Here is a 64,105-nt window from a genome sequence, read left to right as displayed (position 1 = left end):
GCCCGCCTGCTATTGCTTGTAATCTCCTTCCATCACCAACAGGGGATCACAATCTCAAAAAATTCCACATATTGATGCAGTTGAGAGACGTGTAGTCTTTTCTAAGGTAATTACAAGGTAGGGCACACTAGCGCCACCAAGGGAGGAGGGTGGGCGGCTTTAAGTGTAAAGCAAGGGTTGTGAAAAAGTGGACTGAATGTCATGGACATTCCCCATCTTTCAGTACCCAGTGAGAAAATATTGTATAATCTCTTCTATAATGTGGTTGCACATCATTCTTGCATCTAATGCTTAGTTTTCTTATCTCAGCTGTAGTTCTGTTACAATTTGGAGAACCATCCATGGAACCAGGTGGGTCAGCAGCCACGTCCCCTTTATGTTGTTTGTCCAGAAAAAAAAAAATAAGTAAACAAAAATAAATAACATTTTCTATGCACATTGTGTTTAATCTGTGTGATGATGCTGCGCTGAATTTTTAGACATTCCTGTGAACAACAGTATATAACCTTAACGTGAGGAAAATGAAGGGCTCGCTCAGAGTCAGCGATCTGAGAGCCAGACCAGCCAAAAGCACTCCTGCACCGTGAGTAGGTGGGTTAAACCATACTGACTTGTTTCAGGTGTCAACGTCTTGAATCTTTCTTTGGCACAATGAAGATGATTTGGTTCAAGTTTTACAGAGTTAATCTTGGGTTTCATTCTTTTGGGGTCTTTTTGGGTGTTTCTGGTCTCTTGTCAGTTAGGTTCCTCTGTGTCATCCCCGTGTCTCCTGTGAGAGTCTGTCGCGTCCTCTGTGTTTGTTTCAGGCTTTGCTTCTCCTTTCTCTGTCTTTGTCAAGGTCTCTCTGTCATGTCTGCTCGAATCAAGTCCACACATCTTAGTCATAGTTTCAGTGTTTGTACATCCGTTTTATTTTGACTGTCTCTTGAGTTCGGTGCGTTCAGTTTTGCTTCCCCCGTCTCGTTACGTCTAATTTGTTCCTGCCATGTTCCCATGTGTTTCCACTTCGCTCTTCACCCCACAGTGTCATCTTTGTCTTCCTCAGTCCTTGGTCAGAGCATGTATTTCCGTGCACCGAGTTTCTAGTGTCTTTCCAGTTTAGGTTTTTTTCATTGGTTCATTGGTTTGGTTTTCTTGTTTCGTCTATGTTTGGTAATCAGCCTTTGTTATCGTTACTCCCTGCCTCTGTTTGTCTGTATTTGGGTTCTCCCTCTTTCCGCAGTTGATTTCTCATATAAGAGTTGAACATGATCCAAGTTCACATTTTTTGGTTCTCAGCCGGGGCCTGCCTGTCTTTGTTTTGTTGTCAGAAACTTTACATTTAATTCAGTAATCTGATATCACGTTTTCATGTACAAGATGCAAACAAGTATGGTTTCAGTGTCATACTGGAACCACTGAAAGCCAAGAGGTAAATGGTCTGTATTTGTATAGCGCTTTACTAGTCCCTAAGGACCCCAAAGCACTTTACACATGCAGTCATCCACCCATTCACACACTGGTGATGGCAGCTACATTGTAGCCACAGCCACCCTGGGGCGCACTGACAGAGGCGAGGCTGCTGGACACTGGCGCCACCGGGCCCTCTGACCACCACCAGTAGGCAATGGATGAACTGTCTTGCCCAAGGACACAACGACCAAGACTGTCCAAGCCGGGGCTCGAACCGGCAACCTTCTGATTACAAGGCGAACTCCCAACTCTCAAAGTAGCTGAAGATAAAACAGAGAAAAACATGAAGGTGATTTTCCTGGATTACAAGGAGACCTCCCAACTCTTGAGCCACGATCGCCTCGTAGGTTTTTACTGTATGATGGGCAGGTGTGTGGTCCAGTGGCTCACTGGAGGTTATCTTGGAATGAACACAGTTCTTTGTGTTAATGAGTCATTCAGCAGCTGCCATGTCTGTCGCCTGTGCTTGATTGAGAAGAATGATTCTCAAATCGTACACAGTGATCCTAAGTGGATCCTTTGTGAAGAAGATGGGTTTAAATTACATTGCCAGTCTCTCCAGAAAACCCATACTTGTAGTCCACATGTGGTTAGAAAAAACAAAACAAAAACCCCACACCGCACTGCAACTGACTGAAATGAAAGGCTTGGGTGGAGCTCTGACTGAGCTGTCTGTGAGGTGGAGATGGGAAGGCGGTGGGTTGCACGAATGAGAGTCTAAGTGGGAGAATGAGGAGACTGATTGGCTCAAAGAAGGCAGGCAAGAAGAAGATTGGACTAGAGCAGAGGTGTCCAACTCCAGGCCTCGAGGGCTGGTGTCCTGCAGGTTTTAGATCTCACCCTGGGTCAGCACACCTGAATCACATGACTAGTTCATTACCAGCCTCTGGAGAACTTCAGGACATGTTGAGGAGGTCATTTAGCCATTTAAATCAGCTCGATCCTGCAGGACAACGGCCCTTGAGGCCTGGAGTAATGGTTGAGAGTGAAAACGTGGGAAAGTGGTAGTGATGTGAAGAACAGATAAGCAGGCATATGAGTCATTACAGACCTTCCTTATTGAACTTACACATAAACTTCATTAGATTTTTTGTGTCTGCTAAACATTTAAGAACTTGTATAGAAATTTGACACCTAATCATTGCAGGGAACGTTGACCTCTTTCAGGTTAAACAAATATCCTGCTACAAAGCATCAAACTGATATTTAAACTGTCGCTACGAAACGTTTACCTCAAACAAAATGAGTGTAGGCCGATTACATCGCTTTCTTTTGTGGATGGGAATGAGGGCAACCATGAAATGCTGGAAATGATCTTGTCAGAACAGGTTTTCAGAAGTAGTTAAAGTTGATTGGCGATTTTCACGACAGGTGAGGGTTATGCATGATTATTTATCTGTTGTTTGTTTTCTTCCCATATGCACCCCTCCCACAAATGCACACAAAAGTACCCACATTCAGTTGTATACACACTTACATGCAGTGTGTACGTTTCTGTGTATACATGTACATGTCACGTAGGACTTCCAGTGTGCCTTGTCTTGCTCTGTCTTGTCTCTGATTTAATCTTGTTGTGTATCTGTCTCTGTTGTCTCGGGACTAGTAAACAAAAGTATAGCACAGAATACACTCACAGGCCACTTTATTAGGTACACCTGTTCAACTGCTCACTCATGTGTATGTGTCAATCACATGGTAGCAACTCGGTATGCTTAGGCATGCAGACATGATCAGTCTGCTAAATTTGAGAGGAATACAGCCAGACTCCTTTGAGCTGATAGGAAGGCAACAGTAATTCAAGTAAAAACTACAGTTACAACCAAAGTAGTGTCTCTGAACACACAATACATGGACCCTTGAAGCAGATGGGCTGCAGCAGCAGAAGACTGCACCTGGTGGCAACAAGCTGAGACTACAGTTTATATGGGCTCAGCAAAATAGCAAAAAATTAGAAAAATGTTGCAAAGTCTGGTGAGTGTCAACTTGTGCTGCAACATTCACAGTAGAGTTATAATTATGCACAAATGACATGAAAATATGATCAGGGTGCTGCTGCTGTGGTATCAGGGATATTTGCTTGTTGCACTTCAGGTCTCTGAGCTTCTATACATATATATGCAACAATATTAATATGCATTACTTTTATTGTTCATAATTATACATTTAAATATAAAAATACACTTTTAAACATGAGTTAGTTCCATAATCCATGAGGGGAAAGTGGAAGCCAAACCAGCCACTCTAGCCATTTCACGTTGACCAATACCTGTTAAACCTGAGCAAGCACACCCCTGTGCAGAGGTTGTGCAGCAGAGGACAAACAAACTTTGCTTAACCTACTTTTTTTGCATGACTGTTGGAGCTGGGATATTTGGTTATACTCAGACTGCTGTGTGACTTTCTGCTGTTGTTCATGAGATGTTTACCACCCAGAGTTCTTTCTCTCTGACTGCAGTCTTGTGATTTCACACAGACCATAAATAAACTTCAACTAAAGTCATTTTCCTCATTTACACGAGTGCTCACTCCAAAGCCGAATCCTGGCTTGCAGCACGTGTTGGTGACCAACACGGCACCGGGAGGAGGGGGCCAGGCCTGCCACACGTCAAACACTTTCTGCTTCATCATCCACCCCCTGTCCCCAAACACGAGAGCTCCCACTCTGACTCCAGTAGATGAGTGTCTACAGCGGTGTTGTGTGTCTGTAATAAATGTGCCTGCCATATTTGGTATTTGTCTTGAGAGAGAACAGGAAATGCCAGATTTGGAAAACCTTTTAGACAAAAACTGCTAAAATGTAAAGGTCCCCTTTCCTTTCTGTCTTCTAGCACTGATATTAAAGCATAGCAAGAACATAAAGTAGGCCTGCCCTTTGTTTTAGGACTACAAAGTGGGATGATAAAGACAACAACGCATGCGTGCAGAGCTACTCCCGTTCATGCGGACCGGAAGTTGCAAGAAAGTTTTACGCAGAGGGACTCATCCTGTCCGCACATTCTATCTGTGGTTTATCGTCAGCGTTTGGTGCTCTAGTTAAAGGACGTTGCCCTTGTTAAACTTCAACCGGGGAGGTCAGTTTATGTACTTGTGTTCTCCTTGAGCCGACAGCATCTTAGCAGCTGGAGGGAAACAAGGAGGATGGAGGTGAGCGAAGTGTCTTTGCTAGTATCTTTGAGTTAGCTTGTTTCCCTGTGAGGAGGTGAAAGCCTCTGTCACAGCCACGGGAGCTGCTGTAGTTGCGCTCGCCGTCGTACCTGTAGCACATATTGGCCCTTTAATTAAAATTCCGTGTCTCCGCTTTGAATTTATCAAAGCTGCTTTTTACAATGTGATGTGAGCGAGCTAGCAGAGGAGAGGAAATGGGAAGAAGCGCGAGGCGTCCAACTGTCGGCGCGAGAATGACTGAACAGGAGATTCTGCATGATAAATAAAACCTGTGACATAAGTCTGTTAATGCTCAGGACCTGTTCCACACACGGGGAAAAACAAGCAAGTGTTACTCATTTGCATATTATTATATATAAAATAATAAATATAGATTTAATAAATAATTAATGTAAATATCAAATACAGAACTGTCTTCTAACCTTTCTAACAGTCGCCTGCTATTCTCACAGTAGTTTCATTCACTATTTATCTGCATAGACAGAGATTTGATTTTTTTGTTTTTTTGGATTGACTTTGAAGGCACCATGTCGAGCTGTAATCCAAGTACTTAACCAGACCAGCTACGTGGTTCCTCTTTTATAAACGTTACCCACGTGCATGGCTTTGTTCCTCGATCGTGGTCCATGATGACGTGTGGTTGCAAGACTTCTGGGAGAGAGGTTTGCCTGTAGCTGTAAAACACTGCGCACCTACCCTGAGGAAACTCTATGCCGTATGATTTATTCAGCAAACCTTTCCCCCAGTACACCAGACTTAATGCAAGCCATTACATAAGCTGGTCAGAGACCAAATATTTACTCGAAAGTTGCAGCATTGCAAATCAAACTGAAATCTTTGTCAGCATAGCAAAGGGCTTTCTTATTATCGTCACCCATGCTTGTAGAAATCATAACTATCTTGTCATGTCTTGTCCTCGCTTGCTCTGAAAAGGTTTAAGGAATGAGGATATACCAGCCGAGAAGAAAAAGCGGGAGAGAATAAACTACACGGGACATAGATTCTCCGCCAGCCCTCCGGCCTCTACCATGGAGCAAGAAGAAGAAGAAGTGGTGGCTGCAGCAGCTCGAGAGGATGAAGACTCCCAGCTGATTTACAGGATCGAGCGTCCTGTCTACAATGAAACTCTGATCCAGGCACAGCTTCTTAAACGCAAAGAAGACACCACCACAAATTGTCAGAAGCTGGCAGAAAAGTTCCAGTAAGTCTTTCTCTGGACATTTCCTGTTAACATGTCGTTGAACAGATCAGCATCGACATAGATCCACACACAAGATCCCAGTGTGCTGTGTAAACTGAAGCCAGAAGCCAGTGGGAAATCTGTGGGAGTTGATGTGCAACCTTCGAATGTCCTTTATTTGAGTGGAAAAATAAGACGTTTAAACACATTACATTGCAAAAAAGCTCCAACACTGATCTTCAAATAGATTATGTTGCATTCTAACATTTAAAAACAAATGAAAAAGTTATTCAGAGCTAAACTGCACAAACCCGGGATCCTCTGTCCCTGCTTTCTATTTGGGAACTGATGCAGCTGGGCAAGCAAAAAGGGGGAGAAGTCGGGGGTTAAACAAGTCGCCCGAACAAGGCTGGGAAATGACATGTTGATGCCAGCTCACTGGCAATTTGGGACTGAGACAGGTGGGAGGGCTTACTGAGGGGAGCTGAGGAGGAGGAGGTCTTCATACAAAAGCAGAGATGTGCTTTGGAAGCGTACAGCGAGCAACCCGGGAGTTAGTGAAGAACGGGTCTGCACTCATAACCATCCACAGGACGCAGGGGGTGTGACAGAGCTCAGGGTGGGAACCGACACAGTGACACGTTAGTCATTTCTAGAGATGCTTTCTTGTCATCTTGCAGAGGGAACAACAAACGTGTCATAAAGTTGTAAAACATTGATGTTTCTTAAATAACTCTTGGCTGTAGTGCAGAGTGAGGGTGAATGTTGGGGCTTAAATCTGTAACAGCAGAACAAATATTGCTACATCACTGAAATGATATTTCTGTGGTGTAAGAATGAACAAATATCTGTTAACCAGTGTGAATCACGTGGTGCTGCTATTAAAGGTATAGGAGGGATATTGTGAAGCACGAGTCATACCAAAGTTCAGCTAACACGAGGGGGCTTCTTGAATCCTGCAGCATGAAAGTGACTCCAGAAAAACTTTGTCTGTGGAGGCTTTTAAAAATCTGCTTGGTGTTGAATATCCACAGGTGTTCTTCAGAGAAGGCCAAGGCAGCAGCTCTGAGCTTCATGCCTATTCTCTCATGGCTGCCGTCGTATCCAGTCAAGAAGTACCTCTTTTCAGACGTGGTCTCAGGTCTCAGCACGGGAGTCGTGCAGCTTCCACAAGGTCAGTGAACTGTGCAGCAGCGCCGTGTGAAGCACCGAGGCTGCGAGCAGGGCCGGCTGCGGCTCCAGAGGAGCAGTTTCTGCTTCATGCTGACTCTGTTTTGGCATCGCTGACACTTTGACACTGTGATGGAGTCACTGAACCTCCAGGATTGTTTATTTGGAAACGTGTTATCTTCCCTGCTCCACAGGACTAGCCTACGCTATGCTGGCTGCGGTGCCTCCTGTTTATGGTCTGTACTCCTCCTTCTACCCGGTCCTGCTGTACACCTTCTTTGGCACGTCCAGACACATATCAGTAGGTGAGAGAGCCGTCTCTGTCCTGACCTCATGGCCCTGTGTGACCGGCTCTGCCCACGTACAAGAAAACAGTTACAATATGCTCGTCATTGTTCCATAAGCTCCGCCCTCTTATGTACTCCCTGCCCCCAACACACACACAGCAGAAAATTTCATGTTCTGTACAGAGGAGAGAAATTAAAGGTGCCGTCGCCACAGTGATCCCCGACCTAAATATTTATCAAAATATTTATTTATTGTTTGAAATCGATCCAAACAGACACACCCTGATCTGACGTCTCCTTTCAGTTTAGTGTTAAATGTAAAGTTGGTGTTAAGGTTCTCGCCAAGAAAGAAGATTTTAAATAAGATGTATAAGAAGAAAATGATTGTATATGAAGGAAACTGCTGCTTCCTGGATGTGGCACTGATTGCTGGCTTCTTCATTTTCCAGCTTGATGTTCGTTTGGAATAAAGAAACCATGGAAGCAGCTCCTGTTTCACTGCAGCTGTGTGCTCGGCCACGGCTGCTTCCTCACGTCTAACAGTATTTCCAGTAATGCTTTGCTGCCTATTATGAGGATAGGAAACTATAGCTGATTTGTTTCCAGCCTGACTCTCCTGACATTGTCCAGAATTTGTCTCTCATTGGCTCCACCTCTGTTCCTCATGTCTGCTTTCAAAAGATGGTGATGTTCAGACGCACCGAGCTGTTTTCTTTTCTCGCTTGCTTTTTGAGAGAAAAGACAAATGTAGTTAAGATGATGTCATTTTTACATGGTTGAGCTTTTTATAGATTTCTTAATCCACATTAATGGTGTCACATCGAAGTCTTGCAGGCGACGAGTCACTTTCCACACAGCTGTGTCTGTAGTGACTGTGAGGTGCACTGGGTTACACAGTGATTCAGATTATGAGATGAAAGGTGTGGAGGAAATGTTTGGATGTGTGCTAACTGTGTGCTTAGCTTTCACGGGAGGATTGTGACATTTCAGCGACCTCACCCTGTGACAGCTTCCTTTCCTTGAAATGGGTCCAAGTCTCAAATGCCAGCTGTGACCTATGAGTCCCTCTGACTGTTGGACCCAATGAAGCACCTCGCAGACAGGAAGTGTTCCTGTAAAACTGTCACATGGTGAGGAAACAACACGTCACATTATGGCAGAGTAAGACACAGATGAGCCTGATGACAGCGCACACTTGATGAACAGCACCAAAGTGCTGCAGTGATGTTTGGTTTAGTGCAACTGTGTGTGGCAGAGGGTTTCCTGAAAAAGGACAGGTGCGATAAAAATATTACGTTTCATTTTGTTAAAGCCAACTGTGCTTTTATTGAACCTTCGTGGTCCTCTGCGTATGTGCGATGGTTTGGATATTTCTCTGTGAAGAACAGAAAGAGCTGAAAGAGCTCCGTGGTCCCACAGACTAAACCCAGCATCCTTTCAGACACAGTGCTTCATGTCTCTCACACTTTGCATAGTGAGATTCAGTTTCTGCCTTCCAGACGAAGGCTTCTGCTCCCACAGGGCAGATGATCCCGTCACAGCTGTGTTACTTTGTAGGTTACAGTTTGTCTTTCTGTTTGCAGCAGTTTGTACCGTGGTTCTGTCTGTGTGCACGCGAGGGTGGATGACTCTATCTACAGGTGCAGGTTCTTAAAGCAAATAAGAAAACCCCGTTATCACATGATAGACGAGGTGTGTGTGTGTGTGTGTGTGTGTGTGTGTGTGTGTGTGTGTGTGTGTGTGTGTGTGTGTGTGTGTGTGTGTGTGTGTGGGGTGTGTGTGTGTGTGTGTGTGGGTGGAGTGACGTCATGTTAAGTCTCCATTCATATTTGACTGACATCCACCGAGGTCTTCAAGCTCCACTAGTGATTTTATTGGTTAAAAACTGACAGAACCTTCTAACTTAAACTGTCATTCATACATGTGTGTTGATATTATACAGACAGTGCTGTATACATGCTGCTTTCCTTCTCACTGAGTGTTTATGGGGACTGTAAATATGACGTTATTACCTGATCTTCAAACGTTCCTAAAATGTTTTTAAAATTCTGATTAACATTGAGGAAGTGATGCTGGGGCTCACATCTGCATCCAAATGTCACCTTTGACCTCTACCTTTAAAGTAAATACTGCCCACAGAGGCTTAACCTTGTGCTCTGGTTTCAATCCAAGCAGGTTTAAATGTTTTTAGTCTCTTAGGCTGCGTTCACTCTGCAGGTCTTGATGCTCAATTCAGATTTTTTTGATCAAATCCGATTTTTTTGTCTGCTCGTTCACACTACAAATAAAATGCGACAGCAAACGCGCAAAAGAAGACGTCACACACAACGCGCTCTGTTTAGACCCAGAGCAACAGTATTGTTTTTTGCTTTAAGTTATTTTGTTATTTACATAATAATGTCGATAACCTAATAATGATCCTTGTTGCTGTTTCAGAGGAGCGCTGCTTCAAAGGATAGATTTCTGTCAGAATCTGCAGATTATACAGTACAAATTAAATGTTCACGTTTCTCCAACGTTGTCTTCCCAGCAGTTTCACTGACATCTACACGGGATGGCCAGGAAGCGTTCACCATGTCTTCTCCGGCGCTGATAATTGGCGTCTGTCTCGTGTCAGTGACGTAAAAGACGGATTTAATGCGACATGACCATCAAACAGCAGTCGCTTTCTGAAACATCGGAGATGTATTGGATTCAGGACCACATATGAAAGTGACCCAGATCGGATTTGTGCCGTTCACACTGTCACACCCTGATTGGATAGATGGTCGCATAGGGTCAGAAAAATCGGATTTGATGCGCTGCAGTGTGAACGTAGCCTGAATGATAATCAGCATGTACCCACATCATTTTTGTGAATTCGAAAGTTTAGTAAATGTAAAAACAAAACAGCAAAAACTGCAACATTATAACCCCTCAGAATGTGTCTCCTGTGGAAGGTTTTTAAAATCTGAGCTTGACAGATGTTGTAAAACTTCACTTTCTAACATCTTCCACAACTGGGATTGTAAAACTCGCTGCCTCTAACTATGTAAAGACTGACATAAGCAGCAGGACTGAGATTTCATTAAACCCAGCCTCAGTTGTCTCACCAATCTGGCTGCTTTCTTTTCTCCAACGCTGTCACGCTTGTCTCGATTGTCAGTTTAAATCCGTCCAACAAATGGGTCCAATAAACTAGACCTGCTCAACCCTTTGAAGCTGAGGAGCTAATCTGCAAAGATTGTAAATCACCGCTGGCCAAAATCTGGCCTGACATCAGGTTGCTGTGGGAATGATGACAGAGAACGAGAGGCAGGACGGCCTTTACCGTCACAGGGTGGTGAGAGGAAAGGCCGGTGCGAGCACAAGTCTGCAGTTTCTGTGCTGCGTTTGAGCGCTCGTTGTACTCGACATCAGCTTTGACCCCAGCCTATCATAGCGCTGCGTTTGTGTCGATGACCTGCAGGTACCTTTGCTGTCATAAGTCTGATGATTGGGGGCGTCGCTGTGAGGGAGGCACCAGACAGCATGTTTATGAATATCAATGCTACTGGATCCAACGCATCTGATGCCATCAACGTGGAGCTTCGTGATAAGAGCAGGGTCCAGGTGGCCGTGATGGTCACAACCCTGGCGGGACTCATCCAGGTCAGCCTCCCACCTGCAGAGCAGCCGTGGCTAATCTGTTTATCCAAAGCAGCAGCAGCATGTCTGAATCACTGTTGATGTATCAACTCGATTTTAACTGTTTCTGTATTAAACATTGTTTTTCAAAAACAGAATGACCCCCCTCTTCTTCTGCATTCCTTTCAGATTGTTTTAGGTCTTCTCAGGTTTGGCTTTGTAGCAATCTACCTCACCGAGCCCCTGGTGCGAGGCTTCACCACAGCAGCATCCATGCACGTCGTCATCTCCCAGCTGAAGTACTTGCTGGGGGTGGAAACGCAGCGTTATTCTGGGTTTCTCTCTGCTATTTATGTGAGTTTTGAGAGGCCCTGTCTTTCTCCTTCCCAGAATGGTCAATGAATCGCTAACACTCACCTTTCTGTCACTGCAGAGTGTCAAAGCAGTGCTCAGCAGAATCACCAGCACCAATATTGCCACTTTCCTTCTGGGGCTCGGGTGTATCATCTTCCTTTACGTGATCAAAGTTCTCAACGAGCGCTTCAAGAAGAAGCTGCCCATTCCCATTCCTGGAGAGATCATTGTGGTCATCGTGTCCACGGGCATCTCCTATGGTTTGTCGTTATCAAAGGAGTACAAGGTCCATGTGGTTGGGAACATACCAACAGGGTAGGCCGCACACTCTATTTGTTTAAGTGTCTTTTGGTTTAAGCTCGTGTTCTCTACACGTATGTGACAGAGGTCTACAGATGTTGTCTTATTGGTTACAGGCTTCGCCCTCCTGCTGCCCCAAACATCTCGCTGCTGCCCAATTTGGTCACAGATTCTTTTGCTATAGCGATTGTAGGATTCTCCATGGACGTCTCGCTGGCCAAGATCTTTGCCCTGAAACATGGCTACAGTGTGGATGGCAACCAGGTGAGTGTGTCCACGGGGTGAGCTGCCGATGAGCCTCTGGCCTGTGTGTGACTAACTGTTTGGTTAGGACACTTTGGGTCTTCTGGATGACGGGACGTCCTCTAGCTGTTTGCTGCAAATCTTGTAAAGTTATATTTTGATCCTGCGCGCTGATATTGGAAATGCTGCTCACAAAAAGGTTCATTGTTCCAGTTTGTTGGAACGTGTTCATTTCATTGAACACTGAGTTGTTTGGAGCGTTGTGTAGTTGCCTGACTGTACTATTCGTTGAAGACTGAGCAAAGCGTGTCCTCCAGTGACACATAGCTGACAAATAAATGCAGGTCACGCATTTAGCAAAGCACGACTGTGGAAAATATACGGGTCGCATTTTCCTGAAATTGTCCAAAGCTGACGTGTGAAAATGTTGTTGCAGAAGGACTTTCCTCTCTTTTTCACGGTTTTCCTCCACGTGTCCACTTTCAGGAGCTCATTGCACTCGGTCTGTGTAACTTCATCAGCTCCTTCTTCCAAACGTTTGCCGTCACCTGCTCCATGTCGAGGAGTCTGGTCCAGGAGAGCACAGGAGGCAAAACACAGGTGACACACACGAGCTGCAGGAGTGATTACACTATCTAAATTGGTGCTGTAAAGCTGTTGTTAGAGTGAGAGGTGTGTTGATGGAGTTATTGCTTTTTATGTGTGCTTTAGATTGCAGGGCTCCTGGCGTCGCTGCTGGTGCTGGTGGTGGTGGTGGCCGTCGGCTTTGTCTTCGAGCCGCTCCCTCAGGTGAGTTCCTGTTTGATGTTTGGGCGTGACCTGTGAGCCTGCACACACCTAAATGTCGTCTTTGGCTCTCGTTTGCTTGTGTTTCTCAGACTGCGCTGGCTGCCATCATCATGGTCAACCTCATAGGGATGTTCAAGCAGTTCAGAGACATTCCCAGTCTGTGGAGGACCAGCAAGATTGAACTGGTCAGTCTTTAAAACCAAGCTTATCTGACTTAAAGTGCACCGTTGTTCTGAGAGGTGTGTATGTGAACCCGAGTGAATACACAGTGGAGAAGCTGAGGTTGCAGACAGAAGTGTGACTATAATGTGCAGGAGTGGAAACGATCAGATAAATGCACGTCGTCTGAAGACATTTGCTTATGTAAAAACTGCTTTGGTCTTGCAAAACGCTTCCTCTTCATGCTAGTTTCATGTTACTTTCTTTTTTGTCCTCTCAGGCCATCTGGGTGATCGCCTTTATCGCTTCTGTGCTGCTGGGACTGGACTACGGCCTCCTGGTGGCCGTCACATTCGCCATATTGACAGTCATATACAGGACACAGAGGTAATGATTCGAATATGTGTTTTTCCTTGAACTGAAGCTTAAAGGCAGCTGTGAGAGTTTTCAAAGAGCAGGTTTGATTTGTGCTCTGAGCTGTTTTCTTTCTCTTCCAGCCCTAAAACTTCCATCCTGGGTCACGTCGCTAACACGGGGCTCTACTGTGACGTCGACGAGTATGAAGAGGTAAATGTGTGAGGAGAGAAACCTGCTCCGTGTGAAACATCCACACTGACCAAGCCGGCTGTTTGTGTTCTCAGGCGGCTGAATATGAGGGGATTAAGATCTTCCACTCCAACTCTTCAGTCTACTTTGCTAACAGTGACCTGTATGTGAACAGCCTCAAGGAGAAGGTAGCAGTGTGTTTGAGTGTGTGGAAGCAAACAGAAACCCTTTTGTGGGGGAAATGTGTGAAGCACTTATTATCACCTGACTCGGTCTGAGAGGAGCAGCGTGAGCGTGTAATCATCTGGTGGTAGATGCGAGCAGAGCTCTACTTTGAGATGAGCAGGAAGTCAGTTTGCTTGTGTTTTCACTGTCTTGGCTACAAACGAAGGTTTGCAGTTGTAGCCTGTTCACGTTACAGCTGAAGCTTCAACAGTTCAGTGAAAACGTTTCTACGTTTGTCATTTCTGCTTTTTTGTGTGTTCAAATAACTAAGAGCAAAGAATACATTTTAACTTTACTGTGTGAATTAAAGGTTTATCCAGTATCTAAGCACCGTGTGGGAAATATTCCCAGCCTCTCCCAGTCTTAACCTAAGGAGTAACTGTGCCAGCTTTACCAGCAACACCTGATTCCTAGGGATCAGTCTCTGTTGCTACTGTGGTGGCATGTTGAGTCCTTAAAGGGGAAAAGAGTCCCGTTGTAAGACCATGGACTGAGCTCAGTGTTTACGAGTCACAGCCATGCCTGATCGCCTCAATAACACAAAGAGACGCTACAAGAGCTCAAAAAGCAACACGGTGCCACGACCAGCTGCAAAGGGTAACAGGGTCATTACGTTACTGCTTCAGAGCTTGGACAGTTGATGAAACTATGAATTCTGGGTAATTACGTTTTCACCTAGGTGCAGGTTTGGATAGCTTGTGTTGGTTAAACAATGAAATCACACGTTGAAAACTGCATTTTGCTTTTACTCAGGTTATCTTTGTGCAAGATTAACGCTTGTTTTGTGACAAATCAGGTGAAGCACAGATGTTACTGAAAGCAGTTGATCATGTGCTTCATGCTTATTGTGTTAAAGTAAAGACGTCGATATGTGTTTGTTTTGTAAACATTGTTTCAGTTCTCATTTTTGTTTTTCATATTCAATTCAGCTTTATTTACACAGCGCCAAATCACAACAACAGTCGCCTCAAGGTGCTTTATATTGTACAGTAGACCCTACAGTAATACAGAGAAAAACCCAACAATCATATGACCCCCTATGAGCAGCACTTTGGCGACAGTGGGAAGGAAAAACTCCCTTTTAACAGGAAGAAACCTCCAGCAGAACCAGGCTCAGGGAGGGGCGGGGCCATCTGCTGTGATTGGTTGGGGTGAGAGAAGGAAGACAGGATGAAGACATGCTGTGGAAGAGAGACAGAGATTAATAACAAGTGTATTATGTAATGTAATATGAATAATTATCAGAGAAAATGCCAAAATAAGAGGTGAGGTAATGGTAGAGGTAAACGAGTGAGGGAGAATGACGTGCTGAGTTGGATGTTAACAGCTCTGTTGTGATTATGTTGATCTTTACAGACGGGGCTAAACCCTGAACACTTACAAGCTGCTCGGAAAGCCCAAAAAAAAAGAAAGGAGAAGACGAACAGCAATCGGTTGTCTCCGCTGAAAATCTGTGCCAAGGTGGGTCGCTGTTTGTCTTTTGTCTATCCAAACTTTGAGCTTTGTCAACAGGTTAAATACACACTCATGTGACGGTCGTGTGTGTGTGTATATATAATATGTTTTGTGGTGCTGCTTTGTTTCTAGTACAAGGATGAGGCAGTGACTCATGACGTTTTGTCCCAGAGCCACGTGGCGGAGGATCAGAAGAACGGCCAGTTTGGCGACAGACATGGCGACTCAGAGGAGGCGGTCTTCCTTGAGCCTTTCAGCACAGTCCACTCCATCATCCTGGACTGGACGTCTGCAACTTTCATCGACTCAGTGGGAGCTAAAGCCATCAGACAGGTTCTGGCCCTTTCTCCAGCGCTGCACTGCACAGGAGCACCAGCTGCATATTTTCACTGAACTCCAGTCACTGTTTCATGGTGTAGAGCTCAAATACTAAAAACTATTATCTCTTTGTGCAGGTCATTAAAGAGTATGCCGCCGTAGATGTCCGGGTGGTCATAGCTGGCTGCAACAGTAAGTGACTATTAAGACTTTTCATTAGATCTGAAAATATCTGTGCACATGCTCTGTTTTATACGCACTACGTACAAAACGCAATTAAAACCCATCCATCCATCTATCCTCTTATCTTTACAAATTGCTGTGGGGACTATTTGTGGACCATGAACTGTTCATGAAACCAGTTAGAGGACTGGTGCTTTGTTACACATCGTCCTGCAGGAGTTGGTACACTGTGGTCAGAAAGGCATGGACGTGGAAATATCCCTCACACTGTAGCACCACTGATTCAATGCAGGAGGAATCCATGCTGTTATGATGTTTGTACCAAAGTCTGCTACAGAAAGCCTGTGCATACTGCAACCTCAGGTTTCTGTTTGTCGCTGGGCGATGTGGCGCCCTGTGGTCTGATGCTGCTGTAGCCCATCTGCTTTCCAACACGAGGTGCATTCAGAGAAGCTCTTTGGTGGTAACACATGGTTATTTGAGTCACTCTTACCTTCCTGTCACGCTCGACACATCTTCTCCCAGAGAACTGCTGCTCGCCTGTTACGTTCTCTTGTTCAGACCGTCCTCTGTAAACCTCAGAGATGATTGTGTTGGAAAGTCCCGGGAACTTCTAAAGCACACCTGATATCTAGTCATGCCATGTTCATTCTGATGCTCGCCTTGAACTCCAGCTGATGTCTGCATTGAGCTTCTGCCATGTGATTGGCTGATTTCGATGTTTGCATGAATGAGAACATAAGGTCTGTAAGTGGAGACCTATAATAAAGACAAGTTCCACACACTGGGGTCATAATGTAAAGGATGGAAACAGGCAACAAGCGCTATGACAGAACTCTGTTGAAAGTTTTGGTTTGAATGATTAAGCCTGTGGGTCCTGACAGACCTGTGCAAACACAGCCTGTGGTTCACAGACTGAAGCCATTCCTGCAGTAACAAACAGGACGCTCCTGTTCTGCACATTTGGGATTGAAAATGAGAAGATATCATTTGGAACCAAATGGTAAACATGTCACACGATATATTTACAGTTCACTTTCAGTATATTGGCTCACGAGCGCGCAGGATGTTTTCAGAGTGGCAGCTAGCCAGAAGAAGGCAGGGATGAAGCTGCAGCGGCTCGTTTCACACTGTAACAAAGCTGCTGTCCAACAAGTGAACACAGCAGGTTGCTTTAGTTGCTTTGTGTGCCCTGTAAATGGAACAAAGGTATCACTGCAGGAATGTCAGTGTCTGCACAGAACGTTTATTAGCCCCACTGCAGTGAGTCTTTCCTTCACTAAAGTCTGTTTGTGTTCAAATGGTTTGAAAGTGGTTGCTGTCATTGATGTAAATACTGAGCCTGCTGCATGCTTCTCTGCAGGAAACCTGCTGGCTGAACTGGACACCTTGAAGTTCTTCACTAAGGACCTGACCACAGACTTCCTGTTTCCCACCGTCCACGACGCCGTGCTCCACTGTCAGCACTCAAACTCTCACCCGTCTGTGGCTGCGGTCAGCGACACGACCTGAGAGGATGGGACGTGGTGGCGCTCTCACAACCTCACTGTGAACTTGTTTTCAGCTGAAATATCAGGAGTGTTTTTCAGTCTTGTTAAAGTTCCAAAGCAGCAAGAACATCGTTTTAATCAGAACCTTCAGGATGTGGCGTCCAGCCTGATTTCTCTGCAGTGTTGACGCTGCACTTTAGTCATGTTGTAGTTCTCACTGTTTGCTGAAGTACTTTTTAAAGCTGCAGCTTTGTCTACATGATGTTAGCAGGTACTGTTGGAGGCCTTGTTGTAAACATGTAATACTGACCACCTCATTATCACGCTGGTACCAAATTGTTACCTATAATCTGTCAATATGATTTTTGTTATTCTGATCTGGAATGACCTTTCCAGTCTGTTTGCAGTGTCATGTTGCCGTTACTGTACACTTGCATTGGTATGACTCATATGAATGCAGTGGACAGCTTTAATTGTTCTGTTAGTGAACGACACAGGAGGCCTTTCAAGCTCCCTGTGCTTATTTTGTTAAACACTGAAACTGAAATCTGGAATAACTTTTATTTTTTAGTGAACAACAATAACAACAAAACAAAATCCTTTTGGCTCTCTTTTTTTTGACAAAGCCAAATCAGACACAAGCACACACTCAGTTGTAGGTCATGTATCTGGGAGTGGCGCTGAACTTGGCGTATGATTTGATGACCTTGTTAACGGCTTCCAGGAAATCTTTCTCTGTGGCGATCTTCCTGCGGGCCCTGATGGCAAACATTCCTGCCTCGGTGCACACGCTGCGGATCTCGGCACCTGAAAGGAAGCACGATTTAAGAGAGTGCTCAGACTTTCAGAGAGCTATTAAACCTGTAGACGACCTTTATCCCACGCTGTCAAGCCATTCAAAACAGTTTGACTTGGCTGAAATACAGGATCGTGTTAAAGGACAGCCAAGACTCAGACTCTCATCTACTTTAACATAACATACTTCCAAGTTTATAAAGGGCAATAAGAAACCTTTCCAAGTAACAGGTTGCCCCCGTGTGGTCATACATCAGTACTACACTGAGAGGTCTGAACTCTTCTAAACTAACAAGAAGTCGATAAACAAATTGGAAAAATACTGGAAGTTTAGTGCAGCGGTCCCCAAGTTTTAATTTATCTCTGACAATATTTTCACAGACCGGCCTTTATGATGTCGCAGATCAGTAAAACAAAATAAAACCAGTACTGGTACCAAACACCGGGAAAACCAAACATTTCACACCCAAGCCTCAACTCTTACGGCTCGGTACCGGTCCGTGATTTGGGGACCGCTGGTTTAGTGTCTCTATGACAACGGCATTCTGAAGGAAAGGACAGCTGATGTATGCCACACCCACACGAGCAGGAAACACTAAAACAGATAAAGACGCAGCTGAGGGAGACTGTGACTCGACAGGAAGTAACGTCTGCTCTGCAGTCTTACCGGTGCTGTTGGGACAGAGGCGAGCCAGCAGCTCAAAGCGGATGTCTCTCTCCACACTCATAGAGCGGGCATGGATCTTGAAGATGTGGGTGCGACCCTGCAACGGCGGGTTTAAAGATGGTTGAATTGGACAGAGCTACATCGGAGAAGTGTAACACAGTCCAGTTTGAAACTCACCTCAAGGTCAGGCAGGCTGAACTCGATCTTCCTATCCAGACGTCCGGGCCTCATCAGGGCCGGGTCCAGCGTGTCCGGCCTGTTGGTGGCCATCAGCACTTTGATGTTGCCTCGAGGGTCGAAACCATCCAGCTGATTGATGAGCTCCAGCATGGTCCTTTGGACCTCGTTGTCTCCACCGGCGCCGTCATCAAAACGAGCACCTGGCAGGTTCAGAGGGTTACACGCTCAGAATGGATTTCTCTTCACGCTGGATTAAAAGGGCTGCTGCACGTCAGTGGATGTTTTTTTTTTTAAGTAATGAGACTAACCTCCAATAGCATCAATTTCATCAAAGAAGATCAGACAGGCCTTTTTGGTCCTGGCCATCTCAAAGAGCTCACGCACCATCCTGGCGCCCTGTGAACGAGTTCAGGAAAAGTCAGACGTTTACGAGAATCAACCTTCCTGATCTGAACTGCAGCTAATCTTTCTTTTCGTTGAGCGCACCTCTCCCACGTATTTCTGCACCAGCTCGGAGCCGATGACTCTGATGAAGCAGGCGTCTGTTCTGTTGGCCACAGCCCGGGCACACAGGGTCTTTCCGGTTCCGGGGGGCCCGAATAGCAGCACACCTTTAGGAGGCTCAATTCCCAGATTGACAAACCTCTCAGGCTGGTGAGAAGAAAAAGACGACAAGTGAGCTCCCATGTGCAGAAGACAGTTGCTTCACTCGTGCCTCAGTGGTGGTTCTAACTTTGGAACACTCACATGGAGCAGCGGAGTTTCAACCACCTCTCTTAGCTTCTCAATCTGCTCCTTGCATCCACCAACATCACTGTAGGTCACATCAGGCTTCTCTTCCACCTAAAGCAAGTGGGCCAAGGAGTTATCACATGCAAGCAGACAGATAACCAAACAATCACAGAGTATCCTCGCCTCCCAACCTGCATCATGGTGACAGTGGGGTCGATTTTCGGAGGCAGAGGAATGTGGATCTGATACTTGTTTCTGTCAACCCTGGAAAAACAGAAAGGACACTAAACTTAGCTTACGGCTGACGGAACCTTCTGGAAACTATGTAACACCTCTAAATCATGTTTCTGCCTCACCCCACTCTCATGCCCTCCTCGATGTCAGTTGGAGCCACCTGGTCACTCAGGTCCACCACAAACTTGGCAAACTGTTTGACGTTGATGATGTATTTGGGATCCTCAGAGTCTGCATTGATGATCTTTGTGCATCTTTCAGAAAGAAATAAAGAATCATGAAGCTACATAATGGAAATGCTGTGGAAGGAAGTAGGAAAGCTAAGAATATTCCCGTCAGATTAACAGGAATGTCGCTCGAAACATCCCAAAGGGAAGATCAGCGATATAACACCACACTTTACATTTTGGTGATGTTAAAGTCGAACATTTACCTTGCTACCTGCAGCGGCTGCTCGCTCTGCAGTGTCTGCTTGTCAGCAGCTAGATCCCAGAGAGCCGGTGGAGCCAGGCCTGTGTCAGACTCCTTGATGCCTGTGTAATTAAAAAAAACAAATCAGACACAAAGCATCTTGTGCAGCCCTCCAAAGTACCAAAACCGTCCATATATACTCCTCTGATAAAGCTGGACAACCGTTCCAAATTTAAGATGATCCATTTTCAACAACAATGCAGCCCTTTGCATTTTTTGGAGTTAAAGTCAACTAGACATGCCTTTTTAAAATCTAAACTGGCCCCATAGCTGTGGGTTGTGGTAGAAAAGGTGATCTCTCTTTGTGTGTTAAACTAGCCCAGAGTACAGACTGGCACTGGGTGGCTGGGAAAGGCCAGCTAGACAGCTGCATCTGAAGTGACAGGCCGTGCAAGCACCAAATAATTAAATCAAGGAGTGAAAATACATGAGATTTAACTGGCACCTAATGAAACTAAAATGTCCAAATGTATTTGTGCAACAGTGTTATTGAGTCCTGTGCATGTTGCAGGATAATCAGTTAATATGCACAGGACCATGCAGCTGCAGTTATCATTGTGTCTGTAACTTGGGACGCACAATTTGCTAAACTTGCTGATTTTGTATCGTTTCTGGATGCGACAAAATTCATTCAGGATCAGGCTTTTTAGTTCAGAAGCCTTTTCTGATTTGCGTCTCCTGCTGGAATCAACGAGCGACCTTCCACTTGTCAGCCTAATGTGTAAACCACTTCTATGGAGCTACCAAATACTTCCTGTACTACTGTTGGTTGTTAGAAATGAAACTGAGAATATCTGAATACATTTATAAGTTGTAATGGTGAATTCCAAGTAAAGAAAATCTAAGAAAGCCGGAGTAAAACCCCTGAGTTTGACCCAGTACTTGAAATCTGGTCAGACACAAGTGGCCTCCTAAGCTGGAATTTTTGAAGGTTTAGAAAGTTAGTTCGGCAAATGAGCTTTTCAAATAAATGCCGTTTTATTGCTTATGTCCGGTTTAATCACCAAGCCCAGTAAGAAGCTTACTGAGAACATCTTACTGCCCTGCTGTGGCACAAATGTACTTCTGAATTCGTCGCTCACCCGTCAGCTCGTTTATCTTCTTGAGCAGCTGCTGAATGTCATCTTCCACTTGTTTGATCTGCCTGGAATAGGTACTCTGACCCTGGTGGTGAACAGCAAGCAACACATTCACTCACTGTGGAATCATTTCCTTGACACTTGCTTGGTGTCGTGGTTTGAAAGCCATACTTACATATGTTTTGAGCAGAGCGATGTCCCCTTCATCCAAAGCTTTAAAAAAGAATCACAATCACATGAATGCGTTTGCACTCCGACACTGTTGTCGGACTGAGCGATGCAGTATACACAAGACTTTTTATTCCACCATCAACACATATTTATAACAACATGGTAACAAATACATTCAGCAGGAGCAAACTGTTTTCAACGAGCTAAGCTAACATTAGCAATGTTGCTAGCTGATATCGGCGCTTCCTTTCGGGAAATAATATCTTAGGGTTTAAAATAAACGATTTTAGATATACCTCTAATAGGGGAGTCACCCTTCTCCTCTTCCTTAATCTTCCTTTGGTCGTCTCCCAGATAGTCCGGCATGTCTAACGTGTGAACAAACTGTCTGGTCACGAACAATCAGGACTGCTAAACTCTACAATTACACAGCAGCTTTGGACTTCCGCCGCTATGCGCAACTTACCGGAACACACAAGCGGGAATTGTAGTGAGGATGTACCAGCTTTACGGGTTTAAAAAATATAATATTATCATGTTGTTCTGTTGGGGGCTACAGGAATCTTGTGCGTATCATTTTTACATCCTAATTATTAGAGAAACTGTATGACATGTTTAGCTAGCGGGGCCAGGTTTTAATCTACAGATAAATACCAAAACAAAAACGGCGGAACTACAAGTGACGAGGCGCGATGAGACACCCGGAGGTTTTAGCGGTGTGACAGCAGAGCTCGTTCTCGGATTGGCAGTGGCAAAAGGAGGCCCATGTGGTAGAGAGCGGGCCACAGACTGTAGCACTTTCTAAAGGTCTCACTTGATCATTCGGGCATCTGAATGTTCGCGTAACCTGCTTTGAAAATGCTGCTGGAAGCGTTGGATGGGGACGAAACGGTTGTCTACAGAGCAGCTGCCGGTAAGCACTGAAGGAGGTCAGAGGGAGGCAGCTAGTTGAGCAGGCACTCTTACACACTGATTGCTGCTCTGCGTGTTAGCATGCAGCTAAACAGAGCACACAGCAGGCTAACATTGCCGGCTAATTTGAAGCTCGGTAAAGTCTCTGCGTTTGTATTAGTTAGCCGTGTTGTGTCTCGGGTTATCCAAACGGCGTTTGTCGCCGGGTTCACTCGCTGCCGCCAGAGCGTCTCACCAGCTTCACCGGTTAGTTGGCTTCTACTTATAATTATTATTATTAATGACAGACTAGTTTGGAATTTCACAGCCTTTCATGTGGAGCAGTACCTGGCTGTTACGTAAGGGCTGAACGACTGTGACAGGCGTGAAGGTGGACACACGCAGCGCTCCCTGTTACTGACTGACGGCCGTTAAACTGTGACGGTGTCGCCGCACAGCGTGTCACATGTCGGTGCTGCTGATTCATCTCCAGTAATAATGCATTTTATACTTTTGTAGCTTTAAAATGACAAAGCAAGAGAGAGGCGACATGTTCAGTCAGTCACTGGGAGCGCTTCCTTTGGGACCTCTCAGCTGTGGGAGTTCTTGTTTGGAGGATCCTGAGTTCGCAGTGAGACTTTCCACCATGTTTGGGGCAGTGATGGTTGTGACACTCGCACTGTGCTTGCAGCTCTGCTTCAGTTCTTCAATAACCATAAGACTGTTCCCACCTCAAGCATATGACCCTGTCCTGTGTTCTCTGCATCGGCTCCATTTTTGCACTGATGATCAGCTGCATTCATGTATATACCAATCTGCTCAGCACTTTCAATTTTTATTTTATGTTTAAGTGTTTGTCTTACAGCATGTTTCACACCAAGTACCGCAGCAATTTCCTAATGTTGTAAACCTGCTCAACATTGGCAGTAAAACCCTTTCTGAGCATAGTCTGCTTAGTCTCTCTGAAGCTCTTTGCTGCCAAACAGCCTCTTAGTTTCCCAGCCGTCAATCATAGACTGTACATAAAAGACAGCCATAGCTGCCAGAGCCCTCCACCTTGGAGTCTTTCTAATGTAAAGCTTTGAAAAGTTGCAAACGCTTTAGCCCTAACATGCTAATTAACGCCTGAGGCTTTGCTAAAAATCTCTTGGCAGTGTTCAAGTTTAAGATAAGTAATGATTCGAAGTACTGAAACACTTAGTTTTACAGTGTCGTAGTAACAAAAAAGGGAGCAAAGATGCTTCATTTACCAAAATGTCTCTTCCTCCTCACAGCCTCTGCACAGGTTCAGGTGGAGCCCGTGGGTCGGTGGTTCGAGGCCTACATAAGGAGGAGAAACAGAAATGTGTCGTCTTCCTTCCAGGAGCTGGAGGAAGAGGAGGAGTCCTCAGAAGAGTCTGCAGATGAGGAGTTTCAGCTGGAGGAGTACTCCATGCTCCGAAAACTTGATCCTAAAGACTGGAAGGTATGTGACAATACATCTCAGCTGTTTGCAAAGAGATCCCTGCTTTCACATCGGTACTAAACGGTTCTTCTGTCTTAGAAGACAAACAAATATGGATGAAACATTTTTACTGAAATGTAACAAAAACTGAAATCATCAAAGTTCTGCTGTGATCCTGTTTATTAAAACATGATGGGGAGTTTGTTCAGCTGACCTGAGGGCATGCTCTGTAAGCAAAGTAGAATGTGTTGGGAATTTCAGAGTGAGGTTCCTGACAGCCCTCTCCACTTCCCTGTGATGTGTTTACAGTCTGGAAAAACTATTCAGTTGAACCGGTGATGGTGCGTGTTTTGCAGCACAGCCAGTTTTCCAAAGCCTTCGATACTCACTGTCTGTGGACGCTTATCTTTGGCCGTGTGTGTGTGTTTGATGGATGCACTGACACGCTGCACAGACGTGCTTTAATGATGCCTGAGTCGATGATAATTCACGTTAGCAACCGCTGCTTTGTTTGAATCAGTTAACGGTGTTGTGCTTTCCAAACAGAGGAAAATAATCCAGTTTGATGGATGAACTCTTTACTTTCTGCTGTTTCAGGGCTTTGGGTTTGTTGCACACCAGGCACATGCAGCACGTCATCAGGCCCCGTCAGGGCTGGACTTGCTTTTGCCTCGTTCTCTCAGCGGAGCGTGCATTTCCAGTGTCGTTCATTTAATTGTCTGAGATTAAAATGTGGTTCATCGTGAAGTCCTTTGAGTCATGTTTCTGAAACACACAATTATCCATTTCAAGCTTTTCACGGTTACTGATGTTTCAGTGGTTACGGTGCCGTGTGCTTACAGCGCAGTAGTGCATCTAATCTGTGAGTCACAGAACATTAGTTTAATGATCTCATGGTGAGGTGTTAACACCTGTGCCAGATCCTGCAGTCAGTGCCACTAAGACTTCGATTCACTGCATTAAGATGAAGCTGAAAAACCCAATCACAGGTGAGTTCTGAAATGCCTCGCAAACTTAAACGGTTTTGGTTCATCGCTACAAACGACAGTGAGCACTTCCTGTAGTGAAATGTATTCCACGTTAAAAATAAAGCGTTAGTTACAAGTAGACGGATACATGTGAAGGCGAGTTTTTTCTTTTGACTTTAGAGTTTATCTGGAACGAAAAGGCCGCACGTGGATTGTAGAAGACGGTGCAGATGTAATGTTTTAAAGTAAACCCATATTTACTGTACGGTGTTGGGACTAAGTGATTATTTGAAGCAGTGATCTGATAACAGGTGTAGCTGTTGGTGCTAACAGAGTCAGGGGAACAGGAACCCTGAGGGACTCCAAAGAGTTTAAGAGCTGCAATAATGTCGTTGAGCGTTACTGTCATGTGACACAGCATACTCTCCTGTAACCTGTCAGAATCAAGATCACTATGCTGTGCTTGGGCTCCCACACCTGAGGTACAAGGCGACACAGAAACAGATCAAAGCTGCCCGTGAGTATGTTCCCACCTACACGCGTGTTTCATGTCTCTGGTTTGTTGTAATGACGCAGTTTGATCCCAAGTCTCTGCCGTTTATCTGCAGACAAATTGATTGTGCTGAAGCACCATCCCGACAAAAGGAAAGCTGCAGGGGAGCAGATCGTGGAAGGAGACAATGACTACTTCACCTGCATCACTAAAGGTACGCAGTGCTGCAACTAATCGTCAACACAGACATTGTTTCTGGAATCTGCTGAACTAACTGACCCACCTGTTGAACCTCAGCTGTGGAAATCTTGTCCGACCCCGTGAAGAGGAGAGCCTTCGACAGTGTAGATCCTACCTTCGACAATTCTGTGCCTTCCAAGAGTGAAGGGAAAGAGAACTTTTTTGAGGGATTTGCTCCCGTTTTTGAGAGAAATGCCAGATGGTCTTCCAAGAAACATGTGCCCAAACTTGGAACCGCGGAGTCCTCTTTTGAAGAAGTGGATAATTTTTACTCTTTTTGGTAAGTGGAAGAGTGAGAGATGCTCCTTTGAATGAAAAAACGAGACAAACACAGGGTAAAGGTTCATTCTTTTCTCTTTGGTTAAAGGTACAACTTTGACTCCTGGAGGGAATTTTCATACTTGGATGAAGAAGAAAAGGAGAAGGCTGAATGGTAAGCTCCCGTCTGCCCTGATGAAGCAGGTGTTAGCCCTCTGTCGTCTAACGCGTCAACTCTCCCCCCGTGTAGTCGTGATGAGAGGAGATGGATTGAAAAGCAGAACCGAGCTTCGAGGGCTCAAAGGAAGAAGGAGGAGATGAACAGAATACGAACACTAGTTGGTACAGTCACACACTTCATTAGCAACACAAAGCCCTGAAGTATTGAGCAAATAGCTGCTGCACGTACAGAGATGGTCTGTAAAAAGAGGCTGCAGTGTGACTCATCGTCTGTCATGCTTCACTGCAGATACTGCCTACGGCTGCGACCCTAGAATAAAGAAATTCAAAGAAGAAGAAAAATCCAGGAAGGAGTCTGAGAAGAAAGCCAAAGCTGAGGCCAAGAAGAGAGAGCAGGAAGAGAAGGAGAGGGTAGGTGTCACTCACGGCGGGGAAGGTCGATTGGCCTAAAGGTGCGACTGTTACGTCCAATGGTAAAGCTAGCAGCATAGAATCATCTCATTGGGTTGGTGCTGTTAGCTGCAACGTTCGTGTTACATTAGCTGCTCCTCTAGTTAGACAAGGTGATTAAAACAATCCATGCTGAGTTTATTCCTGCCAGTGCAGACGTGACAAAGGGAAAATAAATCAATAAATGAAGGAGGGTTACTGCAGGACAAATGTTCACACAGCTTCCTGTCCTGGTTCAGGCGCTGTAATTCCTCCATCCTCTCTGTGACCTGGATCACGAAGGAGCAGCTTAACCTGGAGCTGTTATGAAATTTAAAGAGTGGATAGTGTTCGCTTCTGTTTACCAGAATCTGAGCAGTGGACAGTATTGGACAGTTTGGTTTTCTTATTGTCATGTTTGGACAAAAACACCACTCAGTGCTTCACACTGTGGGTAATACACATATTTCCAGTCAAAGAAGCTTCTTAAAGCTGCTCAGTTCATGCTGTGAGAAGATGCTGAGCTTCAGTTGGTCACAGGCTCAGGTTCTGCGTGTCTGACAGGCCCGGCGGGCGGAGCTGGAGGCAGCTCGGCTGGCAAAGGAGAAGGAGGAAGAGGAAGCCAAGCAGGCCGCCCAGCAGGCCAAGAAAGAGAAGGAGATCCAGAAGAAGGCCATCAAGAAGGAGAGGCAGAAACTCAGGACCATGTGCAAGGTAAGCGCCTACAGTGTCAGACGTGTTTGTGTGCTGCTGCTGCTTGGTGCATTTTCACTATCTGATGCTGTTCCTCTCCACAGAACTGGAACTACTTTGCAGACAACGAGGCTGACAGTGTGAAAATGATGGAGGAAGTGGAGAAACTCTGTGACCGCCTGGAACTAACAAGGTACGAGTCAGTTTTAGCCAAAGGGCCGCCGTCGCCCAAAGGGCCGCCGTCGCCAAAGGGCGTGATGCTTTTTGTTTTCTTGCTCGACTTTGAAGAAACAAACTGGATTCAGGTTTCCACCATGAGATGATCCTGGATGAGCGTAAAGCTGTTGATAATGTTGGTTACATTTAAACAGCTTACCATATAATGAAAGGAATGACCTGGGATATCATCTGTGAAACATCGGGTCAGGTTTGCTCATCTGCAGCTGAAAGCTTTCAGTGTTGGAGAGGAACCCTTTGCAGCTGCAGGCAGGAGCAGTTCTCTGGCACACAGAAGAGCCTGTGGTTTCATTACAAGTGTGAAGAACTTGGTGGTTTGACATGATGTGCCAAACTACAGGCTTGAATTAAGATTTAGTGTAATTATTATTTCATAAAGCTTCAGCAGTGCATTTGATGAGATGTGACGCATGTGTGTTGTTTCTTTCCAGCCTACAGTCCCTCAATGAAGAGTTGGCTTCGGGCTCTAAAGAGGAGAACAAGGCAGCAGTAGAAAAGCAGGTAGAGGAACTTTTTCTTTGTAGCGCCTCAGGTTTGAAGCCGGAGACCATCAGGAGCCAGCACGTCGACAAACAGGTTGCTGCTGTTTCCTCAGGTGCAGGAGGTGAATGCTCAGCTGCAGAAGGAGAGGGAGGCTGAGATCCAGGCCAGGCAGGCGGCTCGCAGCTCTGAGCAGGCCAGCGGGGGAGCAGGCGGGGGGAAGGGCTGGAACGAAGAGGACCTCCAGCTGCTCATAAAAGCAGTGAACCTGTTCCCTGCTGGAACCAACGCCAGGTGAGCGCTCGGAATTACAGCCGGCGTCAATCGGGGAACTGTGTGTCAATAAAGCTTGTTTCGTGTTTCCTAGGTGGGAGGTTATTGCTGACTATATGAACACGCACTCCACCAGCGGCATGAAGAGGACGGCCAAAGACGTCATCAACAAAGCCAAGAACCTGCAACGACTCGGTAAGCTCACAAAGAAACCTCAGCTTACCACGGTTTTATCTGTAGGCGCATGGATGCTTTGACCTGCTGCTGTTTACGGTCTCATCCACAGATCCGGTGCAGAAAGATGAAATAAATAGAAAAGCATTTGAAAAGTTCAAGAAGGAGCACACATCAGTGCCGCCCTCCATCGACAACGCTGTGCCCTCAGAGAGGTTTGATGGTAAGTGAGGCTGGGGTAGACACACACACCTGATCGATTCTGATTGGCTCCATCACCAAGCAGAATGTCAAAGACGTGCTGTGGATCAAATGTTATCAAGTACGTCTCCTCCCTGTGCTGATCGTGTCAGTAATAGATTACACGCACACGTCAGCGCTTCTGTGAAATGACTGAAACACATTAGCTCACTGCATAAGCACACAGGCTACCACACATCCCAGTGATGCTCGCTGTGATCAAACACGATGTTACAGTGTAACGAGTCGGTGATCTTACTAACATCCTTTGAACTTTAAATATGCCTGTACATTTTCCTGCACCATATCAGAGCCAATTTTACAATAGTTACGGGTCAAAGTATCTCTCAAGATTTTAAGAATAATAAATATCTCTTAAATTGTTTGCAATAATGAAGCATTTCAATATAATGTAGACAAAAACGAAAAATAACACGATAGTTACGGATCAGGACTCCCCGGTCCTTACTGCGCCTGTGCAAAGTTGGACCGTGCAGTACAGGGTACGAGGATACCGCCACCTGCTGACCGAGCGAATGAACCCTATTGTAAACTGAATTAGCGTCAAGCGCGTGTTAAATCTGATTTAGTGACAGTCGAGTGTGTTTATGCTCGTTTGTGAGGAGAGGATTGTTGGAATAGTGATGATGATGTGCGCTATCACTGTCAGTTGTCAGTAAACACTTCATCTGGCTGATGAATCTTCACGTGACACATTACTAAGTCAGTATTATTAAGTCTGTAAGTAGGTGCCATTCTTTCTATTTTACGGCGCTGTTGCTCAATCGGGGGACGAGAAAAGCATGAATTTGTTTGTAAACGGATTCTCCATTGTTTAAATGTCCCGGGCAGTCGAAAAGCAGGCAGAGCTGCTGAGAAATGCTAAGAGCTAACTGGGCGCTAACCGTGTCACTTAAATACATTAACTCTCGCAATGTTGGCAACGAGAGGAAGTGACGGAAGATTTGCGCATGCGGAGTACTGATCAGGTTTCCGGTACGGATCCGGTAGTGACAGCGTCCAAATTCAGGAACCGCATCCTCCTGTGCCCGCATTTGTAGGCCGATTATGTTACAGCGACACGACAAAGGCTGCACAAATTCGAAGACTCTGACAAACGCGGCCTTCATTTCCCCAGATTTGAAGGATGGGTCAGGTGTATACTTCGTGGCCCACCTATCCCAGAATTCATAGCGTGGCCTTGCCAATTCCAGTTTCCAACAATGGCGGCAGCTAGTTAGTTTTAATATTACTCTTATTATTCTTTCTGGGTCACAAAATAAACGTTTAACATATTTTCAGGCGAGAATGTAGCTGTGTAAACCTCAAATATCTGCTCAGTTTATCAAGACACCGCATATTTTCAAAAGCGCTCCGACGTCTTCGGAGACGTCTGTTACCCACTAGCTCGATAGCTAGCCGGGGGCTAGGCCCACTAGAGCCGTGAGAACACCGGACTCCCGGCAAATCGTCTTCAAATGTTATTGTTTGGCCTTTTTTCAGTATTTTATTTGTTCCTGAGTAAATCAGTTTGGCTGAGATTAAAGTTATAGTTTTTACACAGCTGAATAAACGTCAAGCAGACAGCTGATTATCAGAAGTGTGAGATGCTCCAGAATATACTCCGGTGTCCTGTTATATTTTAGATAGCAAGGAGTTTATTAAACTTCACCGAAACAATCTGCAGATTTCATTAAAATTTAATAAACTATCATCTTGTCTTTATTTTTAGTTAGCACCTTAAACACTTAAAGCTGTAAGCTAATGATAGTTAAATAAGAGCAGATGCTGCTGGTGCAATAAGCTGTACGTTGTACGTCCAATGGATGATGATCTGATTAGTCGACTATCAAAGTAATAGTTTGTGGCGGCCCTAGACCACACCTACTGCAGCTGAGCTGGTCTCTATTTGGGGCACAGCTTCTGTAGATGGCTCGTTTTTGTCCCAGTCGTTATTTAGTAGCTGATGTAATGAAAACATTCAGTCGTCAGCTGTGAGCTTTTGAGAGTTCCTGACGATTGTGTTGTCACGTGTGGCCCCTCAGCCTCAGGCAGTGATGGGAATGCTGCCCCCTGGACCACAGAGGAGCAGAAACTTCTAGAACAAGCCCTGAAGACCTACCCGGTCAACACGCCTGAGCGCTGGGAGAAGATCGCAGCTGCTGTGCGTGGACGAAGCAAGAAGGACTGTATGAAGAGGTATAAGGTATGCTGCTGCCGTGGTCTGTGCTCAGAAGGCTCGTGTTTTGCATTAAAGTGTTTTTACTGCAGCGTGAAACTCTGCAGCGACAAACTGAGGAACTAACACGTTTCCTTTTTCCTCTGACAGGAACTGGTGGAGATGGTCAAAGCCAAGAAAGCTGCTCAGGAACAAGTGGCAGCCAAAAATAAAAAATGACAAGAACCACGCGTTAATAGAATCTGTTATTTTAACATTATTGTGTTGGTCTTTATTTTATAATAAAAAGAAGGAAAAAATAACGTGACACGACTTAAATTTTGCATTTGTCCACTTCCTCAGCGTGTCCTGCTCAGCTTCTCATCCAGAACATCCCACTGCGGATCTGGTTGTAGTCGGGCAGCTGTTCGATTGGACCTGAGAACAAACAAACTTATTGCTTATCTGCTTTAACATCAGGCAGAAACACGAGTTTGAACACAGACTGAGTTCCAGAGACGCTCTGATCTTTGACTGACTGCATCGTCACACTTGAAGCTACGCTCACTTCCTGTTTTGGCTCAAGATTTAAACCCAGAGTTCTGATAAACCATTCTTTTCTTTACAGGCGACAGAAAACTGATTAAAATTGTAAATCAGGGCTAAAAGCTAAAACATCAGTCTGCATAGTTCAGCCTCTGCAGGCGTCCCGTGTTTGAAAACGTACCGACAGCTGCGATGGCAGGAGCTCTGTTGTAGATGTATTTGGTGCACATGTCCTTTATGGTGCTGGCGTCGATGGCCTGTGGAGAGCCAGAGACAAACATGGTGGAGGATCAGGGCAAAAAGAGCTTTTCAAACATTATTTCAGGTCGTGCTTAAAGACACCGGCTGGGACGTTACCAGATTTACATTGAGGTTTTCTCAGCCTCACACAGTTTATCACTGTGACTCTGTTATTGTTCTGGTCTTACTGCTTTAAATGTAAAGAAACCTGGCCTTATGAAAAAATATACTCTTATGATGCATTTTAACTTTAAATATGGAAGCAGCAAATAAGCACACGTGACGAGTGCCAGAAAGCTCAACGTTCCTGGGATCTCACTTCCTCCTCTGGTTGCAGTTTTTCTACGTTCAACAGTCACAAAGGTGGAATTCAGCTGCGACGTTCTGCGACACCACGCGCTAAGGACGCATCAACGTGGAGGTGTTGGAGACGCGACGCAGTCTCACCACTATAATCTGTCTAAACAGGTTACCATGGTTACCAGGTAAATAAAAAGTGAAGTACAGGCCTCAGTTTGAGCTGCAATAACAGAGGCTGTTAGACTGTAAAAATGAAAGCTAACAGAGCCAACCGTAGCTGCTGGATACTAAGAGTACACAGAGTTATGAACTTGTACAAAACGCAGCCCTCAGTTGGATTTCCGGTAACAGTTACTGACAGAGCAGAAGAACCTGTCGACTCACATCAATGCGGGCTTCCAGCTCATGCAGAGGGATCCTGCGACTGTAGCACAGCATCTGTCTGCCGATGTCCTCGCAGATTGGGGTGGATCCTGGAGGAAGCAGATCAACACGTGAAACCAGGCGCCGCACGACTGCACGCTCTACAGTCACGCTGCCTTACCGTCCAGATGCAGCAGCATGTTGGTCTTGAGCAGGTTCTTGGCCCGAGCTACCTCGCTCTCCGTCACACTGGTACAAAGAGAAATCCTGACAGGAAGCAGCGACACACAAGCGTTAAACACGTTCAGTCAGCAGGTTTAACCTTCTCTAAAACTTTGACGACTAAACTGATCTGAGCGCGCTCACCATTCCATTTGAGTAAAGTGCATCATGTCGTTGATGGTGCCGGGTTCACACACCATGTAGAGTCCCCAGAGGCCTGTGTCTGTGTAGCAGGTGTTGAAGGACTGGAAGCTATGGCACAGGTTCCCCTGACAGGCCATCTGAGCCAGCTTACTGGATAGATTCTAAACTCAGAGGACATAGAAACAAACGGTTCGCTGAATAAATGCTGAGCACGTATGTGTGGTCAGTTTTTATTTAAAGATGGCGAAGAAGAGGAAGAGCATTTAGCAGCAGCACAGAGAAAACAACACGTGCCACATCCAAGGTTTCCTCAGTACTCACCACGCCTCCACCAAACGAGCGGTCCCAGTTTCCAATGAGCGTGTTGGCTACCATGAGTGGGATTGTGTCGGGGTGAGACCATCCGACAGCCTCCACGGCGATGGCGATGTGAGCGAGTGGCATTTTGTCGTCACGGACTCTGATCTGAAACCGTAACAGAGTCCTGAAGCATTCACCAAATTAAAGCTTTTTTTAATAACTTGAAATGAAACTGCACCAGTTTCACAGTCAACGAATGATAGAAAGCACACAAATACTTAACTGAGGTCTACTGGAAGTAGAGCAGGGCGATATGGCCAAAAATATTTATCACGATATATATTTGAAACTTTGCGATAACGATATAACCGACGATATAATTGATGCGAGACAAAATACACCTCCACAACATTACTAGCGCAAAAAGACAACCTTCCATTTATTTTTACGTAAACAAGAAGCTGGTTTTTATGTACATTAAAGCTTTATAAAAATGTAACCGTGCAAATGCAAATTCCTTGCTGAAAGTTTAACCAAAAGGCATTTCCAGTAGAAATGGGCTGACATATCCTGAGCATAACCATGTATAATATCCACTGAAGTTAAAAAGAGGTGCTTTGCAACATTAAACTGCAGTGTGCAGTACGCATTTTTTGGACCATAAGGCACATTGAGCTAAACAAAGCAGTTAGATAAATCAAACTTTATTAAACTCATTCTTCTTGCTTCCTCCACTTCTGTACCATTGATTCATTAATGTTGAATTCTCTGCAGCTGCTCTATTCCCATGTTGTTGCAGTATATTAATGACTAGCCTTGTATTGTGGATGGATTATCTCAGTTGTTCTCCTGACTGAAGTTTGGTCCGTTTACAGTATCCTGCCATGCGATTGCATTTGTTTCTAACCATGAAGAACCTTCACGTTAACTTTTATAAGTGGAAAAGTGTTAGTGTTTGTCCTCCAGCTTCACTGTTTATGTTATGCTAACATAGCTGTGTCGCTAGCGATCACGTAGCACATCATTATAGACCAGCTAGCCCAACTTCAGTAACCCTACAAACGTCACTGCTGTTTAGTTTCCTGTCTTCATTTATGTTGGACGTGATAGCAGAGCTGTACGTTTGATTTTTTTCAGAAATCTCTCAGTCAGAACATGCTATATCATGCTTAGGTAACTAGCGAAACTAGCGAGCTAACTTCCGCTAGCTTCCTGCTAACTTCTAACTCCGTTAAATGTAATACATTTTGTTTTCATGGATGCCTGGAAGTTAAACTTCATAGTTTCACCTGGTAAAGCAGCAATGCTGATCGTTTTATTAAAGATGAAAGAATTTAGACAGTTTTTAAACTCTCAGTGATGCTGCAGTGTCGTTTGACCTGAAGAATACGGAGTTTAGGACCCAGATTACTCCCAGATTTAAGAGTAGGGATGGGTATCGTTTAGGTTTTATCCGATACCGGTGCCAAATCGGTACTTTTGAAACGGTGCCGGTGCTTAAACGGTGCTCGAACCGGTGCTTAAAGAATGGAGAACACAAACTTTGTCCAAAAACCTCTCATGTTCAGCTGTTTTTTTTTTTTTTTGTAAAAAGATAACAATGTTAGCCTTTTCTGCAGCTATGGGGCATATATGGTATATACTCTTGGCTGGAAGCAGTGCTTAAACAATGGAAAAAACACAAACTTTGTCCAAAAACCTCTCATGTTTAACTGTTTCCCACTTTTTCTTTGGTCATTTTAGCCTCTTTGGCCAGGGTGAAGGGAGTATCTGCCATCAAACAAGAAGACAGCCGCATGTAGCTATGATGGTGTTTGCTAGTTCACCTTACATGCATTAATGTAATAACGTGGTTAGCCTACTCAACGTAAATTACACACGAACAACATGAAGCTACTCATGCAGAGAAGAACGGCTGCTGCTGCATCATCATCCTCATCATTTCTGCTACACTGGCAGGGCTAGGGGCCAGGACTCTATTCTTCGGGTTTTTGGGGGATGTTGCTCCGTGTCCGATAACTGGCAACCCACCCAACGTGCACAGTGTGAGGTCTCGCAGCAAGCTATCAAATACAGCGCATTTCTCGGCTTTAAAAAAAAAACGCTATGCGTCGCCAGGTGTTTCATCGGATTTGAGGTGTTACCTCCTTTGACAGTATCACAGTATCAGCTTAAAGCACTTGTTGCTGCTGAGTTTGCATATTTTGCTGTGAAGTACAACCAGACTTTTGACCGCTTCGCCTTGGACATTTTTAATCTGTAGCTCTGCTCTAACTGAACGTACGTACCTGGCCCCGCCTACTATCCTGGGAAACGTAAAATGATTGGCTAGAAGTGTATCACAGCTCAGGGAAAAAAAGCACCGAAATAAAGCACCGAAATGTGCGCTGCTTTTCGGTCTGGTTACTACCGTTTATGTCAGAACCGGTGCCATCATGGCACCGGACACCGGTACCCATCCCTATTTAAGAGCATCTTAGTCCGACAAATATGACAATAACGACGGCCGCTTGCATGTTCTGCAAAAAAATGTGCTTTGTCGTGTATCTGACGGACAAACACCAAACCAGTTTCACATCACTGAAGCTGCACCATTTTTACAAACCAATTCTGGTTCATCTGTTTCACTCAACAATCAGCCATGTGCGTATGAAAACAAAGGCACCGCGCATGCGCGTTTTACTCATATTCTATCGCGATATTTCATTTTCCTATCGTTGCCTAACATTATACCAGTATTACCGTGAACGGTATAATATGGCCCAGCCCTAACTGTAAGTATCTACAGTTCTCAGTGCTGTGATACAGGCCGGCAGGAGTTAGTGGGGAACTGTCAACGCTTTTGTTTTGAAGGCAGAGCTGGGTTAAAGAGCAAATCTAATCTGTGAGACGAGCAGCAGACGACAGGATGCATACGTGTATATAGAAACTGAATTCATGACTGTTTTTACACGTCTTTTAAACCACTTTAAATACAACTTGAAAGCAAACTTGTTCTGGTTACTCCTCTAAACGATATCTCACCGTCTCCCCGAGCATGTCCAGCTGCAGTATAATCGTTCATTTCAGGGAATATCCGACACATCTATCGCCTTCTTCATCTAAAAGGTTTCCATTAATGAAAGCCTGATGCCGTGTGAACTAGAAAGCACAGCCTGCATGAACCTGCATGATGCAGTCACACTGGATGATCCAAGTCCGACTGAAAATCTAAACCGTGTGCAGAGGCTTTCCCAGTCTGAATTCATTTGCCTGACTATTGATCTTATTGATCTTAGTCTTTGGCGCCAAAGAAAAACGATTACAGGTCACCAGAGAACTTCAATCTATACATCTAAAAACCACAAACCAGGCGAGAAATTTGGGTGTAGTGATGGATGCAGACCTAAACTTAGAAAAACACATTAAGACAATAACAAAGTCAGCTTACTATCACCTCAAGAATATTTCAAGGATAAAAGATCTGATGTCTCAACAGGACCTGGAAAAACTAGTCCATGCATTCATCTTTAGTAGGCTTGATTACTGTAACAGCATCTTTACAGGTCTACCTAAAAAATCAGTCAGACAACTACAGCTCATTCAGAACTCTGCTGCTCGAGTCCTCACTAAGACCAAAAAAGTGGACCACATCAGTCCAGCTCTGAGGTCTTTACACTGGCTGCCTGTCCGTCAGAGGATAGACTTTAAAGTTCTGATGCTGGCCTATAAAGCTCTGAATGGTTTAGGACCAAAATACATCAATGACCTCCTGACCCAGTATGAACCTTCCAGATCCCTCAGGTCATCTGGATCCGGTCTTTTATCAGTTCCCAGAGTCAGAACCAGACACGGAGAAGCTGCATTCAGCTTTTATGCTCCTTATATCTGGAACAAACTCCCAGAAAGCCTCAGATCAGCTGAAACACTCAGTTTATTTAAATCCAGGTTGAAGACTCACCTGTTCTCAGCTGCATTTGAATAAAGCACCAAATCCACACTTTTAAGCTTAAATTTCAAAACTTACATTTAACTACTGATTTTATCTACTGTTCTGATTTTATCTGTTTTGATTTTATATACTGTTGTTTGTTTGTTAATTAGTTAGTTTATTTGCTTGTTTTAATCAATTTTAAATCATGCTTTTTATTTGTTCTTGTTTCTAATGTCTCTGTAAAGCACTTTGAATCACCTTGTTGTTGAATTGTGCTATACAAATAAACTTGCCTTGCCTTGCCTTGCCTTACTGTGATTTGCTTTGATTCCTGGAGAGGCTGTGGTTTGTATGTGCCTCAGAATCTTGTATTGCCTGAGCTAAGTTCTGTTCTGGTTCTTGTGTACTTGTTCTTTTTGTCATTGTCTGTTACTATGAACAAAATCCTAATAAAAATATATTAAAAAAAAAAAAAAATGTGCAGAAACTCACGTGCCATCTGACTAAAGTCATATTCACTTGTAGACCCATCTGAACTAGATTTAAGGCATCTTAAGTAATATGTGTGTTTTAAACATTTTCCAAGACGTGGACATGTCTGAGCCACCACCCTTCATTTGCATCCACCTTAGAGACAACCGTGTTACTCTGATACACTCGATCTCATTCTTTAAATAACACAGTAGCTGCTCTGTGCTGATGTGACGCCCCGTTATGCAGTAGTGAGAAACTAAAGTTAGCCTTACCTCACTTCCTGTGAAATGGCACGGAGGAAGAGCCGGGGCTTCGCCTTGATGTCTGCTGGGAAGTTTTCCAAAGTGATACTTGGCCAAATCGATGAGCTCGTCATGACAGACACCTGATCAGAGAGGGAGCGAGTCCTGGAGATCAGATCAACTTTACTCTGGTTCAGAATTTATTGCATACTTTGAGCAGTGCTCATGCATCAGTGACTGTTTGTTGCAGGTTTACAGAAAATGTTAACGAAACGTGAGCAGAAAACAGCTCTAACCTCCAGCAGCAGCCAACACTATTCTGGGTCCTTTATAGTGAGCGGTGATATACTCCACCAGGTCTCCTCTGTTGATGGTCCTGCGTCACAAACACACAGCAGGAAGCTAAGCTGTGCAGGATGCTTTCAGCAAACCTCAGAGTACTTTGTGTTTTTTAGGTGTTTGGTCTCACTTGATGTTCTCAGTGGGGCCCAGGATGGTTCTTCCCAGCGCTGTGGACTGGTACGCTGTAGCATGCAGATAATCAAAGACCACCTCTTGCAGATTGGTCTCCACTTCCTGCATCTCTCGAAGGATCACCCCTCGCTCCCTCTCGATCTCCGCCTCTCCCAGCGTGCTGTTCTGGATGATGTCAGCCAGAATCTCCACAGCTTTGACACAGAGAGATATTTTATTGTGCTTTAACACATTCCAGGTTTTTCGTTTGAGATGTTGCCATGTAACATTCAGCCCCTCTGCCCTCCCGTACCTCTCGGAAGATCCTTGGAGAAAGCTTTGGCATAGTAAACAGTCTGCTCGCGGGATGTGTAGGCATTGAGGTGAGCCCCCATGTTCTCGATCTCCAACTCCAGATCAAGCTGAGAGCGTTTCCTGGTGCCCTGTCACACATTTATACAGACAAAGTGAACAAAGTCTTGAATGTTACTTTCATTTATAAAGAAACTCTGAAATATTACATTTATGTCATTATTTTGTTATTATACTGCTGTGAACTATTAGAATGCATTCTTCCCTCTCTGCATAGGCCAGATACATTCAAATAAAGACCACTGCTTTAAAAACTTTGCTGCGTAGCTGCCATCTCACCTTAAATGCCATGTGCTCCAGAAAGTGCGCTGTGCCGTTATTTCTCTCGTTCTCATAGCGACTCCCGGCATCTATCCACAAGCCCACCTGGAACAAAGCAGGAATTAATATACGCTTCCACAAACTGCTGCTACTGTACCACAACCCCACATCTCAGCCTGTAGTGGCAAAGCTAGCAGATGCTAACATTTTTTGTCATGCCTATTACATTTGGCTGGCTGCTTCACAATGGTTATGGTATTTTAACAACATATTTACGCGCATGTATTAAAGCAGCCTGTTTTAAACTGTTTACTTCCAGCTTACTGTGCAGGTGGGGAGCCCCGAGTCCTCAGATGCCACCCGGAGTCCGTTCTCTAAAGCAGTCACCTTGGTTTCAGGAACATTTAGCGCCACCTGGTGAGCAGCTTGGGTAACCAAGAGTCTGTGCGGTCCAGCAGTGAACTACGGGAGAAGGACAGCCAGTCACCATGACGCTTCAAAACTTAGAGCGTTACGTTTGCTGCTACCAGTCAGCGATAATGAATGAATCTGCCCCATTGGCGGTTCTGTTACACAGGGACATCCAAACATCACAGTAAGAGTTGATCACGTGATAGCTAAGCTAGCTTAAATAGCTGTTCGCAAACAAGCCGGCCATGCGCAGAGCTTTTCCTCTATGACACTGAGCACTGGCAGCTGTCACGGGCATATCAATTAAATGAGAAACTCCAAACATGACTATGAATCAATTCTTCTTACCCTGCTTATCGAATTCTTCTTCAGTAAATGTCTTTGTAAGAAAAATCTCCCAGCAGACGTGAGGCACTGTACGGACATTGCCATATTGTTTATCTGTAACGGTGCCGTTCTGCTGACGCAACATCCGCCGGAGATGACGACTTACTTTTTTCATAGTAGGGAAAAAATACCACAGGATTTGATGACAACCGCACAAAGAAATCTATTCTTACACTCTCCTTAAACCAATAAAAAACAGAGATAAACACACCTGAACAAATAACTTTATATTTCAGACATTGATCAACCTATTATATGGAAATATGAAAATTGCTGCCACACGACTAACTGCCTATGTGACCTATTGGTTTGCACGTTAGCTGTAAATAAAGTATTGAAGTAATATATATTTACATTTAGGATACTTCTCAACCATATTTGACGTGGTTCGTTTATAACGAACGTTCTAACGTTTAATCGCTTTTGTTTATTTTGAAAGGGTGTCAGAATTTGAAGGCGGAAGTGTCGGTTTAGCCTAGCGCGGATTTTTTTTCTGTGAGTTTCAAGTTGGTCTGTCAGCTTCTTCCTAGCAGTTTAGTGTGTGACTGAAATAGTAGAGCAAGGCTGAAGTCCAGCTGTATACAGAGCAGAAGGCCTGCTGCTGTAGCCTGCACTGGAGGTATTTCCTCTGTAACCCGGACTTAATTAATTCTCTGTTGGGTTCAACGGTGTCGTTAGCCGCTAACGGTGCAGCGTTAGCTGTTCACGCTAATTAGTGGCCTCAACTTTAGCCGATGTAATAAAACAGGAGTGTACGGCCATTAGCTTCGGTGTGGCTTTCAGACAAGAAATGGCGGGAGGCAGAGATCTCATGGACGGTGACCTGGAAGATGGAGAGATCTCTGGGTCCAGCTCGGATACTGAGATGGGACCAGCCACAGCAGCACAAGAAGCTCGACCCCAGGTTCCCCCGGCTTTCTGCGGCCAGTCTTTCCAGAACAGAGCCTATGCTCAGACACTTCCAGCCGCAGCTTATCGCAGCACAGGTAGGACGGCAGAGTCTAGTGACAGTGACCCGGAGTCCTCTGACGAGGAGGCGGCTGTTTGGCGCCGGAAACGCCAGAAAGTGTCCAGTGCTCCACAGCCGCCTGCATGCAGCGCCCGGCTAGGGCCGACCCCTGTGCCCGCCCAGGGGACGACGGGTGGCCGCAAGGTGAATAACATTTGGGGCTCTGTAGTACAAGAGCAGTGCCAGGACGCTATCACTGCAGAACTTGGCATATTTGGCATGGATGGTGTTGGCATGTCCACCAGGAATGTGGAGACTTATAATTTCGTCCTAGCTCGGAAGATAATGGAGAAGGAGAGGGAGATGGAGGCACAGTCAAAGGAAGGAGGAGAAGTGAGCATGCTGGATGCTGAGCTGGAGGAGTACATGAAGGGTAGGGGGTCAGAGGAGAACACAGGAGGTGATGCAAAGAGAAAGAGACCTGCAAAGGAGCGGCTGGGCCCCAGAGCAGAGATGGACATCAAGGGCCGCTATGAGATCACAGAAGGTGACCCAGATGATAAGGTGATAGAGGAGATTGCGTTCAGGCTGCAGGAGCCCAAAAAGGAGCTGATCACTCGAGTTGTCAAAGTAGTTGGCAAGAAAAAAGCCATAGAACTTCTCGGAGAGACCGCCACCCTGGAGGAGAGTGGCGGTGTGTACACCATGGACGGCAGCAGGCGTCGGACACCGGGTGGGGTGTATCTCAACCTGCTGAAGAACACCCCCAGTATCACCAAGGCCCAGATCAAGCAGATATTCTTTGAGGAACAGGTGAAGGAGTACAAGAGCAAGAAGGCTGCCCAGAAGAGGAGGCGACATTTGGTGGCCAAAAAGATGAAGCAGGCCATCGGCACCCTAAACCTGCAGGAGCATGATGACGTCTCCAGAGAGACTTTTGCCAGTGATACCAACGAGGCTTTGGAGTCTCTGGAGGAAGCTGCAGAAGACGAGGAGGCTCAAGAGGAAGCTGCTGTGGGCACTGAGGAGACAGCAGTGGTCTACAACGCTGCAGACCTGGAGGTGTTTTGAAAATAGCCTGCTGTCTGAACAACGATGTTAATGAAACACTGAAAGCACTGAATATGTGATTGATTCAAAATCCACACTGGTGTCCTTTTTTGTTTTTTGTTTGAAACCTTAGCAATAAAAGCAGCGCTTCTGTTAACAAATAGTTACAGCATGAACATGTTGATTGGAGCTTTTGCCGTTCAAATGTTGTTTTGCCTTTTAAAACCAGTCCTTCTCAACAAAATGATGTTGTGCGAGTCAAATTCATAACCATTTGTTGCTGTAAGTGTCATTATACAAACAGGTCTTGAGTTATTACTTTCATGGATGCACCTCGGTCTGGAAAATAATAAAAGTGGTGACTCAGGTAAAAGAATTAAAAAACTGTAGGGTTCTTTTTTTGTGCACTCACTTCCAAACACAAAATAACATAAATGTTATATAAGGTGAGTTTTAGTATCATCAGATCAGGATTCCTGTACTGACATTCATACCAAGTGGGGCTTCTCAAAGAAAACAAAGGCATTGAATGGCTGATGTAAAAGTGCTGAAGTGTCCACTAGATGGCAGCCATGTTCCAACTTCTGCAAGAGTGGAGAGCCCTTTTAGTCCAAGGCTGTATATAGAAAGAACCCTTAACCGTTCCGTACAGCATATATAAAAACGTATAATATAAAAGAATAACTCAAGAATTAAACTGAAAAATGCAAAACTGCATGCATATGAAGTGCTGCCTGCTATAGTAAAGGTTAAACTACCAGGTCACAGGTGTCCTGTTTAATTTGTATAACTCTGGTACAAATGTACACAGTCTGCCTGGCTCAGGCGTGTCAAACATATGGCCTGAGGGCGAGAATCAGGCACACGTGATTATGAAAATGTAAAGGAGAAATTCTGTTTTTACAATGAAAAATAAATATATTCATCCATTGAGCACCACAAATGATAAACGTCCACCACGTTAGACCTTTCACATTTGTCATTCTTTATGCAGGTGGTTAGGACAGAGTGTACTCGTAAATGACATCCTCATCTCCAACTTAAACATCTCTGCACTGATGAAAATGTCAGTTCCTGCTTTTGTTTGGGTTTTTTTTTTGCGACACCACTACTCAACGAGTGGTGTCTTAAACAGGAATCCTAAATGTCAGCTGAAGAATGATGATTTCTACAAGAAAATCCTGAAAAACCATCGGCTCACGCCCTGAAGCTGAAGCACATTTAGGTCATGCATCAGTACAATGATCACACGTCAGCAATTAGTTTTTCACATAAGACCAGGTGGGTTTGGATAGCATTTTTTTCTTTAATACATGAATACACCATTTACAAACTGCACTTTATATTTACTCAGGTTATCTTTGTCTAGTATTAAAATTAGTTTGACAGTTATGCAAAAACCAAACACGTTTGATTCAGAGGAATCAAATATATGTTTGTTTTTTTAGAATTTGTGAAACCTGTGCTGTGCTTTCAACATCTGCAAAGGCCCAAAACCTGAAATCTGAAGACACAAATCTTCGTTGAGGTTCACTAACATTTTGTTTTACAAAGTCTCGCTTCTAAGTGTGAATGGTTGTCTGTCTCTGTGTGTTAGCCCAGGGTGTACCCCGCCTCCTGCCCTAAGACAGCTGGGATAGGCTCCAGCCCCCCTATATATATGTACAAAAAAACCAAGCTCAAGCTCCCAGGCCTCTGGTAGAGGACCCGAGCTTGAGGGTCCTGCAGTATCTTAGCTGTTCCCAGGACTGCGCTCTTCTGGACAGAGATCTCCGATGTTGTTCCCTGGATCTGCTGGAGCCACTCGCCTAGCTTGGGAGTCACCGCACCTAGTGCTCCGATTACCACGGGGACCACCGTTACCTTCACCCTCCACATCCTCTCGAGCTCTTCTCTGAGCCCTTGGTATTTCTCCAGCTTCTCGTGTTCCTTCTTCCTGATATTGCTGTCATTCGGAACCGCTACATCGATCACTACGGCCGTCTTCTTCTGTTTGTCTACCACCACTATGGCCGGTTGGTTAGCCACCACCATTTTGTCCGTCTGTATCTGGAAGTCCCACAGGATCTTAGCTCGGTCATTCTCCACCACCCTTGGGGGCATCTCCCATTTTGACCTCAGGACTTCCAGGTTATACTCGGCACAGATGTTCCTGTACACTATGCCGGCCACTTGGTTATGGCGTTCCATGTATGCCTTGCCTGCTAGCATCTTGCACCCTGCTGTTATGTGCTGGATTGTCTCTGGGGCATCTTTACACAGTCTGCACCTGGGGTCTTGCCTGGTGTGATAGACCCCGGCCTCTATGGATCTTGTGCTCAGAGCTTGTTCTTGTGCTGCCATATATATACATATATATATATACATATATATAGGGTTTTGGAGTTGACGTCACGCCGCAGTGCACTGTGGGATCGCGGCGCCACGTCAGTAGGCCAGGAAGCAGAACAAGCGCACAGTGTTGGAGTGTTGGAATCGGGACTGCCAGAACCATGCTCAAAATCAGCGCAAAAGACTGGGGCTGTAAGGGGCTGTATCGCGACCGATTGTGCCCAGACGCCAAGAGACGGTACTTTGAAAAAATTGCGTGCATCCGTAATGTGGACCCGTATGAAATAAGGAAGTGTAGTGGAAACCCAGACGACCACTGTGACCGCGTTGTGTGGACACAGAGAGACCTTGCTGTGATATGCATCTTCCCTGATGTGGATTTCTGGGAACCGCGCTTAAAGCAAGCACAAGACTTCTTTCGTAAAGTGTGCCTTCCTGAACTTGTTGGGAAATACTTCTCCAAACAACGTGCTGCTCTAAATAACCTGTAATGTTTCATTTTGTGGTTCAAGATTAATGCCAGCTGTGTGTTACCATGTAAATAGTTTGCATTTCATTTTTATGTGATTGCTAAGTACATGTGAACAGATCAAGAATAAAACAAACAAACAAATATACTATTCTTTTTTGTTTTATTAAAACAACTTCACACAAAGTACAACTATTTACAATGTACTGTACATCCAAAAAAACAGCTTTAAGAATACTCAACAGGAGCAAGTGTCATTTGGCCCTGGTTTGACAACAACACTGGGGCACATATTCACCAAAACACAGCAAACCTTAACGATCTTATCAAGAAGTGTTGTCTTCAGCCTCACATGATAAGAGTAATCGGATTGGCATTGTAGTGTGTAACATTTTGAACTTGTTGCGCTAACTACCTATTACTCGCTCAACATGAATTCTCAGGTGGGCAATTGCTCTTGTTTGTTCAACGTCCCTTGCATCAAGTGACAGTAGCCTTTTGTGAAAGCTGGAATCTTGACCTCCGCACACATCATTCCTACAGCATTTCTGATGTCAAAGCCTCTGTCAGCCAATACTACGTCCCCTGGTAACAGCTTTTGAAGAATGCCACATCTCTCTGTGATGTGTTTATCTGATGCACGACCCCCCATCCCCTGGAAATGAAAGAAATAGCTCCATGGGGTGTAATCCCGATGAGGTATTTATGGTGTGTGTACCCTTGTAATGAGAGTATGTTTGTGCACGTGCCTTTAAATTAGATGGTCTTTCTGTTCGAATCTCAAAACAGTCAACAATGTTGGCTACTCGTTTTCCAAAAGTTTCAGTAAACTGTGGAGGCATTGTCGCCTGCAGACAGTGCCTCTCAGGCCAGTGCACCAGTGCTCCTAAGCGGGCATACAAAACATCAATGGTATCGGTGAAGACAGAAGACAGTGTTTTGTGGGACACATCGAATGGATGACAAAGATGCTGGACTGGAAGATCAAGTCTCAGACGCATTAGTGTGAGTAAGAGCATTTGGAAACCTGTCAGTTTCTTCGATATTGGCAGGAAATCTTTGACAGTGTTGAAGAGGGACATTAAGACAGCATAACAATGTAGTCCAGTGTAATATCTTACTTTTTCAGTATCATCCTTTAAGAAACTTTCATTCAGCTCTGTCTTTTGCAACTGTGCTCGAAGCAGTCTGTTCTCCTCTAGCAGCCGGTTTATTTCTGCTCTGCTCTGTTCATTGCACACACAATCCTTCGTCTGCCCTTTAGCTTCCGTGACGCTGTCTGTCCGATGACCACTGTCTGTCCGATGACCACTGTCCACATTTGCAGCTGCTACCTCAACCTCCACTTGTCCAACACAACTGCTGTCCACTGCCTCCATGACATTGTGATTTTGCTGTTGGTCTTCTGTCAGATCTTCATCGATCACTTCTGCACGGGGCACACCTTCAGACTCTGCAGCTGCATAACTGAAGGCCTGTAAGATAAAATTAGACATAAGGTAAATGTACACCAATATTCCAATGACAGGTGTGTTATTCATCTGGAAGTTATGTGCGGATTAGTGTACAGTGATAGCAATTTAGTGCTCTTTTTCGCTGTTTCCGTTGCATACGCCTTGAGTGCTGGTCCAAGTCTGACACAGGTATGTCGCCGTGCCCCATGTGCAGTGTTGGTGCCCAGTCTGGATTTGTTACATCCATTTCATATGCTGGTTTGCCTGCAATAATGCCAAATCATAAGCAACTCAGTCGACATGACGTGGTTCTGCAGCATCACACATTAGCATGTTTTATCTCATTATCTATGACCTCAGCACATTGAAAGTAACACTAAAAGCCTTTCAAGAGTGATATGAATTAATTTAGAACTCACCGGAAAGAAAATGCCGTGAGCAAACCAACAAAAAGCTGGGGATTGCAGAGAACTCGATATCCCCTCGTCTCACCGCTGCAATCCAAGCCTGACGTCTTTGTTTAGTCATATCGGATACATGGGATCCCTCACGTTTCCTCCAGGATGGAAAACGATGAAAAGAGAGCCCATTATCCAGCTTCTTGCCTTCACGATCGTGTGATCTAACGTTGCAACCGACAACACAACACGTACGATCCATAGCTGAAATGGTATCCTTTGGCTGGCCTATATATATATATATATACACATATATATATACACACACACACACACACACACACACACACACACACAATCCTTCGTATATATATATATATATATATATATATATATATATATATATATATATATATATACGAAGGATTGTGTGTGCAATGAACAGGGCAGAGCAGAAATAAACCGGCTGCTAGAGGAGAACAGACTGCTTCAATCATATATATATATATATATATATATATATATATATATATATATATCTGCCAAAGGTGCTACTGATGGGTCAAAGATCAGAGTACACTTTGGCCTATAAATTGATTCCATGGTTTCTATTTTAATGCCAACTGCTTATTTGTACTATGCTTTCATTTCAGAGTGCAATTAAAATAACAAATTTCCCACGTGTGGGACTAATAAAGGTTATCTTATCTTATCTTATCTTAATTAGACATTAAAATGCACCATTTTCAATTTTAAAAAAGTGGAAAAATTGAGGATTTCTAAAAGTTTTGAGTAGTGTAGCTTTTCATTGAGAACTTCCTTTTTCATGACTGTAGCTGCTGAGTGAGGAGTCTTGCTTTCTTAACACTTGTGCTTAAATGTTAGTACTCATTCATTCAAAGTCATGATCAATCTTAGTCTTTCCTGTTTATCTTTCCTGTTTTTTCAAAGCAATTCCCAGATTCTTTGGAGGATTTTCCAGCTAATTAAATTTTTGACAGCACACGGGATTTTCATTGGAATGAAAAAATAAGTGGCTGAAAGCAAAAATGTGAAAAACCAAAACAATAAGATAAAAGAGTCTAAAAGGTTCCATAGTACTGTGTATATGTGTACAGAATATATGCTTAATAAAGCAGGTGTTTCACCTACAGAAGGAGCAGTAAACTAGCGTACAGTTCCAATATTTGCCTAACAAATCCGAGTTCTTACTTGACATAAACATGCCTGAGGAAACAAATGGCCCCCGCTAAAGCAGCTGCATCTAAATCAAAGTAAAAGTATACAGTCTCCCCACACAGCTCTGGGCAAGAATGAAAGCCTTTAATGGTGGTGGTGGATTTGTCAGCTGAAGCTCTTGGAAATGATCATTATCTCTGCTTGTGGCTGCCACATTAAAGGCCCAGTGTGTTGGCAGAAACATGTTTGATAATCCCACCACTTATGGCTGTTTTCATATTTGCTGGCAGATATATCTCCTCTGATAAGCTGTCACTGCGAACATCACGATTCCATGTGGCAATTAGGCAAGCAGATAAGGGTTCACAGAAGGTGCAGAGATCAGTTTCCTGCCATTGACTTTTACTGCCACTTCTTCTGCTCGCAGGCAGGCCGGAGCATGTGAATGCATCGTTTGGTTTAATGGGTAAAGCTGATCAAAGCATGATTTTCAAAGCCTTACTCATATGGAATTGTTACATGCAGTCTCTGGTCTCGGGACCTCTGTATCTGTCACCTGGCAACAAACTTGTTGCCTGGATACAACACGCTGTTTCCACTGGATTAAACAGGACGGGGATTGAAAGACCTGTATCTCACGACAGGCTGGGGTGGAAGTGCTGTGTGATGTTAGCACTGTCACTCCAGCAAATGAAATGTTGAGTGCTGCATATTAGCATGTCTTTGAGATCCACCCACAATCATCCAGCTGTGCTATGAATGAATGGCTCCCTGCCTGCTATGCAAAGACTTTCTTTAATCACTTGACCAGAAGTAAAATGCAGTCTGTGTTTATCAGAGCTAATTTTGGACACGCTGATGGAGAGGCAGAAATGCCACAACCACAATTACACCATGGATCTGCCATCATCCGTCCCATTCCTCTGTTGGACATTCTCAGTCTAACAGACAGTGGCTACAATTTTCACCTTCACTCTTTAACAGTTGCTCAGGGGTATATCAGGTGCCCGTTCAGTGGATTCGAACCCCCAACCTTCCGATCATGGGGCGACCACGCTACCTACTGAGCTATCCAAACCTTTAATTAACGACAGTAAATTAGATAACGTGATCAGAGTGGCTCAACACTTTGGCTGAAGCAAAGGTGAAGAGACAATGGATCACATTCCTACATGTGTATATCAGCTTTGAGGATGGCTTCTCTCCAAATATGATTCTGTTTTCCTCTTTGATTACTGAGAAATATTCTGCACATGGTTTATTACTAGTTTATTTTCTATTCATACCTCATGCGGGGTTCACAGTAACTGGCAACGATTTTCAGATTTTCTATTCTCACGTGCTTTCTAGCAACTTGCAACTTGGGGTTATATGTTGCCTGGAGCAGCTGGGGACTGGACCACCAACCTTCTGACGAGCAGATGAGCTGTTCTACAGAAGCTTAACCTGCCATGCACCTCCTTATTAAAAACCTCATCCAGTGCCACATCAGGGGCCCTGACGTGAAACCCAAACCTCGTCCATCCAAGACTTTGCTCAACCTACATGAAACCTGCCTCCCTCTAAATGTGAATTTTATTTTGAAAATCCAGTCTGTAATCTTAACTATGATCCATCTGTATGTCCACCTGTCTGTCTGCAGTTAAACTCCTACACAGAGCTGTATTTATAGGGAGGCATGTTAGTATCAGAGAGTCCTGACTGTACAGGACAAATGTGCAGCCACATTGTGGTAATGATATGACAGTCCAGTCAAACTAAGCATGATCACAGTGGCCAGAAAAAAGAGGAACAGGCAGATAATACACGTAAAAACTGATAACTTCATCATCACATGACAGAAAATAATAGTTTGTCCAAAAAGGTGGATTTGTCACCAAAGTTACATTTCCGTGTTTTTATCTGAAGTGCTGTAAAATTAGTGTTGATGTATCAAACCAATGAAAGTATAAGTTTGAAAAGCATCATTTAGTTCAGTTCAGTTTTATTTATATAGTGCCAAATTGCAGCAACAGTTTTCTCAAAGCACTTTATATTTTACAATAATACAGAAAACAACAACAACAATCCAATGATCCACCTGAGCAAGCTCTTGGAAACGGGGCGATATCTGTCAGCTCATAGCAAGAGGGTTTCTGACTTTTCTGTGTGAAATTTGAAATTTCTTCCTGGTCTCCTTTGGGTTCTCTGATTTCCTCTCACAGTAACCTAACACGCACATTAGGTTACGTGGTGATCCCAAACTGGCCACAGATACCAGGCATACAAGCACTTCAGGCACCGTATGAATGTAGTTGTGGCCTGTAGTCTAAAGCAGCGGTCCCCAACCTTTTTTGCACCATGGACCGGTTTATGCCCAACAATATTTTCACGGACCGGCCTTTAAGGTGTCGCGGATAAATACAACAAAATAAAACTAGTACCGGTACCGAAAAAAAGAAGATTTATTCATAACACACTGAAAAGACTCAGGAAAACCGAGTTATTGATAAAAACGATAACAAAATAACGCTGAAAACCGATAAAAACCCTGAAAACTATACATTTCACACCTGAGCCTCAACTCTCGCGGCCGGTACCAAACGACTCACGGACCGGTCCGAGGCCCGGGGGTTGGGGACCGCTGCTCTAAAGCATGTTCAGTCAATAGTGAGATTGGAAAAGCTGCCGGTTCATTCCACCACACATTTGACATCATAACTTTACAAAATACATTCAAAATAATAGAAGAAGACAATTGGAAACATTTCCTGATGCTGTTTGAGTAAATGACACGAACTAATCTGGATCCAGTCTCATCCATGTGGATCCACTGACTCAGCTGATGGGTAGTGTGGAGTGAAGTCTTGGTCAGCCTGCAGTGTCAGACACTTAGTAGTCAGGTTTCAGTGGTCAGCTGACTGCAGACTCCATATACCATCACAGTTTAGCGGTTAGTTTAGAACAGAGAGACTATTGGACTCATCAGCTCTCATGCTGCGATACCTTTAGAGTATACAACCAGTGTTGGGGAGTAACGGAATACATGTACCGCCGTTACGTATTTAAAATACAAAATATGAGTAACTGTATTCCGTTACAGTTACCGTTTAAAAAGGTGGTATTCAGAATACAGTTACTTTGTTGAAATAAATGGATTACACTGCGGTACTTTCCTGTTTCATTTTGTCGCGGGTCAGGACTGTTTGGGTTTTGTTTGACAGCTACGTTCTTTTGTTCCAGGCGGCAGCGTTACGGTTGCCATGGTTACAGGGCGACACTCTCTCTCTCTCTGCGACTGTGTGTTTCCTGGGTGAGAGAGCGCCATTTCGTTGTTGTTGTTGTTGTTGTGCTAAGCTAACAGGCAGAATGCTACAAGCATAGCTCTAAAGAATGTAGCATCATGGGCAGTGTAGTCCGTGCTGCTGGGAGAATGGACTGCCATACACGTTATGGGTCTGTGAGCGCGAGGAGGGAGAAAAAGGGGAGTGGAAAACTATGAGTTGTCATCGAGGAAAAACGGGAGCTGGAAGCATGTAAATATAATAATAACCACTGCAGCCAAGAAGAGAGCCTGACGAGCCCAGCTGTAAGTAAGCTGTTAAGACTCGACTGTACACCGTGTTCGTGTTTTCCTCTGAAAACAATAAGTTCCGTTGGAGCAGCCTTTCAACGCCTCTCTCTGTCTCTCGCAAGAAAAGTTGACCCACACAACAAAGTAAAGCTATTTTTCGGCTACGAGCCGACAGGGACCCCGCCGTATTAGTCAGAGGTCCCTTTACTACAGTTCGGAGTCGCGGACCTTCAGTAATAGTAATAAATCACACAGCAATAGTACATTCACGTTGTTGTAAAAAGCATGATAATATATTAAGTAATCCAAAGTATTCAGAATACGTTACTGTCATTGAGTAACGTAACGGAATACGTTACAGAATACATTTTGGGGCATGTAATCTGTATTCTGTAATGGAATACATTTTAAAAGTAACCTTCCCAACACTGTATACAACCAATCATGTGCATACAGAAATATTCAATATGATCTTTGCAGTGTTATCCTTTTATCTCTGCAAACATCTCTGTGAAAAAGCAGATGCTTCACACTCGCGCTCCTTATTTCTCAATAATCTTTAGTTATTGTCACAAGCATTTTTAAGTGTATTTAAGCATTTTTGGGGGGTCATAAGTGAATTTGACCAGTTTTGTAGGTTGATTGAGCTGGCCACAGTGAGTGAGTGTCTGTTTTTGGATCAGCAGTAACCAGCAAAAAACTAAAGAGGATCACTTTTCATATAATTTTAATAATAATAATAATGCTGCCTGAGAACACATTTTTGAGCGAGTACAAAGCCGCTTTGTGTGGATATAACTCCAGTGTCACTGATGCAGAGGTGTGGACTCGAGTCACATGACTTGGACTCGAGTCAGACTCGAGTCATTAATTTTATGACTTAGACTTGAAAAAATGTTCTAAGACTTGTGACTTGACTTGGACTTTTACACCAATGACTTGGGACTTGAATTGGACTTGAACCGGTTTACTTGAAAAGACTTGATATTTTACCCCAAATATAAAATTTAACACGCATATTATATAGAGATTGAAAATGTGACGTCATTCACGGGTAAAACCGCAAAGGATTCTGGGAACTCGTGGCAAGAGGTACTAGCGCACGCAGGCTTTCAATTGAAATCAGTTATACAGCGATAAAAAGAAACACAAAAATGTCAAGAAGCTGTTGTATTATTAACTGCAATAGCCGGTCGCATGACAGCCACGGGAAGCCGACGGGTAAAGAGATCGGTTGTTATCGGATTACGTCGTTGAAGAGAAATTGTTCGAGCCATGTTTCCGAAGTAACAAAGAGGCGACTGGATTGCAGCCATTCAAAGATCAAATATAACGTCCCAGAACCCTCCAGCTCACAGGTTAGTCTGCTCCAAGCATTTACACGAAGGTCAGTCTGCTGTTGTAGTTAATGTGTCATTTTCATAACATAATTGGTGATATAGGTTACAAGCAAGTCTGGCGCTGAACAGAAATTGTCGCGCTATGCTCCTTTATTTATTGTGCATAAATAGTGAATTGTCCTGACACAATATTGTGTTTCGCTTCTGTTATTATGGTACATTGACAAAAACATATACTTTTATTCACAGGATAAAACAGGTTTTTTGTATCACTAATTGCCCAGTACGATTACAACATACAATATTATTGTCACTGCTACATTTCTGTGATGCTACCAGAGATTATTTCCACTGCTAATTAATTACCGTTGAGCTCAAAGGTCCTATTAATAAACTGTTAACGAATGTGTATTTATGACGACGATTTGTGAGACTGGTAAACTTATGATAGGTACGATGGTCTTTCGTTCTACACGGTGCATTTCAAGGTCCTGTACCCATCCGTCGGTAAACTGTACCTGGGCTTGTTGCAGTGACCTGAAGTTACTAAACTTCATGAGTGTATGCACTCACTCCAAGAACCGTATAATTATAAATATGCATATAAATATGCTACGATGAGATAGCTGACTTCATCTAACTAGCAAATGTTTTCCAGGCTACGTTGGTGATGCAGTTTTTTTTAATGTGTATGATATTTTTGTCATGCGATTTTAAAGCCGGTCCTACAACCGCATCCAAGAATAACATGCAGCTTATCTCAGAACTGTCGGTGAAAATTATTCTTGGAGCTAGGTTTAATTGAGCTGCATTTTAAAGAGGTGCAATTTCACAATTTGTGTATATTTTCTAAGTTCACTATTTTGTCATGTGTTGAGAAAAACACAGATTTAAAAATTACATGGTCTAATATTTACATTTAGCATAACTGCAACATGCTTTTTTTCGTTTTTTTTTTTTAAAGACTCGAAAGGACTTGAAATTCAAAGTTTCAGACTTGTGACTTGACTCAGACTTTTACACCAGTGACTTGAGACTCGACTCTGACTTGCCTGACATTACTTGAGACTTGACTTGAGACTTGAGGATAAAGACTTGAGACTTACTTGAGACTTGCAAAACAATGACTTGGTCCCACCTCTGCACTGATGTCCTTTCATGCAGCCATTGATCAGCTGTTACTGGCATCTTCTGATGCATTTCCTTTCAGTGATGTTCCTCAGGGGTGACGTGGGAGGCCTCTTTTAAGCAGCCAACTATATCAGTGCTATTTATGACTGTCTCATTACAAAGCTTCAAACATGTGCGACATAACTGCGATCAAAGGCTTGACTTGAATACTCAGACATACAGTGGGTCAACACTTCTGCTGTGTCATGGGAAGACCTAAATTACAATTTCACAAGACAAAAATATCTCTCTTGATTTGTGTAAGAAAGGAAATCTGAGTTGGTGGTTTTGGGCGGGTGTCGCTCAGTTGGAAGAACACAGCCGACACAGCCGAGGTCAGCAGTTTGATTACAGCTGCAGCTTCGTATTCAGATATGAGTGGAGGTATATTAGTGGGCACTGAGTGTGAATGGGTCTGATGTGTGAGTGAAATTCCCACAGTTAACTAAAGATCAGTGGCTATTATGGAACTGTACCTCACACACAAGCAGTCCCGTGTGAGAGACCAGGCACATGGACTGTAGCACAGGACAGTCACTTAGAGATAGGGTGAGAAGTTCGGCCATCCGGGAGGGGCTCAGAGTAGAGCAGCTGCTGCTCCACATGGAAAGGAGCCAGCTGAGGTGGTTCGGGCATCTGACAAGGATGCCCCCTGGGCGCTTCCTGGGTGAGGTGTTCCAGGCATGTCCCACCGGGAGGAGGCCCCGGGGCAGACTCAGGACACGCTGGAGAGATTATATCTCTCGGCTGGCCTGGGAACGCCTTGGTATTCCCCCGGATAAGCTGGAGGAGGTGGCTGGGGAGAGGGAGGTCTGGGCCTCTTTGCTTAGGCTGCTGCCCCCGCGACCCGGCCCCGGACAAAGCGGATGAAGATGGATGGATGGATGGATGGATGGATGGATGGATGGATGGATGGATTTGATTCTGATTCACAAGGTCCTGAATCGATTTGATCCACAATTCGATTTGATTCAATTCGATTCGATTCGATTCGAATCTGGGAATTTTTGCCTCAAACAGTCAGAAATATTATAATTCAGATCATGCATCAGTACATTCCCATATTTTTGTATCTATAGAAACAAAGCTGACACTTGTGAGACTTTATCAAAGGTGTGAGCATCACAGCAGATGCCTTTGTGTCAAAGTAGCTGAAGATAAAACAGAAAAACATGAAGGTGATTTTCCTGGCCTGGATTTTATAAAAAGATTCTGCATTAGATCAAAAAAGAAAGAAAACCATGAATCAACACATGAACATTACCTGATGCTGCTGAAGTGAAGCAGAGCAAAGTTACAGAGGTTTGATTAGAGACACAGCTGAGAGTTTTGCAATTATGCATAATTTAAAAAGTTTACATTTGATCAGTAGCCTATTGAACAGCAGAAATTAGGGTTTGTTGGAAGTAAGTAAAAGGAAAAAAACAGCGGCCGACAGCCTGTAAACAACGGCAGACTTGTGTAACAAGCAAGTTAATAATGCAGAAAACAGATTTTTAGACGGGAAACTGTTCTTGAAGTACACTGAGTGTCATGATTCGGCTGTGTGCAGGCTGGATGAGGACCCAATCGCAAACTCACGGAGGCAGGAATTAACTCAAAATTCACAGCTTTATTGTTGGAGAGCAAAACCATACAAACTAAACTGGGAAACTATAACGTAATAGACGGAGAAACACACGGCCATGAATGAGGGAGAACGCGACACAGAACAGAGGGAGACGCGGACATAAATACACAGAGGGTTAACGAGGGAAGTGGGAGCACGGCTGACACAGATAATCGTAACGAGACAGGGCAGGAGTGAACGCAACATGACGCATACTGACGAGAGACTGTCAAAGTAAAACAGGAAGTACACAGAGGTTCAGACAGGAGGAGAGAGAGCACAGACATAACGGGCTGGGGAAAACATTGAATAAAACACAAGGAGGGGAGACGAGGGCTCACAGATACACAGAGGGGCACACAGGGGGTAAAAGTCACAAGGGGAAGTCAAATAAGGAACAACTTAACAGAACAACCTAGAAACCAGGACATAAATAAAGAACAAAACACAAAACACACAAAAACTAAGAATACTGTGCCAACATGGCCCAGGATCATGACACTGAGAGAGAGAGAGAGCTGTGCATGAAGTGTAATTTTATTGTGGTGGAAGCAAAACAGAAAAGTCAGAGGGAATAGTGATGGGATTTCCAGCTCTTTTTAGAGAACCGGCTCTTCAGGTTGTTTTGTTGCTTTAATTAATTTATTATTAACAATAATTTTAAATTATGCACAAAAGGAATTACTAATGTAAAAAAGTGGTTTTATTTATATATGTTTATATATAAATATATGCGGTGGCCCCTAGAGACAAAACACGTACAAACTACAAAACACATTTCTAGCGTTAACTGAACTTCAAAACAGAGCTACTAGATCACTTAAATTACACAATTGAAAGCATATGTGTATTGTTTGTGTATTTATACACAAGCATTCATATATATTCAAATAATTTAAAAAAATGTTCATTTACCTGTTATTACCACACACCAAATCCGGTCGTTGGTACTTCCTGGCTTGTGTAGCCACGAGGTAACAAAAGCTCAACACTGCCCCCTAGCATCCTGGAGCATTTCTGTTGTGTTTTGTACGTGTTTTGTCTGTAGGAGCCACCGTAAATATACTTTTATTTATTCACTCCACATAAAATCTAATAAATAAATCATATAATACAAAAACCAACTATTCACATTTCAACTTTTAACTATTTAAATTTTCAGCTCTTTCCTTTTAAACAAATTTAAAGTGAAACAACACAAAACACTGCAAACCACAACACAATTAAATATAAACTAAAATATGAAAACAAAAAGAACATGCATGTTCTCTGTCATATGAACCTGCATGAATAAACTTTCTGAATCCTTTATCATCCGCAACTGAAAATAGCTGTGGATGATTACTATAGAGATTGACAGACCACGTGACTTTCGCTCATTGCATGCCGTGAACTCGTGGCAAAACAATCCAAGTACCTGCATCAAATGCAAGCATTTGCAGCACCACAAAACGTTCATTCTTCGGTTCCAATAAATTCTTGCTTTTTCTTTGCCGCCCAAAAAGTTATGTACAAAACGAAGGAGAACAATGCCGGTCCGTACAAAGACAGACTTGATGAAAGTCAAAGAAAAGATACGAGGAAAAAAAATCAAACCAGTGAAAGTGTTAGACCCTTACGAGCACACAGAGGGACAAAATACGTTAGCGTGCTGCCCAACTTTCACCAGCTCATATTTATAATTATACGGTTCTTGGAGTGAGTGCATACACTCATGAAGTTTAGTAACTTCAGGTCACTGCAACAAGCCCAGGTACAGTTTACCGACGGATGGGTGCAGGACCTTGAAATGCACCGTGTAGAACGAAAGACCATCGTACACATCATAAGTTTACCAGTCTCACAAATCGTCGTCATAAATACACATTCCTTAACCGTTTATTAATAGGACCTTTGAGCTCAACGGTAATTAATTAGTAGTGGAAATAATTTCTGGTAGCATCACAGAAATGTAGCAGTGACAATAATACTGTATGCTGTAATCGTACTGGGCAATTAGTGATACAAAACAACTGTTTTACCCTGTGAATAAAAGTATATGTTTTTGTCAATGTACCATAATAACAGAAGCGAAACACAATATTGTGTCAGGACAATTCACTATTTATGCACAATAAACAAAGGAGCGACAATTTCTGTTCAGCGCCAGACTTGCTTGTAACCTATATCACTAATTATGTTATGAAAATGACGCATTAACTACAACAGCAGACTGACCTTCGTGTAAATGCTTGGAGCAGCCTAACCTGTGAGCTGGAGTGTTCTGGGACGTTATATTTTGTCTTTGAATGGCTGCAATCCAGTCGCGTCTTTGTTACTTCGGAAACATGGCTCGAACAATTTCTCTTCAACGACGTAATCCGATAACAACCGATCTCTTTACCCGTCGGCTTCCCGTGGCTGTCATGCGACCGGCTATTGCAGTTAATAATACAACAGCTTCTTGACATTTTTGTGTTTCTTTTTATCGCTGTGTGACTGATTTCAATTAAAAGCCTGCGTGCGCTAGTACCTCTTGCCACGAGTTCCCAGAATTCTTTGCGGTTTTACCCCTGAGTGACGTCACATTTTCAATCTCTATACCTTTCTAATGTGACGTTGTTGTCCCTGGCTCTTTCTCTCTCTCTCCCTCCCGCTCTGTTCCTGTGCTACTGCCAGTGTAACTACCGCCCCTCCCCCCTCTGCCCAGCAAAGCACAAGACTGCGTGAGGAGTGAAGCGGGAAAAAAGTGCGAGAGAGAGGGTGAGAACCCCCCCACGGCTCCCAATAAGGAGTTGGCATCGTTCACTTCAAAGAGTCAGAACTAAGAGCCGTTTCGTTCGCAACAGACACATCACTACTATCACTAACGATGTGTTCACACCGAACGCGATGGACGCGAATAGAGCGTCAGGTTTACATGTAAAGTCAATGGAAAGGCGCGATGACGCGCGATTGCGGGTCCCGCGAAAATTCGGAAGCAGATTTGCGTCGCGAAAACGCCAAAACGCGTGAAACGCGCGTCAGTGTAGCGCGTCTGGCGTGTTTGACTCGCGAATAAAACCACGCGCGTGAGTTTTTGTGTTGCATTTTGTGCATACGCGCGTTTCGCGTCTACCGCTCGAGTTGGAAAAATCTGAACTCCAGCATCAAATCGCGCCGCGACAACCAATCAGGAGCCTGGTGACGTGGCTGTTACCTAGGTCAAAGGGGCAGATCCAGCCAAAGCCTTTCATACTTCAATGGAGGGGAAGGCTAATCAATGCGGTAGCGAACAACTCGGAGCTGTACAACACCAGCTGCTTTCAGTACCGAGACAGGAATAAAAAGGACCGAGCTTGGAGGAAGATATGTGAAGAGATCGGGCAACCTGGTAAGTTCATTCATTTCTCTTTTGAAAGTTTTCACTGACCCGGGGAAGCCGCACAAAAGCTAGCAAGCCACCGCTATTTTCCCACTGACGTACAAATACCGTTCTGCTTTTATGCATGTTATCATTTAGGAATATATTTTATTGTTTATTAATAAACAGCACACAGTGGTCCCGCTGTTCATCCGTCACTGCTTTGCTTTTTCGCTGATTTTTTATTGCACAGTACAGCATTGCATTCTGCAGCCTGATTGACAAATCTCCTGCGCTTGCCAAATTTATCACGTTTGGTTTTGATAACCATCGCGTCCAATAGAAAAAACAGCACAAAAACACCCATAACTATGAGCCTCATTCGGAAATAGACACCTGCACCGTGAGGGAAAAAGGCGCACGAAAGTGGCGGGCAGATGAAGACAAACCGCGGCATAATAATACTTTTACGTTTTGCAATCTACAAAGGTTTGCACTTTGAGAATCAATTGTGAGAACTGTGACCAGGGGCTAGTTATTCTGAGAACCCCTGCAATAAATGAGGGACCACTGTCTACTCTACGATTATTATATCCAACCTGTTAACATTTAATACTGTATTGATAGAACCAACTGATTCTGCAGCAGAGCATCCCCAGTCCCTGAGCTCCTGCACCCACAGATATGTACAGCAAGCACTGATACCTTTTTAGTCGGTGGGATTCCCTTGTGATCACCTTTACTAAATATCTACAACCAATCTGATTATATCCTGTTATTGTTTTTTTTTTTTTTCAATGTTGAAATTAAAATCTAGTAGCAGCCTTCTCATTTCTTTGTGTTTTGTGCTGTTTTACAGGCCCACAGAGGAGGACGGCTCCGAGGCAGATGAGGGACGGGTCCCAGGACGGTCCATCGGCGGTGGAGCTGGCCATCCTGGAGTCCCTGAAGAGGCCACACCAGTCTCCAATGGAGCATTTCCTCCTCAGCCTTGTTCCTGCTCTGGAGAGCAGCTGGTCCTTTTTATTCCTGTCTCTCTGTAAATTCTTATATTTTATATATTTATGTTTAATGTTTTTCTGTTTGAGACTTTTAATATTATTTCAAATAAATGTTTATAATGATTAATGTCTCAGTTCTATACTGATACAGTGGGATGCAGAAGTTTGGGCAACCTTGTTAATAGACATTATTTTCCTGTATAAATTGTTGGTTGTTACAATAAAAAATGTCAGTTAAATATCATACAGGAGACACACACAGTGATATTTGAGAAGTGAAAAGAAGTTTACTGGATTTACAGAAAGTGTGCAATAATTGTTTAAACAAAATCAAGCAGGTGCATCAATTTGGGCACCACAAAAAAGAAATGAAATGAATATTTAGTGTATATCAATGTCTGTGTCTCCTATATGATATATGGGGTGCCTTTGTCTGGATGTGCTTCCCATCCAGAGCTGCACAGCACAGAGGAAAGTTCCAGCGCTCCTGGAATCCCTCTGTGATGGACCGCCAGTCTCCAGGTGAAGGCACAGCCATGAAGTCGTCCACTAGACAGTCCCAGATGGACGTCGCTGCCTGGGGGGTGATCTGGCTCACCGTGGACACACCGACTCTGAAACTGAACGCGATGGTCCTGAAGGAGTCCCCGGTGACAAGGAACCTGGACAAAATTGTTCAAAATCAGTATTATGTGTACTGCAGTTACAAAATACATTATTCAAATTCCAAAATACTTTTGTGATGTCAGATTTAAATCACAAAACATGAATCTTACATAAAACCTTTTGTAATTATAAGGATAATTACAAAATGTATATTAGATAATATCTAAAACAGTTGTGTTTTGTTTTAACTTTAACATATCATAATTTGATTGGTAGCAACTTTTGCCACTACAGTGAGCCAATCACTCACAATTCCTAAACATGTCAATCAGGTAGGAATGAAGTAAGACATTAATAGAAATAAAGAGTTGTATGTTGACATGTAGCCCTTTCCTTGCTTAAATCATTAATATTTTTGAAAAATTAATCTGTGATAAGACAGCTTATCAAGATAGAACCATGTAACTAGAGATGAACCAAACTGTTCACAGTTTTATCTAACTCTGTTTTAATAAAGGCTGTGACCCCTGCTATAGAGTCTGACAGCTGCAGGGATTATATACAAATATTCAACTATCCCAGAATTAAACCAGGTCTAAATAAAAAGGAGTGAGTATCACTACAAGGTTAACTCAGTGGTCCTAATGCTACAGTTTGATATCAGCAAACACCGAGCGCATACATTGATGTGACACCACAGCCATGCTATCATTCAAACACTGATAACAGCATAAATCGAATTAAATCGGGGCTTGATGAGACCTTCTGAGTATCACTAGAAATATTATAAAGAGTCGTCTCTGTACCACAGTTTGCTTTCAGTAAACACCGACAGCATTCACTGTTAGCATAGCACATCCATGTTAGCAGTGTATAACTGGATGGATTAGCATATTAGCACAGATATCAATAAAGGACTACCGTATTAAATAGTTTTACTAACCTCAGGCAGACGGACAGGCGCTCTGCAGGTGGGATTGAGCGTCTGTAGTTGGTGTCTAGGCGGGCAATGCTGGGACCGACGAGGGAAAGCAGGTCCTCAAACTGGCCGACGGTGATAGCGCTGGAATCGGCCGTCATCCAGGCGCAGCTCCTGGAGCAAGTGGTGAAACTCACCAAACTGCTCATGCCTCTGGAGGACCTGATGGACCCAGGTACGGCGAGGACGTCTTTTACGCCGCTGCTCTGCTCTCCACAGTACATAGAGAAGGGAGACTCTCTCTTCAAGCGCTAGCTCGATAGCTGCCATCTTGCAAAGATACCGGTCTGGCACAACTCCCTCCCACATTCCTCCCACATTTCCGGTTCACGCGCGTCAAAATATGATATTTTGACGCGCGATGGATTTTTCTTGGACACGCGTTGAGACGCGAATGTACACGCGTCAAATTAGGGGCGTTTGGGGCGTTTTATTCGCGTCCATCGCGTTCGGTGTGAACACACCGTAAGAGTGAGTTCATGATGATGTTTATGTGAAGCGTAGTTTGGATCTTCTTTTGCTGCTGGTTCCGTTTGGAGAGAGATCAAACTAACAGCTTTAGAATCAGCAAAAAAACACAGGCGTAAACACAAAACCGCCGAAACATCAGAATCAGCGAGCTGTCGGCTTTCAGCCCCGACTGTGTCCGTGCCGTCGGTGAGAAAGGCGACATCTCACTGATCCTGATCTGTCGGCGGGTCCGAGCTTTGTGTTTACGTCTCCGTGCAGAATCCGTGTTCCTGCTCTCTTTTACTGTTTTAGCTGTTTGGTGGTTGTTGACATCAGAGGCGGAGCCAGACATTTGAAACACCCGGGGCTTAGCCCTAAAGGGTAGTATGCATGTGGGATTTTTTTTTTTTTTTTTGGGGGGGGGGGGGGGGTGTAGAAATGACTGAAAGATTAATTGGCTCTGTTTTGAGTTTTGTTCAAAAAAGAAGGACTTCATATAGGGAAAAATATATATCACATGTGCAGGACACCTTAGACTAGTTTTTTAATTAAGCAGCAAGGCAGAACAAAGTCGGGCTGTATCAAGACACGAGGACTAAACCCCAATTCAACCAGACCCAGAACTGATCCTGAATTAACACAGGACTGCAACAGTTCAAAATCAGGACTACTGAGGACTTAACCAAGACAGAACCAGAATCAGAACTAGATGATAGTAGCACTAAAAATCATCATAGACCTGCACTACACTTATTTTTTAATTCTACCAAAGTCCACTATTTAGATTGAGAAAAGTTTATATAATTATTTAGCCTTGTTGTGCAAACAAGCCTGCATAACTTACGGAGCCCCCCAGGGGACATGGGAGAAAAAAAAATTAGGGAGGGAAAAAAAAAAAGAATTAGGGAGAAAAAAAAAATTAAGACGGACTTTTGCGAGATCTCGCAAAAGTATTGCGAGATCTCGCAAAAGTATTGCGAGCGCTCGCAAAAGTATTGCGAGATCTCGCAATAAGTATTGCGAGATCTCGCAAAAGTCTGTACCATAGACCTCCAAATCAGCACTGAAACCTTAGAAACAACCACAGCGATGGAGGACACACACCCATTTGAGCGATTCATAGATTTTTACTTTGAGCTTGGACTAAACTATAAAGACATTAAAACTGTGCTTTGCATTAGACACAGTTTTCATATAAGCGAAAGACATCTGAAGAGAGTTCTTAGCGCAAGGGGACACACTCGCCACAAAGTGTACTCTGACCTGGCCGTCTTGGTTGAATTTATAGACAACCAATTGCAGTACTCTGGGCAGCTTCACGGATACCGATGGATGTACGCTAAATGCAGGGAACATGGACTACGCGTGAGGAAAGAGGATGTGCGCTTGGTTTTGAAGGAGCTGGATCCCCGAGGCGTCGCACTGAGGCAAGCAGTACGTTTCAGGCGGAGGAACTATTTTTCAAAAGGGCCGAATTTCATCTGGCACATGGACTCCTACGACAAACTGAAGCCATATGGCATCTGTATCAATGGTAGTATTGACGGTTTCTCGAGAAAAATAATCTGGCTTAATGCATACACAACAAATAGTAATCTGAAAGTGATCGGGGGGTATTACATAGAAGCGGTGCAGCGTTTAAAGGGCTGCCCTAGAGTTGTGAGGGGCGATCTTGGAACTGAAAATGGCCATGTTAGAGGCTTTCAGCGTTTCCTTGTGCCCGTGGCTCCTAACGACACCCCTGAGAGTTACTTGGAGGGAGCAAGTACCGCCAATCAAAGGATTGAATATTGGTGGTGTTTTCTTCGCAGCCAGTATCTGGAGTTCTGGTTATCCTTATTTGCAGACATCAGAGACAACGGGTACTTTGATGGTGGGTTTCTGGACAAAAACCTCCTTCAGTTTTGTTGCATGGGACTCATCCAGGTGAGTTAATAAAATATGTTTTGTTGCGTGCCTGGATGCATGCGTGTGTGAGTGAGAGATAAAGGAAACTGAGGAAGTGAAATGTCTCCTGTACTCGTTTGTGGTGTTCCCATTATCACAAATGTGGAAGCCAACTGCTCAGCCTCTGTGTGGTGGTGGTGGTGGAGGACCCCCATCTTTTTTTTCGGGCCTCCGCTTTTTTTCTAGTGGCCATAACGGGTCACATTTGAGCATACAGAGTAAGCAAATATGTACTTGTAATGTGCTCAGATAATTTTAATAAGTGCTTACAGAAAGACAATTAATGTAGCCTCTAACTGCAATTGATTTACATCGGACAAACAGACCAAGCACTATGGCTCATAATACAATTACACCTCACCTGTTTGGACTATATTTTTATATTTCATTTTTACTTGCTGCCAGGAACGTTTGGGGCCTGTTGGGTTGCACCTGCGCTCACATCACATCACAAAATAAAATGTATAAAATATAAAATAAAATATAATAAATAACGTGTTAAATGGGTGGGAATCCCTAGATCAATGTTTAAATTAACACTCACGCATTGACTCTGTCGGCTATTTTTTGCCATGCATGCTCCCTTTCTTTTGCAGCTGAGGCTGTGTTACTTTTTTTCTGCAAAATTTGCATGTTATCGGCATATGCTGCCATCAGAATTTCGGCCTCAAGCGCTGTGAAATACATTGACCGCGCCTTCTTTCCCTCCGTCTCCATGGTGACTCGCTTAATCTGTGCTCCACTAATAAGGGCTTTATGTATCCTCGTGCGCGCGCTTAACTTGGGGTTAAAGCAACTCCACGTTGATTGAACTAATTGTTATCAGCCTTTCTGAAACCGAATATTCCGAGTTGGACAGTTCGGGGTTACTCAACCCTGAGTATCGTTTTTCACTTCCTGAAATAGGGCCCTGTACCAGGTTTAGGGAATGGAGAGACTTGCAGGAAGAAAGAGACAAGACAGGGAGAAGCGGGTGAGAGGAGCAGGGAGTAAATGAAATCAAAAATTGTGTAAATACTATAATTTCGGTTTAAGCAATCGGCCGCCTTAAGGAAGAGCTCAACAACCAAGACTACAGTAACATCTATGTTGTTTATGTTGACATGGCATATGAAATTTTCTTATCTATAATATTAACTATTTACAATTTGGAATTATTTCGATTGGGATATCAAAATAACTTACAAATACAAAATACAATGATCAGTGACATAAAACAAATTGATTATTATGAGGTGAGTAGATGAGCCAAGCAGGTAGT

General features: G+C 44.0%; 6 protein-coding genes and 1 pseudogene across 7 annotated transcripts; 3 read left to right on the top strand and 4 right to left on the bottom strand.

Moving 5' to 3' along the window:
- The first annotated feature begins 4,384 nt into the window (after positions 1-4,384).
- slc26a5 (solute carrier family 26 member 5) lies at positions 4,385-17,522 on the top strand. Of its 2 annotated transcripts, XM_004576185.4 has the most exons (18): positions 4,386-4,596; positions 5,551-5,818; positions 6,832-6,971; positions 7,162-7,272; positions 10,703-10,884; positions 11,050-11,214; positions 11,294-11,529; positions 11,631-11,778; positions 12,244-12,357; positions 12,469-12,546; positions 12,636-12,731; positions 12,986-13,092; positions 13,203-13,272; positions 13,347-13,439; positions 14,833-14,937; positions 15,064-15,264; positions 15,387-15,441; positions 16,796-17,522. In XM_004576185.4, the coding sequence occupies exons 2-18, from the start codon at positions 5,646-5,648 to the stop codon at positions 16,942-16,944; spliced, it is 2,223 nt and encodes a 740-aa protein (XP_004576242.2). In that variant the 5' UTR covers positions 4,386-4,596; positions 5,551-5,645; the 3' UTR covers positions 16,945-17,522. The 2 variants fall into 2 exon arrangements, with proteins under 2 accessions (XP_076731859.1, XP_004576242.2); XM_076875744.1 differs by lacking the exon at positions 7,162-7,272 and having other exon boundaries at positions 4,385-4,596.
- On the bottom strand, positions 17,470-21,721 carry psmc2 (proteasome 26S subunit, ATPase 2). The gene is made up of 12 exons (XM_024800974.2): positions 21,548-21,721; positions 21,256-21,293; positions 21,084-21,165; positions 19,964-20,063; positions 19,653-19,784; positions 19,488-19,560; positions 19,312-19,407; positions 19,051-19,215; positions 18,873-18,960; positions 18,562-18,764; positions 18,385-18,481; positions 17,470-17,729 (listed from the first exon to the last, which is right to left on the bottom strand). Exons 1-12 carry the CDS (start codon positions 21,615-21,617, stop codon positions 17,572-17,574), a joined length of 1,302 nt encoding a protein of 433 aa, XP_024656742.2. The 5' UTR covers positions 21,618-21,721; the 3' UTR covers positions 17,470-17,571.
- A 140-nt stretch (positions 21,722-21,861) lies between these two features.
- dnajc2 (DnaJ (Hsp40) homolog, subfamily C, member 2) lies at positions 21,862-30,737 on the top strand. The gene is made up of 16 exons (XM_076875745.1): positions 21,862-22,164; positions 23,417-23,607; positions 24,996-25,071; positions 25,163-25,261; positions 25,345-25,567; positions 25,655-25,720; positions 25,796-25,887; positions 26,015-26,136; positions 26,719-26,868; positions 26,952-27,040; positions 27,516-27,585; positions 27,680-27,858; positions 27,932-28,032; positions 28,124-28,234; positions 30,297-30,457; positions 30,581-30,737. The coding sequence occupies exons 1-16, from the start codon at positions 22,110-22,112 to the stop codon at positions 30,647-30,649; spliced, it is 1,854 nt and encodes a 617-aa protein (XP_076731860.1). The 5' UTR covers positions 21,862-22,109; the 3' UTR covers positions 30,650-30,737.
- Positions 30,667-39,155, bottom strand: pmpcb (peptidase, mitochondrial processing subunit beta). The gene is made up of 13 exons (XM_004576184.4): positions 38,999-39,155; positions 38,564-38,701; positions 38,258-38,344; positions 37,920-38,049; positions 37,623-37,821; positions 37,450-37,529; positions 37,184-37,296; positions 32,546-32,689; positions 32,225-32,385; positions 32,040-32,125; positions 31,880-31,968; positions 31,137-31,212; positions 30,667-30,847 (listed from the first exon to the last, which is right to left on the bottom strand). Exons 1-13 carry the CDS (start codon positions 39,080-39,082, stop codon positions 30,783-30,785), a joined length of 1,452 nt encoding a protein of 483 aa, XP_004576241.1. The 5' UTR covers positions 39,083-39,155; the 3' UTR covers positions 30,667-30,782.
- Positions 39,156-39,473: 318 nt separating this feature from the next.
- On the top strand, positions 39,474-41,801 carry phax (phosphorylated adaptor for RNA export). The gene has a single exon (XM_004576183.3). It carries the CDS (start codon positions 39,828-39,830, stop codon positions 41,055-41,057), a length of 1,230 nt encoding a protein of 409 aa, XP_004576240.2. The 5' UTR covers positions 39,474-39,827; the 3' UTR covers positions 41,058-41,801.
- Positions 41,802-43,982: 2,181 nt separating this feature from the next.
- Positions 43,983-45,301, bottom strand: LOC143413316 (uncharacterized; annotated as a pseudogene).
- Positions 45,302-59,008: 13,707 nt separating this feature from the next.
- Positions 59,009-60,904, bottom strand: LOC143413300 (uncharacterized). Its single transcript, XM_076876100.1, has 2 exons — positions 60,412-60,904; positions 59,009-59,524 (listed from the first exon to the last, which is right to left on the bottom strand). The coding sequence occupies exons 1-2, from the start codon at positions 60,669-60,671 to the stop codon at positions 59,254-59,256; spliced, it is 531 nt and encodes a 176-aa protein (XP_076732215.1). The 5' UTR covers positions 60,672-60,904; the 3' UTR covers positions 59,009-59,253.
- Positions 60,905-64,105: the final 3,201 nt, after the last annotated feature.

Source organism: Maylandia zebra, linkage group LG17, assembly GCF_041146795.1.
Source record: "Maylandia zebra isolate NMK-2024a linkage group LG17, Mzebra_GT3a, whole genome shotgun sequence".
NCBI classification, from domain to species: Eukaryota; Metazoa; Chordata; class Actinopteri; order Cichliformes; family Cichlidae; genus Maylandia; species Maylandia zebra.
Note: the sequence above shows the minus strand (reverse complement) of the source record. Positions and strands in the feature narration are given on the sequence as shown.

What these genes read in the sequence shown, in the direction of transcription:
- slc26a5 (XM_004576185.4), top strand. Translation starts at nt 5,646, where the DNA reads ATGGAGCAAGAAGAAGAAGAAGTGGTGGCTGCAGCAGCTCGAGAGGAT. An exon ending in GTCCAGACACATATCAGTAG is followed by an intron (nt 7,273 to 10,702) that starts GTGAGAGAGCCG and finishes GATGACCTGCAG; the next exon opens with GTACCTTTGCTGTCATAAGT. An exon ending in GTTGGGAACATACCAACAGG is followed by an intron (nt 11,530 to 11,630) that starts GTAGGCCGCACA and finishes TATTGGTTACAG; the next exon opens with GCTTCGCCCTCCTGCTGCCC.
- psmc2 (XM_024800974.2), bottom strand. Translation starts at nt 21,617, where the DNA reads ATGCCGGACTATCTGGGAGACGACCAAAGGAAGATTAAGGAAGAGGAG. An exon ending in CCACTGTCACCATGATGCAG is followed by an intron (nt 19,408 to 19,487) that starts GTTGGGAGGCGA and finishes CACTTGCTTTAG; the next exon opens with GTGGAAGAGAAGCCTGATGT. An exon ending in TTGAAACTCCGCTGCTCCAT is followed by an intron (nt 19,216 to 19,311) that starts GTGAGTGTTCCA and finishes TCTTCTCACCAG; the next exon opens with CCTGAGAGGTTTGTCAATCT.
- dnajc2 (XM_076875745.1), top strand. Translation starts at nt 22,110, where the DNA reads ATGCTGCTGGAAGCGTTGGATGGGGACGAAACGGTTGTCTACAGAGCA. An exon ending in GATAATTTTTACTCTTTTTG is followed by an intron (nt 25,568 to 25,654) that starts GTAAGTGGAAGA and finishes CTTTGGTTAAAG; the next exon opens with GTACAACTTTGACTCCTGGA. An exon ending in CAGAATACGAACACTAGTTG is followed by an intron (nt 25,888 to 26,014) that starts GTACAGTCACAC and finishes GCTTCACTGCAG; the next exon opens with ATACTGCCTACGGCTGCGAC.
- pmpcb (XM_004576184.4), bottom strand. Translation starts at nt 39,082, where the DNA reads ATGGCAATGTCCGTACAGTGCCTCACGTCTGCTGGGAGATTTTTCTTA. An exon ending in AGAAGAATTCGATAAGCAGG is followed by an intron (nt 38,702 to 38,998) that starts GTAAGAAGAATT and finishes CTTCTCCCGTAG; the next exon opens with TTCACTGCTGGACCGCACAG. An exon ending in AGTGTTGGCTGCTGCTGGAG is followed by an intron (nt 37,297 to 37,449) that starts GTTAGAGCTGTT and finishes CTCTCTGATCAG; the next exon opens with GTGTCTGTCATGACGAGCTC.
- phax (XM_004576183.3), top strand. Translation starts at nt 39,828, where the DNA reads ATGGCGGGAGGCAGAGATCTCATGGACGGTGACCTGGAAGATGGAGAG.
- LOC143413300 (XM_076876100.1), bottom strand. Translation starts at nt 60,671, where the DNA reads ATGTACTGTGGAGAGCAGAGCAGCGGCGTAAAAGACGTCCTCGCCGTA. An exon ending in CGCCTGTCCGTCTGCCTGAG is followed by an intron (nt 59,525 to 60,411) that starts GTTAGTAAAACT and finishes AATTTTGTCCAG; the next exon opens with GTTCCTTGTCACCGGGGACT.